This window comes from Buteo buteo, chromosome 11 (assembly GCF_964188355.1).
Source record: "Buteo buteo chromosome 11, bButBut1.hap1.1, whole genome shotgun sequence".
NCBI classification, from domain to species: Eukaryota; Metazoa; Chordata; class Aves; order Accipitriformes; family Accipitridae; genus Buteo; species Buteo buteo.
In genome coordinates, this window is record NC_134181.1 from 20428746 (window position 1) to 20500834 (window position 72089).

General features: G+C 37.0%; 2 protein-coding genes across 2 annotated transcripts in view; one reads left to right on the top strand and one right to left on the bottom strand.

Annotated features, from left to right (window-relative positions):
• The window catches only part of LOC142036259 (leukotriene B4 receptor 1-like), a 2503-nt gene extending 685 nt beyond the window's left edge, over positions 1 to 1818 (bottom strand). The window contains exon 1 of the mRNA XM_075039381.1: positions 1 to 1818. This exon is cut by the window's left edge and continues 685 nt beyond it. Coding sequence (XP_074895482.1) covers positions 683 to 1693 — 1011 coding nt within the window. The 5' untranslated portion in view covers positions 1694 to 1818 and the 3' untranslated portion in view covers positions 1 to 682.
• A 16436-nt stretch (positions 1819 to 18254) lies between these two features.
• Positions 18255 to 38812, top strand: PLA2G15 (phospholipase A2 group XV). Its single transcript, XM_075040313.1, has 6 exons — positions 18255 to 18474; positions 26454 to 26610; positions 28104 to 28222; positions 29820 to 29918; positions 30317 to 30541; positions 34515 to 38812. Exons 1-6 carry the CDS (start codon positions 18327 to 18329, stop codon positions 35024 to 35026), a joined length of 1260 nt encoding a protein of 419 aa, XP_074896414.1. The 5' UTR covers positions 18255 to 18326; the 3' UTR covers positions 35027 to 38812.
• The last annotated feature ends 33277 nt before the right edge of the window (positions 38813 to 72089 follow it).

Genomic DNA, 72089 nt, shown 5'->3' on the forward strand with positions numbered 1-72089 from the left:
ATAACTATGTTTGCCATACAACACAGAATTCTCATACCTCCTGTTTTTTTCTGAAGAGGCAAGTCACACTCCACATTTTATTTGTTAAAACCTATTAACACAAGATAATTCAGTAAATGAGCTTGACTGTGTAAACAACCCTTATCACTTTCAAACCTAAATAAAGCAATGAATAAAAACAGCTTTATATTTTCCATCTACCCAAACAAGTTTTGTGTGTTGTTAATATACTTCAAAACCATTCTTACCCATATCAAGAATTTAAGTATGCTCTCTTAAAATTGTAGATTATATAAGGCTTTTTGAGCATCTAACAATTGTTTCTGAAGGAAAACTTAGTTTTAAACTTTCAAGGCTTCTGCACACAGACTTTCTAGAAATCATAAATAATTTCAATGGAAAGTAAAAAAGCGTATTCCTTACACTTCGAGCTTCTAGCCACCTTGCTGAGGTTCTTAGCACCAGTGAAATAGTGCTAATTTCATGATGTGGTTACTAACTTAGGAACTGAACTAAGTTGTCAATGCCAATTCTTTTATAACACACAAAACAAACCCTAGTAAATTTTACCTGTCTCTAGCTTTACCTGGACTGCTTAGCAAACAAAACTGAGAGTATGAGGAGAAAGGACTACTGAAGGAATGACACAGAATCACATTATTCACTAATTCTATATTCCCTGTTAGAGATTTTCTGTGCTTACTAAAGTATCTTCTTGTTTGGTTACAACCAAACTTTTCTTCTTGTCTTCCTCTGTTACAGTCTGACTCATCTGTTCAAACAGCTTTGATATCTTGGCAAATCGCAGGTGATTCCGAAATCTTCGTGCAGCAAAAGCGTAAAGTAGAGGATTAATGCAGCTACTGATGAATACAAGTGCTCCAGAGATGTATACTCCTCTGCCTACAATTTCATCCAGTGCCAAAGACAACTCCTCGTTAGAGAGTTCTATCTGAATTGAAATAATATCTAGGATGTTAAAGAGATGATGAGGGAACCAGCATAAAATGAATGCCACCACAATGCTGGCAATGAGCCGTTCCGATCGCCGCTTAGATTGGTAAGTCATTCTGCTTATTCTTCTTGCAACACACATGTAACAAGTGCAAATAATTAAAAAAGGGATTACAAAACCTGCAAGAGTCTCCAGCAGAAGATATGACACTTTCTGTCTATTGGAAGAGTAGCTGCGACATGTGCATAGTAGTCTACCATTCATTTCTTCTGTCTCTTGAAATGGAATGACAGAAATGCCGAAAGTAATAGACAGGAACCAAATGAGGAACACTATTAAAGAAATCTTTTCTTTTGTTTTGTATCTTTGAATTGTGAAAGGGTAAAACACAGCCATTAACCGCTCCAAGCTCAGTGCTGTAATTAGAAATATACTAGCATACATGCTGCAGTAAATAACGAAAACCAGTATTTTGCAGAAGATGACTCCGAAAACCCATGAGTCAGCAAAGGAATAAATCCAGATTGGTAAAGTAATCAGTACAAGGACATCTGCAATGGCCAGGTTCAAGATCAGCAGGACTGAAGGAGATACTTGCTTCGTTTTTGTACAAACAGTCCAGATGACGATGCAATTTCCAGGGGTCCCAATAATAAATGACAAGCTCAGTATTATGCAGACTACTGACCTCACAATATTCCATGTTGAGTGGACACTGCTTTCCTCAGCTTGACTCATTCTGGAAATTCTTCAGTTCTTGGTTGCCAATATCCTTGGTGCTTTGCACTCTGCTTTTATTCTGAAGGTGTAGTGAACTACTCAAGAGAAAGTTCTCCAACTGACACTCTGTAGACTAATGTGGTTTATGAGCTCACATCCTAATGCTCACTCTTACAAATGTCTGACCACATATAACAGCTCCGGTTGTTTAGGAAGACAGTGTGCGTTTTTGCACACAAAGCAAAAAAAACCAAAACCCAAAAAACCCCCAGTGCAACACCTGACTTTGCTTTCAGTTATACATCCACCATACTTCAGCAGATTTTAAAGCATGTCGGTGGTCTTTCAAAAGTGTCCCTGTTTAAAGAAGCTTGCTACTTTCTTAGAGTTACTGATCTAATAAACAGCTATGAGGAGAAAGAAACCCTCTTTATGCTATTCTACTCTTGTTCGTATGAATAACTCAACATTTCATTTTATAAAAGCCAAAAAAAGAGGGGTGGAAGATAAACCACAAATGTGCACTATATGTTTGACATGAAATTCCATTCCAAAGCATAAAAATTTGTGCTTACTGCCTTAATGTCATCTTTTTTAATTCAGCAGAAGACAGTTGATCATGCTTTAGAAATATGCTGGCATAAAGGAAATCAACATTTGTCCTACAGTGAGACTGTAGTGGTACAGTGCGTAGGAGTTGTATTTCTAATGCTTTGGGAAATTTCAGTCCTTTAGCCAAACACTAACCGTGTGAATAGTCTGGATATAGGGTTATAGGAGGAAATGCTCCATGTCAGAGAGAAAATACATTATGTTGTCTTCCTGCTGTGCCAACAATGGGCTATGACTTTACCTCCTAGGAAACTTGGTAGTCAGTGCAGTATTCAAATCCTGTGTGAATCCTAAGTTCTTCAGTGTCTGGCCAAAGAATATGAAAATATTTTGCAACCCTGATGTCAAAACATCTTCTTTTGAAGTTCATTTCTAAAAAGTTAAAGGAGGAACTAAAACAGCAGCACCAACAGAAATGTTCAAGAGTCACAGAAGTGAAACTGGAAGGGTATTTTCCATAAAAAAGATGCACAGAAAAAAGGAGTTAGGCATAGTGCTCTCTCTTAAATTTAAGACTGTGATACAGATTATTTCCCTAAGTGTTGAGGTAGAATTTTACAAACCTGGCAAACATAGTGCATAATATTAAGTTGAAAAGTATCTCTGACCATGGAAAAAGGATTGCAACACCCCCTTCCCCCAAATCAGCTTAGCTGATTTTGATCGCATAAGAGTATAATGAGATCAAAAGCAAATCCAGAATAACTCCATTGAAGTTGAGTATTATATCTTCAAAACACTATTTGTGTAATAAAGATTTTAATTTGCATTTAATCTGATACATGATTCCAGTTCCTTTTGTTTTTAATGACATTTAATACAGATTGGGTAGGGGAAAACCCCAAACCAGTTGTTTGTATTCTAAAGGGAATTTCTGAAAACTACTTGTAAAAATTAACTAATGAAAGGAAGTGCTGGGCTATGGCTCTTCTTCTAATGAAATCACCTTTATACACATCATTATTTCCCCAGAAGTAACTCTGGAAGGGTTAATTTATTGCCAGTGGCATATCTAGATTGAACTAAGTTGCAGATTTTTATTGGAAAAAAAAAAAAAAATCCTCTTGTCACCTGATGCTACAGGGACAGGCAGGTTCTTTTAGGTAAAGTCTGAATCTAGATTATGATTATTGTATCACATGCTGATTATTAAGAATTGGACCTGATCTGCAAAGGGCCCAGGTGACTAAAAGCCTAGGTAACTAAAGACTTGAAAGAGTAAGAAAGCTATACTGATTACTAGAAATTCTGCTTAACTGAAAGCTATGATAATTGCTAAAAATTCTGTGTAACAATAAGCTATGCTAACTGCTAGAAATTGTAGATAACAATAAGATATGCTGATAATTAAAAATTTTGTCATAATAAAGCTCTAACTGTAACAACAACCCTGTGTCCTGTCCTCATTCTACCAAGAATCCCTAAAAGAACTTGTATGTTCCTGTAGCATTGGGTGACACCTCTGTAAGATTTTCCTCTTTAAAACTTCACTTTTGGTGGCAAAGAGCAGTTGTCTGTACAAATATTGGTATCAGTATTAGTGTAGTTGTAACCCAGTCGTGTATGGATCTGGTTGAACTTCAGAAGCATCTGTCCTTACATTTTTCAGAAACATGTTTCTCCACTTCAGTGCAAGTTTGCTTGCCAGATGGCCTCTGCCTCTGGCTGTATTTAAACAAGAAAACAAATGAATCTCAGAATTGCAGCAACAGCCTGGGATTTCTGTTCCAAAAAAGGTCCCAGGCAGGTGTTGAAATGCTAAGACTTCCTTGAGTAAGACTCTGAAGACAGGCTATTAGACTTAATATCGCAGATATTAGAGTTAACATTAGCTAAGGAGCATGTTTCTGAAGAGCTCTATGTGACTGTTGGATCACTATGAAAACTTCAAACTGTTTGTAAGCTGTCTTTAATATTCTCTAAAAGTGTCTGACTGTTATTTGTCAAATTTACACAGCTAGTAGTATACAGACTTTATGGGAAACTTAACAAATATTTCCATTAACAAGGGGAGCAGTGTAGTATGTTCAATAACATGCTAAACACAACAGTGGCTAAACAACTCAGTACCTTACTCATTCTAGTGACCAAATGTGGGTGGAGCTTTTAATGTATGAATATGCAGTTGGACTTCTGACCACGTAAGCTCTGGTCTAATTTTATTAACAGCAGTGACATTAGGCTGCATTTCTGTGTTTTTTTTTAAAAAAAAGGAAAATCTGTAAAGTTTTTTGTATGCATGCATATTATACGTAGTGCAACAATTCAGTCATTAACACAGGAACCTTTCTGTTAAGTCTGTTACCCTTAAATTGGCAAATAACTTCTGAAAATTTTCCAAGATCAAGGTCTATGCTACTGCTAAGAAACATTTTGAATAGAATTTGCTTTGTCTTAAATATTAGGGGTGTGTTTAATTCATCCTGCAAATTATTTATTTTTCTTTGTACGCGTGCATGAGCTTCCCTCTGGTGGATGGTCTATAATTTACACTACCACTGAGCATTTTCAGACAGCTGTGTTTGGACCACTAAATGCAAATTATAATTGATATTTCCAGCTTTTGCATATTTATTCTGAGAATCAGAATTTCACTTCCAGATGCTGAAAGTCTTTGGGCTAACAGCCTCTGCTCAAAGTGCATCCACCCCTCCATGCAGTAAGAGCATGCCTGTAACAATTTACAGAGTAGCTGATGCATGGGAAATCTGTATCACGTAACTTGTATGAATAGCTGCACCAAAAATACTTTCTAAATCCTCTCTAATTTTTGTCTGCAGAAGGATCCCCTGGATGTTTTTCTAATAAGTGATTGTAGAAGAATGATCACCAAGTACTGTGTATCTGCTGAGATGCTGGAAACTGACATTAGTAACCTTGTTTGCTTGCTAATGCTGCAGGGAGGAAATGACTAGTCTAAACCCCCTAGTTCTTCAGCCATTGAAACAAGGTAGTATTTGCAGGATTGGTATAGCTGTCTTACAACAAACTCAATTCAATGGTGCTATTAACAACAGTGTGAAAGTGGAACACTTTGCCTTGATCAGAGAATTATGGGCTAGTTCATAGCTGATCTAATGTTGCTTTCTTGATGACGGGAAGGTCTCCTATAAAAATGGGATCTCATGGTGGTGTGCAGCAGCTAATAATGTCTCTGCTCTGCAACTACTACAAAGGAAAGTGCAGTGTAGGAAAAGACACGTACCAGACATTTCTAAGATCTTGCAAACACTGTGACAGCAGCCCATGAGGTAGCAAGTACAAAAAAGAACACTCTCAGTGCTTCTTTACCACCAGAGAAAATAACTTAGTGAAGAGCTACCTGGGGGTCAGTTCCAGAATATAATAAAAGATGTGTACCTTGCACTATAAATAGAAAGTTTGAAATATTCTGTGCCATGTGCATTGTTGTTAATCAGTCTTCTAATAACATTACAAAATTATATCCCTTAGCCAGCTCAGTAGCAAATAACGATAGTTATATATGACTGACCAGAGAAAAGATTTCCTGTTTGTTATGTTCAGGGAAAACTGAGGAGTGCTTACAAGGCACCTGTTGTACATGCATCAATACTTGCTTACATATTGGTACCTTTCTTACCCTAACAGAATGATCACAGACAATCAGAACACATTTCCAGCAGTTGTGAAACTATTCAAGTATATGGTGAAATACTTTCCTAGGACAGACACGCCAGGTTCATGAGAGCAGAAGTGCTAATTAAGATAGTGTAGAACTATATTTTATCATTCTGACTATCAGCACAAATACGAATAACAATTATGCAGATATTACGGAAAACTTATAAATATATTTTCTCAACATTATTATGAATGTATACAGTTTTAACTTCCTGTTATTCACAGTACAAGCTTTCAAATAGTAAATGTATAGATTTGTTACAATTTAAGGTGAGACTTCGGCCTGTTCTAAAGCAGCTATCACTAAGCTACTATTTGTATGTACACAAACAGTTGCTAGCCAAAATCCTTATCTACACAAGCATATCTGGCACCACAATTGCTACTGGGTAAATCAAATAGATTGTTTACATACTCTTCCTTTTGAGTAATAAATTACTGATGACAAATACTGCTTGGATGATTTGCTGCCAAATGTTACTAGACTTTTTTTTATTGTTTAGCTAAACCTACTGCCATTCCTAATTGGTTTGCTGGGATTGCATGTAAATACTATACTACTATAGGATCAATGTCTCATTTTGTTATTCAGCAGTGTAATGAAAGAAAGCCTTTAGCAGTGCATCTCTTAGTGAAGGACCCATGCCTAAAAAAGCAAAGCCATACTTTGCTGTGCATGTGCTGCAGCAACAGATGATAGCTGTTTTTTTGCATGTAAACCAGGCATACATTATTTCCTATAGCATACTCTTACATAAAAGGATCTGTCCATGTAGTTATCTATTTTCAGCACAGGGTGGCACTGGGAAATCATCCATATTGTTTTTTTGCCTAAGTCTGCAGGCCATGGAGGTGTAGCCTTTCTCTGCACATGGTGCCTGGCTTTCAAGGCTGAGACCCATAGAATTGATTGTTTTGCGTAAGAAGGTTAGATGATCGTGACTTAAATTTCAGTATTGTTTCTGATTTATTGATAACTTTATAGATAAAAATCACAATGTCTTTTCTGTCTTGCAGATCATGTTATTTTCTAAATACTCATATTTCTAGCTCTCTTAGTTCTGTTTAGATATATGTCCATTTCAAATATTACATTCTGCTGTAACTAATACAATAAGGGCAGCTCCCTCCACAACAAAAATAACGGAATCGGATTTAATCTTCTATGCCTCTGAAGTAATAAAGTTTGGAAAGTTTGGCAATGATATTAACAATTGTTCCGTCAGCGTAGTTTCCATTAGTGTGTTCTTGTAGTCTCTTTGAAAAGCAGATCAAATTGCAATCTCTCATGTTGTGAAACAACCCTACTTAGCAGATTTGAGCAGCTTCCAAGTCTTATTTAATTCCTTTAATACACAAGCATTGAGCCACTAGCTCAGGCCCTAGTGTGACATGAAGCCTTGTTTTTGTGGCCTTACACCAGGATGCTGGTCAACTGTGCTGAAAGTAGAAAGATTGTACTAATTTTATGAGGAATACAAGGATTTTCTCCTGCTCTGTAGCAGCCACCATAGGTGTGTTAGCTGAAGAAACTTGTAGAGGAACACTTATGCCCTCAGTCACTTAGTAATTAGCATACCTGGTATGTTGTTCTACATAGCTAGAGAAGCTAGCACGTTCTACCATGCTGCTCTTCAGAATGATCTTGTCCAAGCATTCTTAATCTGAAATAACAAGTAGTAAGGATTGATTCTGAGATGCCACACACAGCTACAGTAACAGCTATTTCCTAAACACACACATAATATATTGTATGGAAAAAGTGTAAAATACGCAATCTTCAGGCACAGGTAATTTTCTATCATTCTGTAATGTGATCTATTGCTTCTGTAGAATTTTTATTTAATATTAGAAATGGCTATGAATAGTAACTTCTCCACTAAATGAAGTAAGTGTTTTCACTGGCAGAAAGTGCTAGCACCATTTTCTTAGTTAAAAATCTAATTATTTATGGATTTTAATAGAATGTAAGGTTAACAGACTCTAAAGTCACCTGATCTCATATTATTCTTACGTTTGACTCTTGAGCCTAATAACATGATCTGGGTTTAGGCACTCTTATTTCTTATGTTCTCGTGTTGAGTCAGACCAAAAAGTCCTTTTAGCCCAGTATCTTGTCTCTGATGGAAGCCAAAAGCAGGTGCCTAGAGAAAAACACAACAACAAGCCACGCGTGACTATACTTGCCCCACATATTCTCTAGCATTTAGCCAATTACAGCTGAGGAGTTTCCTGAGCCAGGTTTGGTTTCTCTGTGTTTCATAAAGCTTTGTGGACATTTACTCTGTAGAGTTCCTAAGTCTATCCTTGAACTCATGTAAACTTTTAGCACCGCAGCTTTGATACATGCTGTGTGACAAATCACCTCCTTTTGTTTGATGGTCTCCTGTTAGCTTCATCTGGCTCCCCACAGTTCATGTGTTGGAAGAAACAGTGAATAGTTGATCCCTGTTCTTCCTTTCCATAGTCCTTATTTGACTAAACCCTACACCTGTCAGTCATTTCTTATTTCCAGACTGAAGAGTTCTTACATACATGATCAATCCCTATACAGAAACGATTCTACACTTTTCATCATCCCTGTTGCCTTCTCTCTTCATTCATTTCTTTTATATTCTCTTTGAGACAGAGGAACAGACTAGTCCTGAAGTTCGAGTTCAATTAAACTGCAGCGTGCTGCAGAGGGAGAATGAAAGAAACCAAGTTACATGGAGATCTAAGATCCCTCATCTCAAGTCTGTCTCTTTCACCGTGCCACAGTGTAAAAAGGAGGATAGCTTGGCTGTCTATACTTAAACTGCTGTCAAAAATGTCCTTATTTTTTTGAAAATTGGGGATTAGTTTAGTTTACATTCAAACCACAAAAATAATAATTAGCTTTTTTTTTCTCAATGCCAGTCTGTGCTCTAGCATTTAGAAGACTTTGTTCCAAAGGTCACTGTGTCATTCTTCCTTCATTTACTCCAGATACTCCACGATCATAGAAATCCTCATGTGATGCAACTACCTTGTAATCCTTAAACCATAGGTTGTCCTCTGTCTTGTAGAGCTTTGTATCTCTCTCTGCTGTTTGTCCTATTCTGTGCTTAAATCTTTCAAAGTCAAGTATCATTTAAATATGCCATTATTTGGTATTGTATGAAAAGCAGTTTTAATTGTGTATGTTATTTTTTCTTGGTAGCTTTGTGTCTTGTTACGTCTATCTGCATGGGAAGCATTTAGGCCTCAATGGTATTGAATGGTACTGCTTTAATATCTATCCTTTCCCTACACAGCAAAAGTGTGACTACTTTTTTCATGATTGCTGTTTTCCTGTCTTTTGAGTTGCTACACATTAACCAAGTTGCGTGGTATTCTACCACAGTATTACTGAAACTACTGCTATAGCTCTGCTGCCCTGATTCCCCTCTGTATTAGCTGGATGTACTTCATGTTGGTACAGCAAAATGTTTGCTATGTGGAATATATCCCGATACAGAGTACTGGTTTTTGGCACATTTTGAGGTCTGTAACCGAGTGAAAAACAGACTACATTGTAGGGAAAACATGGCTAGGGCTCTTGCTAGACACTGCTGATGAGGATCAGTCAATCAAATTATTAGGGGTCCCCCTCATGACAAATCACAGATCCAGTCACAAACTTTACCCAATTTCTAGTTCTCTGATTCAGGTTTTGAACAATGTTAGGCTGAATCTATAGTTTAGGAGGTTTGCTAGGTTATTATCATCATGTAATACTATCTTCTCTACAAGGTTATACAGACATCAAGAAGACAACTCTAAAGCATGTAAAACCAGACATTTAAACAGAACTTAAATTTTGAAAATTGTTAGCCTTTCTATTTTGTTTGAGAACAGTCATCTTCTGTAAGCACAACAGAAAAAATCAGTACTGTCTAGCAGCTTGCCAAAATGAGGAAATATCCAACAAAAAAGAGTAAGACAGAAGCTTTGAGTGAATTGTTTTCTCAAGCTAATCGAGGCATCTTTGCAGCCCACAAACACAGCAAAACTGTTTTCACAGGTTACATTAGGGTGAGGTCCAAGTAGAATAGTTGAAATTGCCTCATAATGGTATATATCCTTTAACAGGAAATCATGAGACTGATTTATCTGCCACATGAAAGCTCATATATTTCTTGCTTTCAGCAGAAAATTTGTTTTTATGTCACATGATAGCAGTACTCATTTTCTACCACTTCTTCAGCTTGTAATCTGAGCAGCTTCACTTCCAGCTGTTAAACACTGATAAGCAAATGATTTTCACCATACCACGAAGAAACTATTAAGAGTGTTATTCTAGTAACATATTGGCAATGTAGCATGTTAGCAATATTTAAAGCATCTCAAGCTGTTTATAGCATATTAATTAAAAACAAAACAAAACAGTTGTTCCACTAAATCCATTTTCTCAAAGTACTATGTCCAGGCAGTCTCTGGCAAGCTTCCCCTTTCTAACAACTGCGCAAATGTCTTTAAAATATCATTTTGCAGTTTATCACATGACAAATTAGTTCACTGCCCCCTGTTCAAAATGCCCTCCACTCAGTGTTAATCCCAGAAATGGGTTAAATGAATTGGTGGAATTTTATTTGAATTGTCATTTTATATTCTCCTTGTATTATTTGCCCAGTAGAACTATCAGAATAACTGTCCTAAGTTTGATCCTAGCTATGATTTGAACAAAAGGATTAGAATAATGACCTTCAAAAATCCCTTCCAACCTTAATTTTCCTGTATTTTTCCACTGACATGTTTGACACAGCCTGACACAATGCTACTCACGATGCTGCTGATTAAACCATTTTCCCATGATTAACCATTCCCAACTGCCTGTGTCCCTCAGCCTAGAAGGGAACTATGTCCTTATAGGAATCACCAAGCAGTACTTTTTAACTTAACATGCCCAAGGGGTGGGACAGTAAGTATTTGTGCACAATTTACATACATTTATAGGCTAGTTATCTCTTTCTTTGGAAAGTGCTATCAGCCAAACAGCAGATCAGGCATTTATTTTTACATGCACTGACAGTCAAAACTCAGATCTGAACAATTAGTTTTGTTAATGTTGTTCATTTTGTTTGTTTTTTAATGTTAATTAAGAAACTTAGGTAAAATTTGGGTCAGTCTTTCTTGGTTCTTAACTGTAATAAGGTTTCCTACTCATATATAGTTTTTGATGTGATCATCTGGATTTGAAGGATAGAAAATAAATGGGTGGTCCACATACCTCACACCTCCACATCTATGATGACTGTTTGCTTTATAGATGCATCTTTTAGTGGTATCGCATACACATTTCAGATCCAAAGAGCCATAATTATAAAATGAAGAAAAAAAAATATCTTTACCTATCCTTTAAACTCAGTTAAACTCATATCAGCTCATTTTTTAATGCACCCACTAAAGAGAAGCTCTCAGATTGTTTCTTATAGGCTGAAGCGAAGTCTCTCAACAAATACGATCAGAGACAGATGATCTTCCATCCTTCAGTGTTGGAACAATTTAGCACTGAAAACAAGTGAGCGAAACTGTAATGAAACTAGATAAAGACCAACATTCCCCTCAATAAATTACTAAATGACTGACATCAGTTTCAGTTCTTCTGGATACACTTGTGTTTCCTGAAATGGATTCACTTTTGTCAGTAGTCAGTTGGATCTAGTAGTAGCAGTGTTGTGTCTTTTTAGAAGTAACTTTGAGCTAGCAAATTTCCTAAGCCCAGTATTTCTCAGCAACTTCCCCGACACCCTGCCCAACTGGGATACCAAACAAGGTGTGACACTGGATGAAATTGCTTATTAAACAGAAGAGTGGTCTCCTTGCCTTTTCATTATATGTGGGCTAGAATCCTGAAATGCTGCTGTTTGACTCATGCTACATGACAAACAAGATTTCTTTTGCTGTCTTTGACAGGTATGTCACTGTGCCCTAGCCACTCTTACAGTCTTGTAAGACATGTTAGCCTTAAAATAACAGTATGCTGAATTCTGCTTTTTCTCTAAATCTTCTTTTCACCTGAGAAGTATCTTGCCTGCAGATCAAAACCACCTTGTTAGCCTTCTACCTCAGAGGGCACAAATAGTTTCTTTGCACAGCAAAAAATGTCAGGTTCTACCACTCACGCAACATGCTGGGAAGTTGCTGTAACTTATGGGACTTGTGCAAGACATAAGCTGTCCCTGAGGGTTCAAGCTACTCAGTTTTCATCACAACATGATTATATTTTCAACTCTTTTCCTCATATATTCATCCTACGCAGAATTGTATCTCCCCTTTCTGTATCCCCCCTTCCTGTGCTGCCTTTTATTATTATTTTTTTAATTCCATATTTTCCTAGCTTCAGTTTCAAAATTCTTCAGTGGCCCAACCCAGAACACCAACTCTGAGTAAATTTTAAGTAAAACTCCCAGTATCTTAAGTACCAGAATACTTGCTAAGAATTTCTCACTCCTGGATTCTAACAAAATTCTCTTTGACTGAGTAGGAATTTAGCTTGTTAGTCATTAGATCCTCACAATTTACTATGAAGCTCTATTATGTGGATGGTTTACAAGGACGAATTGATCTGCTTTAGCAAAACGTGAGCCAAAAGAGTAATATGATCTCTATTATAAAGATTAAAAGTTTGAAGATAGGAGAGATGAGTGGTAGGATCTATTAATTGTGGAAATCCTACCTTGGCAAATGGCTAGGCTCTGATGTTCTAGGCTGATATTCACGTAAGCCTGCATTTCTGTACTTCCACTATGCAACTGCCCTCTTCCCTTTTTTCTGGCCCTGTTCTGCACTGTAACCAAATTCAGCCCGAAAAAGACTGAGGAACCGATTTCAGGTCTTGTTTACTGACCTAATGCTAGTGAGCAGCAGCATAGGGAACAATATCGAAGTGAATGTGAAGTGCTGAGGAAGCAGGGAGAAGGGAAAGGAAGGGAAAGTATCTTTGCAGCCCTGGTTCAAATGCATGTCAGATTGTGTTCTGGGACTATGCTACTGCACTTATATGCATGTACAGCTGGAGTTTAACAAGTGCAGTGACTTTCTAAAAAGTCTGCTAACCTGTCCAACAGTGGATTTAAAAAAAATTTTCTTTGCTAAAGGTAAGAAATCAATACCCTCTTCAGGCAGTCCAGAAGTGGAACCCTCCCCTGGCTAAATTTAACAAAACTGGGCTGCAAATTGAACTGAATGTCTGGTATATTTATGGAATCTTCTATATTTAAAGTTTCACTCTGAAGAAATATTATTATACAACCAAGTGCTTCTATTTAAAAAAAAAAAAAAAAAAAGCGCCTCCTTCCAATGCATACTCAGCTCTCAAGAATAATACATGTTTATGACTGTCCATATTTCAGGTCAGCTGCAACATGTAATTATTATCACAGGTCAGTCACAACTGTACTAAAACCAAAATACATTGTACAGGTATGACTGGCTTCAACTGCGTCTCAAACCATTCTTGAGAAGGAAGGGATTAAACTTGCTTTTTGCCTCCTGAGTCGAGTTTTAAGGGCTGATTTTCTAATTTTTTTTTTTAATAAACAATTATCTTGATCTCTAGAAAGTGAAGAAAGATCATATTGGTGTTGTACGATTTTATTTTAGTCCTGGTTTTTCAAAATACCAGGGCTAAACATGGTATTGTCATGTTAGTTTGACTGGTTATGTTTAAACAGTGACCAGGGCTCCTACTGATGTAGGAAAACTTAGAATGGTAAATCCATTGTGTTAAGGAGCACTGGAAATCCTTGTGGTACAGATAGAAGAGTTATTAGTGGGAAAAAAACCTGCCAGCTTCACTAAAAAAATCTGTATTCTCTAATGAAGTTTAAAACTGAACAAGTGTGCTGTTCTGAATGTGAACTTTATAGAATCTGACTCCTTGTGGCAATGTAAAACACTCTAGTCTTTCTAAACTCCTTATACCTCTGTACATGTTAGTTTTTATCAATGCATAGGCTTATGGAGGTTCCTGCATAGGCCTGACTTCTCACTAGTTGATTCCTTCCTGGCCTTGGGCATAAGTTCAAAATTGTGCATATGAACATAACTTATTTAAAGCTGAATACTTGGGCTGGTCTGTAATATTTGGGACTTGGAAGGAAGGAAATGTGACAGATCTGTATTATAATATTTTCCAAAGACAAAGAGAATTTTTGGGAATTCAAGAAGAGATATCATACTGATGTCTGTAGGAAAAAATGAAATGGGCAGCAGATGGTGTCTATACACTCAGTAACAAGGACAATGATGAAAGCAAATCACCGTAAATTCACCCAAATGTTATTTTTTGTATACATCATAATAAGCACCTTATTAAATCTTTTACCTTCTTTCTTGTCTAAGAGGCTTCTGCAAGTGTCCATATTTCACTATTCTAATTTTCATTAAGGTTGGATTCTGGGTCTCAGGGATAATTCATATTGGCGCAAATTCAAATGCAAAATCAGGATGGCAGGTAAAATCTTGTGAGGTGGTAAAGTTAAGATAGCACATTTCTGAAAGATATGACTGATTATGATTGTGTTAACATATTCTGAACTTGGTAAATTCCTGAATGAAACACATTAGCAATGGGGAAAGTGCTGACACGGGCTTCTGCCTACAGTGTAGATCTGTGCCAACACTTGGGTGTCTTCACATCTTTCTTTGAAACTTGCTGTTTTTCTACTAGTGTGTCTAGCTCAGCAGAATTGTGTTTGGGCTTACTTGAGCCAATACAAACACTACTTAAATGGCAAGGACCAGAAGCAAACAGAGAATTCTGTTAAATCAAATAAAAGATGTTTAAGCAAATATTAGATTTCTAGAAAGGATTGTTTCTTTTTAATAACCAGTGTGCAAACTCATATCCAATTCACAGGTTTTGTCAAGTTGCCAGTGCAAGCCCTCAAGGAGTCTTAAACAAAGATAATACTACTGATATTGTAGTTTCTGGTGTTTAATATAGTTTATTTCTGGTGGGCTTTTTTAAAAGAAGTAAAGAATATTTTCTTAGAAGACTGATCATGCACGTTAAAAAAATTCTCTACAGTGGTAACAAACTGGCCTCTGGAATATGGATAATGACTTTTTTCACCTCATATATAAGTGAAAAAGGTGCAGTACTGCTTTTATCAGTAGTTTCAACTGTAACAACTTCCTTTTTTCAATTCTAGCCAGCTTTGGATACAAAACATGTGAAGGAAGCAGTATATAGCACATACTTTTTATAATAATAAGCTTGTTGGTATTCTACTGGCAGTTCAGACTTGTAGGTGGTTCTGTTATTTCTTGAATTTGCCTTGGATGATGACTAGTAGAATTCGGTCATGTCGCTACACATTGTCATGTTCCTGAATTGCAGTTAATCTACAAATGCCCTGCTGTCAAGTCATTCTTTGTGGAGAAAGAGCTGGATTGCCCTTCTAACAAAACAGCACTTAGAAATAGTTACACTGACTCGATCAATAGCAGGGTATCATAAACTGTAAAGCAATGCTAAGGGACTTTTCAGTGTGTCAAGGTTCCTCGTGTTTGTTGGTGTAAGTGACAATAGGACCAGGCACTCAATGTGAAAACAGAAATTTGCTGTGCGTATTTAAACAACCTTACAAAGGCAAAGAGCTTAATTTACTTTGTTTTTGAATGTGAATGGTCCTGATCTCCCAAAAGGAGACAATAAGAGAAATAACTAACATACACTACTTGATTCATCAGCTGAAAGACCACTATCTAAAGAGCCTGGGCTTGCAGAGCAGGAGGAATAGCAATTATGTGCTTAGCTGACCTTCCCTGGACAAGAATAAGATGGAAAGGTTTTTTAGTGAAGTATGAAGATATTCCCAGCTGCCAGAACAGCACACAGATTTGTAAAAGAAGTATCAAAACTGATTTGAATTGAGTATGGAAATGTCTCTGTGTGATATCTTGAGTAGAATCAGTAAAGCAATGGTTACAAAAATGACATGTGATGATCAAGGACACAAATAAGAGCAATCAAACTGGTAAACACTGACAAATGCAGTGTTTACCTCAAGACCAAAAGGCCTGTGCTCTGAGAGGCCTACAGCAGAAATGCCTTATCTGCAGAAGACCTGCCTTCGGGTAACAGGAAGAAGGCAGCAAGTTTACAGTAAGTCATACAGGCCATTCTTCTTTCTGTTAGCTCAGCAGGAAGAAAGACAGTTACTTCAAAAGGATGGAACAAAGACAACAGGCAGTGAGCTTGCCCAAAATTTACAGAGGATGAAATAAAAGACTGAGACAAAAAAAAAAATCACATCATAATAACTCACTCCTAAAAGGCATAGAAAATCTGTCTAAAAACTGCTTTGATGCTACCCAAGGGAACCCAAGAGATGCAGTGGGGACTTGACAGCTGCCATTCCTTGAACTTCGTGTCATAGCACACATGATCCTGGCCTGACTATTTGGACACATGCATTCTGGGGCTTTTGAGTAAAGGGGTATGACAGAATGACTGTGAGTGACTGAAATCAGTTTTCTTTAAATACTGTTTTACCCTTCCATAAGGTCTTTCACTGCATTTTGTAACATTTAATTCCTACACCAGGATCAATGTTGCAATCAGTTTTACAGTCAGTCATACTTGCATGTCCTGTAGTTTGTTTCAGCGGGAGGTCATTTCAAGTCAACACTTGCATGGTGACTAAGCACCTGTCTTTGGGACAGGCCTTTGGGTTTGTTGGATGTTGTCACCTTTCCACTCATTGTAAATACACAAGGTGTGGCAGCTGCCTTGAAAAAAGTAAGTCTAGATTTAGACTTAGCCTTAGCTTCCTTGAGTGATTTGTTGCATTTTCTTCCTCTGTCTTATTTTAGGAGAAAGATCCTTCCATGTCAAAGCCAAGCCATCCCCATCATTTTTCTAACCTTCTGTCAATAGACTACGTATATGTTTTACCAGATTCTGACTTCATGCACAATCTATTCAACATGCCTTTCTGCAGCAGTTATAAATGTTGTTGAATACTGAATTCAATGAGGCAAGAACAGCTTCAATTTTATACCTTACAGTGTGTATAGCTGGTAAGAGTTACCAGTTCAATGAGTAGTTTTCTACTTCTACTTGCCTCTCACTCCCCTGTCTTCATTTGTGATATTGTTCATGCTACCATTCAAGGTAGGAATATTTCTGAAATTAGTAGACACACTGAGGGATGTAGGAAGCTGTGAAGCATAAACTGTAGTGCCCTTGTTGCAAAGTAACCCTATCAGAAATAGCTTTACCCTGAGCATGAATTGGTAACACCTGGCTCAGAACGTATATTTTCATAGCAGTAGTAGGTACGTGAGCGAACCAAGGAAACCTTGTCTTGCCCATGAGCACAATCATGACTGATCATGAGATGTGATCACACTGCTACCAAGTACTATTTTTTTCTCCATTTAGTTTCTGCTTCCGTGGATACCCTTCTTCCTCCCCTTCAATAACCAGACACCCACCAAATGACACGTACTTAAAACTGAGCACGTAACTCCCACTAACTGGTATTGCTGAAGCGCAAAGGCTTATATCCCTTCTGGTTTTAAATGACTGTAATTACAAGTCTACCTGTTCTTGTTACATGTATAAAGGCCTAATGATTTTTTTTAGGATTGCCAAATGCCTGACCTCAATGATACTCTGTACCAATTAGCTGTCACATTAGTCAGGTGTTGCCTGAAGTACAGCTATGCCCATGAGCTTTTGTATCGGATACCCTGTCCCTCGACTGTGTAAGGCTAAAATTCCTAGCTCTGCTAAGTATTTTTGTTTTTCCTTAAGCCATTCTGACCATGCCGCTCACGGGCTACCTATTTTTATGCATAAGTTTTGCAGCAAACGCCCCTTACTTCACTTTCAGACATCGTCACGATCACACAGCTGTAGATGTAGTAACGCGAGACAAAAGGTGTTCCTCCCGCAGCACGTCTCCGTCCCTAAATGCGTGCTGCCAGCCGGGACCAGAGGCCTCAGCCCGCACCTGCGGGGCGCCCTACCTGTCCGCTATGCCTCACACGGGCCAGGCCCGGGCCGCGGCTGCGGCACGGGCCGGGGCCCTCCGAAAGGCAGGGGGTCCGCCACATTTACAGAGGTTTCTGCGGGGCCGTGGCGGCTGAGGGGAGCGCAGGTTCCCGCCGCCGCCGCCTGAGGAGAGGCCGCTCGGGCCCGCCAGCCAAGCCCGCCTGCGGCTGCTGCGAGAAGCCAGGTCGCGCGGCGGCTCCGGCTCTCCGCAATCGGCTGGTGACGCCTGCGGGGGCGGGGCCGGCTGCCGCCGGGGCGGGGCGGGGCGGGGCGGGGCGGGGCGGGCCCTTTTCTGGCCGGGCCGGGCGGCTGGGCTGCACTCCGGCGGCGGCAGCCCCGGCGGAGCGGAGGCGGCGGCACTCGGCCCCGGGGTTATGCGCTGGGGTGATGGTCCCGCCGGCGGGCGCTAGGCTCCTCCCGCCCTCGGGAGGGAGCTCCTTCTTCAGCCTCGTTCTCCTGCTGCTGCTGCTGCTCTTCTGCCCCGGCGGCGGGTGCCTGCCGCGCCGCCGGCCCGCGGGGCCGCCCGTGGTGCTGGGTAAGAGCCGGGGCGTCGGCGGTGCGTGGGTCTGGCGCCGTGGAACTGCGTCGAGCCCGCTGTCCCTGCCGTCGCGCCCCCGGCAGGGAGGCGGCGGGAGGCCCCGGGCGCTGCGGAGCGGGCGGGGTGCGGTGGGTACGGCCGCGGGGGTGCGCGCCCCGCCCGCCCGGCCGCCGCTGCCCGGGGGTCTCCGGGGCGTTTCGCTCAGCGACCCCGCTTTGTGGGCGCCCCGGGTGCTGCGGGCACCGGGGCGGGGCGTGCGGAGCGTCTTCTCCGTAACTCTGCCCCGGCGCTGACAGCCCCGTCCCTGGCCCGGCCGCAAAAGCGAAAAACACAGGCCCGGGTGGGGGGGCGGCACCTCACCCCACCTCGCACCGCACCCCGTGCCGGGGACGGGACGGGACACGAACGTGCCGAAAACATTAGGTTGCCTCTGCTTGTCAGTGGGCGTGGGAAGAACGGGGCTCGCTTAAATACGTTTTTAGCTCCTTAACTAAAAGCAGGCCCTCCTTTCCCAAGTTTTTACTCCATATGAACCTTTCCTAAAAGGGGTTGGAGTCAGATGTGGGAAGAGAAGTGACTGGGTGTTACAGCAGCCCAACTACAAGCACTTAAAAAATAATAGGCTTATTTCATCGCACAAGGTAGAAAAAGAATATCGATTACTGGCCTGTGGTTTCACCTGTTAACACGAACCTGTTTGTAACAAATGTGTAGAAAGTATTCCTATAATAGGTATAAAGTAGTATTTGTTAGATGCTTTTTGTATCCATTGATAAGAAGAATCATAAATAAATTTTAAATGTTTTAATAACTTGTCTGCTGAAATTGTAATTCTTAAGCATTCCAATATATTAATTAAGTGCATTTGGTGATATGTCAGTAGCCAGTCCTGTGAATGTATTCAGTATGCAGTATGTTCTTATTACACAATTAACCTCGATGGTAAAGGGGGAAGAAAGATCAAGAAATTGGGAAAAGGATAATCAGTGGAATGTTGTTCAGTTTAAGCTCCATTTATTTATAATAATTTAGGCTCTGTTGTTGACTTTATTACTACTGTTACAAACTTCTGACATAAAAGGGTAAACGCTAAGCAAGAACTCTTTTTAGAGATGCTGTGTATCTCGGGACCACCATGTACAAATACACAGTTCTTAATAGATGGCTGAACTAACTGAGAGAATGTAGATTTAGAAGTAGAAACTGTAAAAGGATGTGCTAAGAGGCTGGAGTTAAAATGTGAACAAAAATTATTGGAGTTCTGTCTGTGAAGGTTAGAAGCAACCTTTTATCCCATCTTTCCACTCTGTAATGCTGGGTTTTAGCAATAAACTCTGGCGCTTACTCCAGTGCAGGCTTCTTGATGATAAAGGTGATAGTGTTTTAGTTGCTGATCCAATATTCAATTCTAGCTATGAAGGAATCGAAGAAGACTTAAAAGCAATGGGGATAAAGGGATACTGATTATAGAAGCATGGAGTTACTACTGATGGATCTACTGTAAGTATGTATGTTCCTTAAGGATGCTTTTAAAAAACATGGCTGACCTACATTTTGTTTTCCTAAGAGACATTCTGGTAAATACTGCGTGGCTGAGCAGACATTCATCAATGATAGCTTTAAAACACAGACTTTCTTGCTATTACAGTGAATTTTCATCAAATGCTACAGAAACTTGCATCTCTGACTGTTCTAGTCGGTGTCTGCGTTTTAAAATGTGCTGGTTTTGCTGCCCAGTCCTGACCTGTCCAGAAAGTGAAGATTCAATGGGTTTTAACATAAACAAATGTTTTGGGTTGTCTGTATGTTTGAGAAAGTAGGTGCTCTTAGGGAGTGATTTGCTCTAACTGCCTATTGTAAAATACCATGGTTTTTTGATGTATAGAAATGACTGTCGTTGTAAAAACACCTGCACTAAGAGCTTAGCTTCAATTAGACATGACATGGGCAGTGAAGGTCAAACAAATAAAGGAGAGGAAGGAGTGACTGTGGGTCGCTCTGGTTCTGTATGAAATGTTCTCATCTTGATTCTAGTTAACTTTTCACGACCTTTTCTTCACCCTTCCTGCGTATGTGACAAGATAAGCTTTTCAGGAATTACTGCAATGAGGATGGTAGAAGGGTTTAGGACAATCATTTAGGGAGGCATTCTAAGTGCTGGCTTAACACAGGTGTTTGGGAGAGGGGAGAAAAAGACACATTGCACTGGAACCACAAATGCAAAAGGAGATGGAGAGGTGTATGCAAGGCTGCATAATACAGGCCTATACAAGCCTGAGATGGTTTTGGAGCCCATACAAGAGAGGGGATACAGCGTTGAGCCTCCTGATTTATCAGGTTGGCATCTAGACCCTTAATTCCTGATATGTGTTCAGTTTTTAAATATGTTTTTTATCTTGTAGTAAATATGGTCTTATGATCTAAGCATTCACTTTTGGTCCGCTTGGAAGGTAAAACTCAAGTAGAAAGGGGAGTTAACAAGTTTGGTCTTATTCTGTGCATGGCAAGCTGGCTATCCGATCTTAAGGAACAAAGAAAGAAGGAATGGTCTTTAAAGGAATGTTGTCAACATAATGATCACTTCATAAATGTTTTAGACTGGTGATGGTCACAAGATGCAGTGTAACTTGCTCTCAAATTTTTCACGTAATGACCCCACTTGCAGTTGCAGCCTGTGCTTATGCAAGTAACGGTGGAGGAAGTAGAGCAGGAGTTTGCAAATATGGGGCATTGCTCATACATGGGTAACTTTTGTTCTGCTCCCCAAGTACTAACAAAATACTGCTGCTAGGAATATAAAATCGGAAAGCAGATGAGCTGCTTGAATACAACCTTGTAACTATTGGCTGTAGTTGTGGTGGCAACAGATCGCGGTTTTGCAGAGCCCTCTGGCTCAGGTGAAGTGTGGTTCTGTGAAACAGCTAAGCCAATCTAACAGCTCATTAGTGCTTGCCCAGCTTTCCTTGTGCATGCTTATTGGCCACCTTGTGGAGTTGTTTGTCTTGATAAAGCATGAGAAAATTAACCTGTTGAGGAAGAAGTGATTAATTTTGTAGTTGAATTATCTTAATGGAGGAGCTGGCACAAGGAATGTGGAGAGTGGCACCACTCCATTTGGCTTAGGTTATTTTTTAAGCTGATCTGTGTATCATCAAATGGTGCCTTAGTAGCAGAAGCTACTATGCCTGAAGATCATGCTTGTACATACCAATGGAGCAAGACCAGGGACCAAACTGACATGGGTAGTAACTGACAGCAAAATACTGCAATGCAATTGCTCAGTTTTCCCTGAGCTTTAAATAACAAAGCATCAAAGTGTATTCATATAATAGTGGCACTAGAGAAAACACAAGGTAAAAGTCAAAACTTTACTTCCAGAGTCCTGCCTGAAGGCTTGATATCAAAGACACAATGCTCATAAAATGTAAGGTGATTCTCTTTTTTTGGGGGAAAAGGGGACTACTTAAGATACTGAATTGCTTTCATGCCTTTTTTTTTTTGAGTTTCCTAGTCAGCCAGGACAATATATTCACACAGGAATATCTCCTTTAAGAACAAGGATAACCTACTCAATACCTCTGCTCTACTGACAATATCTACTAAAATATATATTCTGTACAAGTACTTCTGGATATCTGCCTCATGTTTACATGCAATTATAATATTTTTGCACTTAACAGTTTGGTTATATATGCAACATGGTTGTCTTCTAATGATTGCAGTAAGAAGTTCCTTTATTTTGTGGTTGCTCTTCCTCCTTCATTTTCTCATAGTCCATCGATAATCACTGCATACTATCTCATGTCTTATCAATTTTGGGAGCTGATAACCTGTCCTTATAAGATCAGTGGTGGATTCACTGAACTCTTTACCTTTTAGAGCTGACTCAACACAATTACTATATCAATGTTCTGATACCTTCTGCAAACAATTTGTTAGGTACTTGGCTAAAGTTTTCTAGAAAGACACCTAAATGAAGTTTGTTAATAATTGATTTACATGCAAACGAGGTTTGTCTGTGAATTCCTGCTGACTGCTAATTGAGGTGTGTGTGTTTGTATGGTCAGCTGGCTAGATGTCAGGAGTGATTTAAATGTTTATGCCTCATGTGATCTGAGGTATCTGGAAGTATCATGTGAGATGTTGTTTGCTTTCTTGTTCCTAATTTTAAACACAAGCCTTTTCTGTGGCAGTCTATCATGGAGTCTGTGAGCTACTTTGAGACATTCTCCTTAGAGAACTGTGGTCAGAGTTTAAAATTAATTTTCCAGAAAACTTGGTTCATTTTGAAGGCATACTAATTTATAGACCAAAAAAGGTGACAGTTATTTGAGGAAATTATACCAGTTAAAAAGTTACAATAGTTGATATATATCCAAAGGCATTTGCATTTCAAAGTAGTAAAAAAGTACCAGTTGATGGCCTCTCTGCCACACAAACAGTAGATTCCTCCCCCCCATTATATAGGTACAATTTTTTCTTTTTTTTTTTTTTTTCCCAAATGAGATTTAAGATCCCCCTATTCATGGCTTTTGTTGAATGTCCTTTTCTCTTTGCTTCCTGAACAGTATTAAGGCAAGTCACTTTCCAGGGTGCAATTTGCTTATTGTCTTCTGCTGGGAACTGTGAATCAGTCATTAAGACTTAAGGATAGTGATAGGCAGGAGTGTCAATGTATCCTGAAGCTAGTTATTGTAGTTCCCAGGAAAAGTCTGTAACATCTTTTAAACTCTCAAATGAAATTTGTAAATGTGCTTGCCATAAAGCTTAATCAAACAAGAACACATCCCAGAAGGAGATCTACTAGCTTTGTCAGGGCAGTTGGAAAAAAAAAAAAAGCAAAGGATACTATAAGATGGGAAATGAATTGAGTTCATGGCTGTATTAGAATGAATTCTGTTGGGATTAATGTCTTTGTGAAAAATGAGAATATGCTAGAACTAATAGATCATCAAACCTGATGAAAACACTTTCTGTTGTATATGAAATCTCATTATATTTCCAAATGTCACAGTTCAGAAGTCAATACATGTATTACACAACTACAAATTAGGGAAGCAAGGGTACTGCTTCAGATCTTTTCTTGGACATCCAGTTTTAACTAGTGCTAATGTATTTTGCAGAACTAAACTTGCCAGTTATTTTGTACATCTGTGAGGTCAGTCTGCAGGCTTTAAAAAGTAAGAACTTTCTGTAATGTTTCCAGCAAAAAGGCTTAGAAACTACAGATAATGGTAGATGAGAAGATGAGGAAAAATTGCTTACAGATTACTCTGCCCACAGATGCTTTCTGTGTATGGCCTGAAAGCAAAGGGAAATGTGTTTTTTCTACTGCTTTCAAATTCCATCACAGAAAATTCAGAAATGTCTGTCCTTATCCTACAGAATTAATTGTCAATGTGATCTATTTTTAACTTGTTACTTATCAAAAAGCCACTAAGTAGTTCTCCAGCCAAAATGTAAATCATTAACACTCTTAAATTGTGTGGGGTGAGGACTGAAGATCTTGCATGTTTCTCTCCATAATGTGAAAAATCAAAATTTGCATTTTGTTCCCTACAGCTTCATCATGAACCCTATTCAGCTTGCAGAATGTACTTTAGAAAATAAAACATGAGTTGTGAATTACAGTGATTAGCAGTTTCACTGTTAATACGGAAATCTAAGCCTGAAAAAAACCTTTTTGTTAATCCCTACTTTATAAGCAAACAGGCATTACGCCTGTACCCGAGACTATTTTTTAACTCCAATATTGTATCTTGGCACAGGTGGAACTTGCCCCTTATCTTTTGTTTAGAATTACATAAAATTACTGCTTTCCGACTTGTTCCTTATCCCTTAAGTAAAAATTAGTATGTAATGTTTCTCATCTGCTATGAATTGGACACAGGAGCGCATCCTCTATCCTCGAGCTTCTTGAAGATAAAATTTTTTAACCAAATTAAACTTGCAGTTAATCTAAGATCATTCCGTTAAGTCCAAGTGAGACTTTGTATACTTTCCTGCTTTCAGTACTCTTTTTGATACATTTATCTTGATTATAATCTGAAACTTCTTCAGTTCTGAGTCTTCCTACTCTGAGCAGCAGTGCTTATGATCATTTGAGTGCTGTTTGGAAAACTCAGCAGGTTCTTAAAACTCTGATACTCCAGATGTTTGTCTAAGTCTTTGAAAGGTATCTTTGCTGGAAGAGTTTGATTTTTACACAAGGAAATGAGATTCCAGGGTAGAACAGAATGTCACTCTACTTTGTTTTGCATTGAAACTGATGACAAAATCAACCTGTTCTGTCCTTGGCAGGTCTGCTGCTGCAACTGGCCAGCTGTGAATGATTGATATAAATAGAATTACACTCTGTTCCTTTTCTAATTAAAAGCACTGATACAGCACAGGCACGAGACCGTGGAACAAACTGTTGCTTTATAGTTCTATAAGCAATAACTAAACAGCATTTTGTGAGGTTACCAGACTGAACTTCAGTAAACTCTTTCTAGGGTGTGATGCAATACTATAATCTCCCTTACTATGCTTTCCAGTATATCAGAGTCCTTGAAATATGACCTAAAATAAACTGTGGTCAGCTACTGGGTCTTTTAACCTAATGGGAAAGTAGAGGTAGTTAATAAAGAAATCCTGAGGTGTATCTTTTCTGCAGTGGTTGAAGGTTGTAAGAGTGTGGTTGCCCAGGTCTATAGTTTGAGGTTCTGTCCTTTTTCAGTTCTGCAGTGTTCCTCTGAAAGCCTGTCTGGCTTTCCAGTTAAATTAGGTGTTCCACTAAAAGGTAATATCTCTTTCTTTAAACCATTGCTAAGTATCAGAGTTCTATAGAAAAACTGTTCTGATTAAATAATTTACTGAAGTGGGGAAAAAAGAAAAGCAAATGTATGGGTAGGCCTGCATTAAAAAACTTCAAAATTAAACATTGACAAGTGAATAGGATAAAGTTATGCACACACTGAAAAGGTGCGAGGGTGTGGAGCTGAAAGGGGTGGGGGGAACCCTTAAGAAGTGCTTAACTCTTACATTTTTCTAATTCAGAGAAACTTTTCAGTTACTGAAGTATCTTTGCCTTTCTGGTTGTTGAGGAAAAATATGATTAAACATAACAATGTAAGAAATTTCTCTGGAAATTTGCTGTTGAAAATTGTAAGAGCATTTTTTTGAGCTTAGTTCTAATTTAGAAATAATATCCCTGTCTCTATCTAGTGCTTAAAATAAATAAAGGAAAAGAAAATTTCATCAAAGTAATACTGGTATTTGGTATATGTCTTTAAGAACTGTGCACTTCAGAGAAGGTACAAATACAAGACCCTTCCCTCCAAGTATTACTGATGTAATGTATCAAAAAAAAAGTGAAGATCAAAACTGTTGTTGCATCCAAACATGAATGTAAAAGATATGAAACTATATATTTGGATTATTATGCTAGCCAACTAAATCTTGTGTAGCAAAAGTGCACTTGGAGGTGAAGAAGTAAAAATAAAAGACATAAATGGAGCTGCTTTCACTTTTCACACTTTTTAATGTCAAATTGATAGTTTGCAGGCAACTGTTTAAAGAGAACAGAAAGAGTTGCATGTGCAGTTGTAATACTCTGAAGAAAAAAAAATCTTCCAGAAAGATTCAGTTTGCACTTTAAAACACAGATTATTTTAATAATGTCCAAGACCATCTGTTTTTCATACCCATGGCCTAACATGACCTGTTCTTATACAGTCTGCTTTTTGAAGAGATGAACTGTTGATCCAGAACTATTCTACATGGTGGTTCCCCACTGATGATTTTTGAAAATCCAAATATTTTCAGTGGAAAATGTGCATGCAGTACTTTGTTCTTGGGTAACATTTTTTTATCCAGTTACAAAACTTAATGGTATCTTTGGATGTAGTGATACAGTATATGAGGGCTACAGTATTAAGATGTGTATATTATAATGTAAAATGTTACACACTTTGTCTTGTTTTTATATCTTTCAGTTCCAGGGGACTTGGGTAATCAGCTGGAAGCAAAGTTAGATAAGCCATCAGTAGTGCATTATCTATGCTCCAAGAAGACAGACAGTTATTTTACACTCTGGCTGAATTTAGAGTTGCTTCTGCCTGTCATCATTGACTGCTGGATTGATAATATCAGGTAAGACTAGAAATGTTGCTCTTTGCAGTTACCTCCTTTCCTTAGACTGACATGCTTTGTACAGAATGGCTGCCTTAAACTTTCTTTTCTGATTCAAGACCGGTGAAAGAAATGACTTGGAATTCTGCTAGGTAGAGTAACAGGATGAATCAGAAGATGTGGCTCTTGCATCTGAGGTAGTTGTTCATCAGTGATGAAAAACAGAGGTTGTCTTAGTTTCTTCCACTTTCTCTCCTACCAGTTACCCACTGTTGGTTTGAGCGCTTATCAGACACTTCTGCAGGCTTACCTAAAGCAGAACATTTTCTGCTTTTTTGATGAGTTACTTAAGTTTTGATGAGGCAAGGGGGAAGGAGGTACATTGGGCAGCTCAGAGGGGACAAGCAGGAGGAATGGGAGCTTGCACTTTTGCTGTCAGTGGCAGTCTCGCAGGCAGTTGAGACACACCGTGTCCTTCAAGGGCAGTCAGGAAGTCTCTGTCCAGCATTATTTTGGTTTAAAACATTGCCTAATTTAAAGCATCCAGACTATTTCATCATTCAGTCTGCTTCATTAATGTTCCTGTAAAAATTGTATAAAAACCTTTATGAAAACAAGAAATACTTAGCTTGTGCAATTTAAAAATATTGTATTGGCATGTTGCTCTTTTATGTGAATATACTGAGCCGTTGTGTAGTTTCACCTCTGCTTTATGTCCTGCTATATGCCTTAGAGGTTAGAGATTTCTGGTGTGTGAAGATTTGAGTATCAGTTCAGATTTTAAGACTCCATCTAGGGGTTAAAACTTGCATTCAGAAATGGCAAATGTATTGATATGGTATTAAAAACAAATGAACAAAACCCCAACAATAATAATAATCATCATAATCATAATAAAGACCCTGACCCAATGCTCCAGATTCTTCGTATCTCAAATTGATTTGAAAAGTATCTACAAAACACTCAATACTGCTGTGTGTTTCCTGAGGTACCAATCATTAGTCAAGAAATATCAAGTACTCCCTTATGCTGGTGTGGGTGTTCTAGTTAAACAGAAATGAATTATTTTCATCTAGGAGAATTTTTCCGATATCTGATTTTACAGGTATTTTATCTTCTACTGCTACATTCTTAATGTTCTTGACAAGTCTTCGCTATTGTGTGGCTTGATGCAAAGTGAAATGGCATAGAACTATATAAAGTAGCTTATATTCTAAAGTTGAAGTTCAGCCGCAATTCTGTGTACTCAGTTTTATAGAGAAGATAAGTCTCAGATTCTGCCTGTAAAGCATTAAACCAAAATAATTGTTTGCATTGTATAACCTCTTAACCATTAGAGTACTCTTATCATGCCTGCCAGGGTTTTTTTTGTTTTATTTTTTCTTCTCGGTAATAGCACTTAAAGTTCTTGTTACTGCACTCAGAATGTAAGACCCAATGTAGTTGAGAGTTGTCATGTGGTAATATGACATGTTTCATGGTTTTCTCTCTCTTTTTCTTCCCTCCTCCCCCAGGCTGGTATATAATCGAACAAGTAAGATTACAGAACCACCAGATGGAGTGGATATTAGAGTCCCAGGTTTTGGGCAGACTTTCTCCTTGGAATTCCTTGACCCAAGTAAAAGGAGCGTTGGTATGTACAAGCTGCATCTGAAGTGCTTTGTCACCTGTAGGATTTTTCTAGTGTGACTTTATACAACAAGCTACTGAAATGTGATTTCAAATTGCAGTTCTGTTTAAAAGTAGAAAAACTGATTGGGTTTTTTTTGTTGTTGTTGTTTGGTTTTGGTAGTAGGGTAGCACATGGCTCACTTAGCTTTTAAGCGTTTTCATTGTATTGTCTTGTCTGTTGTTTGGCCTGATAGATTGAGACAAGAAGATTCCATGTTACTTAGTCTTGTGCCAAATTTAAGTTCTCTGGATGAAACTTGAGTAGGTGCTTTGAAGACAGATGTTTTTGGAAAACGAGATGGGTTGAGCAGAAAATTCTGTGACGGAAGCTTGACAAACAAAACCAAAATAAACCCACTTCATTTCAGCTTGGTTCTGAGTAAGGCGCTCTTTGGCTTTAGGAATGAGTTAATGGGCTTGGGAGATACTGTACCACGCTCTGTAGTTCCCCGTCTTTTGTTGGTGTCAGAATAATTATATAATTACATTTGTGCTGCAAAAGATTTCTGCATTAATGTGTTTGCAGGGTTTTTTTAGTGTTTTTGTAGAAGTCATCTTGCAGAAAATACTGAATCTGATAAGCTTGTGTGAGTAGTTGTTAGCTGTGGCTGAAGACTTAAGTAACTTAGTAGCCAGTAGTGCACTGAGCTTCATGTGCTTCATAGCATGGATTTCTTTTCTTTAGGTAGCAATCTCCAGAAGGGCAGTAATGTGCTTAATGATCTTCACTAGATGACTCTCATAACCAGAACAGGGCCACATATAAAATTGCTTCTGTTCATTTTAGGGACTATATGATAAGCATTCAAGACTGAGGTTTTGCTCCAAACTTAAATATGACTGTGATAGTCAATAGGATGTTTTGACACTTAATCTTTCAAAGTGTTATTAGATGCATTTAATTGTGGTAATACTTAAACCCTATGTGTCAAAGCTTGTAATATGTAACATCTTTCAATGTCTAACATTAGCCAGTCTGCAAATGTTTCCCTTCTTTGCTATTAAAGCATTATGTTCAGTCACTTAAGTCTTAGTCTACTACCTGATAGAAAAATAGTTTTGGGGTAGTTTCCAGAATTTTGCCCTGGGGTACACTGTAAGCATTTGTTTCCAAGAATAAATGTTGGTGAGGTCCAAGCCAACCTTTATGAATGTATTATATACTCTACCTGAAGTTAATCTGCAATCAACAAAAGCTAGGACTCTAATGTAGTAATTTCTTAGATGTCTTACCCTTGAACTGTAAAGAATACATTTCTGCTGCAGAGAATTTATCCATTCTGTGTATACCACATTTTGCTGCCACATTTGATAGATCAGCCAACTAGTAGGAAGTTTTAATAATGGTATTCTCTCACTTTTGGGGGACAGCGGGCAGAACTAATTTTGTTTAATATGCAGCTTTCTAGATTGTCAAAGATTAAGACTACAGTTTTAATGTCTGAATATATGGTATCAGAGATAATGCTTCCAGAACTTAGTTTGTTTCGCGATAGTGTCTGATGGCTACTTCTAATGCTAATCTTTTCACTGTTCTGTTTCTTATCTGATGTCTACAGGCAGTTACTTTTATATGCTGGTGCAGAGTTTAGTAGATTGGGGCTACAAACGCGATGAAGATGTACGAGGAGCACCTTATGACTGGCGAAAGGCACCAAGTAAATCACATTGTTACTTGAATAAAATTTTGACTCTCCCAGACAGCAAAAAAATGTTTTGTGTCTCTTCTCCCATCCCACCTGTACAATTAATACTTAAAAAACTTAATTTTTACTAGTTCTTGGGCCGGGGTACCCCTGGACCCACATGAAAGTTGTGTGGTGTGGTTTCTTTTTTTCCTTGCTACTTAAGACTTGCTTAAAAACAAAACAACAAAAAAGCCACGCTACCAAAACTCATCTCCACAAAACCACCCACCCCTCCCACTTAATACTGGAATTTCTAAGCTCTGCATTATTAATTCTACAGACAGTTAAAAAATTAACACTTTAAAGAATTGTGTTGATGTTCAGCATTCACAATTAATAACTGTGTAACCTGTATATGTTTACTTCAGATGAGAATGGAGACTATTTTGTGGCCCTTCGCAAGATGATAGAGCTAATGTATGAGCAGTATGGAAGTCCTGTTGTCTTAATTGCCCACAGTATGGGTAATATGTACACCCTCTATTTCCTCAACCATCAGACTCAGGATTGGAAAGACAAGTACATAAAGGATTATGTGTCATTAGGTGCTCCATGGGGAGGAGTGGCTAAAACTCTCCGTGTGCTGGCTTCAGGTAGGTAACTTGAGCATTTGCAATGTATTTTGTTAGCAGTGCGAGATACTAACTAGACTTAACTGTAAGACTAGAGGATGAGGGTTTAAGTAACTATGAAGTTAAATATAATTTTTTCATAAGTGATGGCAACTTTGTTTCAAGCCCTGTGACCAGACTCTCATTCTTTATGTTTGTGGGAGTGAACTGAATTTTTTTACATCCTGTAACCAGGAGCTGTGTTGCCTCTTGACTTCTCCTAACCTATTTTCAGCAGATTGTTGTCATCTTCTGTTTGGCCTGGTGTCTTCTATTTCTGTCACTTCTGTCTCCAGCCTGATTGCTCTCTGTTCAGTATTGCAAAGCTAACAAGGACTCCAGAGCATTCAGTTGTTTCCTTTGATTAAAGATCACACAGCTGCTTGAGGTTAACATTAAGGGAAACTTGTAGACAGGGTGGTGAAGTGGTGCCCGCAGCACAAAAGCCTGTTGAAGGTTATAACTCTACAGATAAGGAAAGTGTATCTTTGAGATCGTGGGTTTAGCATACTAAATATGCCTGACACTGGGGGTGGGGGGAGCGTAACCTATTCACTAAGTAACTGCAAATGACTGATGGAAAAAGTTCACTTACACCATCATGTGATACCATAATTATTTCATGTGCTTTGGCATTTAGTTCATGATGTTTTGGGCTTGGTTTTTCTAGCTTGTTTCTGACTTGTTAGCTTTGGATATCACTATCTTCCTAAACAAAGCTGACATCAGAAACTGGACTTCATAAAAATGCAGAACGCACAGCAAGTGCCAGTCATGCATGGACAGATCAAAGAATACTTTGCTTACCAAAGGCATTTGATTCTGAATAGTAGTGCATAGCTCAGTTACTAATTAGAAAACTTAAATTAGATGTTTGTATTGAGTTATACATTGTTAAATCTATTGCAATGGCACTGTAAAAATTAATATCCCTTTTCTCACAGGCTTCTGCTGACAAGTTTGCATGCTGCAGAAATGGCAGGAAGTGAGCAATGTTAACTTCATAAATTTCCACATGATTATATAAAATTCCACTGTCCTAGATTTCTGTTGGATTAAAATTTTATGCTTCATGTCTTGTTCATACTTTGTAATGCATCCCATCCAAAGTGGCTAGCTATACAAACGCATAATGCATAGTTGAATTTCTACTAAAATGTAGTCACCTTTTAGTCTGTATGTCTGTAATAAACTCCATGTTTTAGAGCAGAAATTTAAGAATCATGTAGGAAAGTTAAATGGGCAGAACATAATATCAGAATGCACATTTTTATGCTAGTTCTGTCTAAAATATCTGTAATAAATCACCACCATCAGGCATTTAATACTTGGATTACATTAGTCTATTAAAGAGTTTCTAAAACTGACATTATCAGGATGTTAGTACGCAGAGGAATTGTGGCTTTAAAGAAAAATACTGCATTGCTGCAGGAAAGACAAGGCAAGCTATGAATGCATTCTTTCTGCTCCCATTCCTGTTTATAATATGGTAATGGCTAGGAACTGTATGTCAAATCCACAGGTGTGTTATTAAAGTGGTAAACAGTACACAGGTGGAATTATTTTCTCTAGAACTTCTGTAATACTTTCTGCTACTTATTCATGTGCTTTGCAAGATCAATACTTATATCATTACAATTCCAGTGCCAATAAAGTGAGGAGGTTTTTCCCACTACAGTGATCAAAGACACAAAGTTCACTCTGGTGGCTTGGTGTGGGTTGTTTTTTGGGTTGTGGTGGTTTTTTTTTGTCAGCTTGAGATGCTAGCAGTGTCTTCCTTAGACCTAATACTTTGTTCACTATAATGTCAATTACAGTCTGCCTGCTGACTTAAGCATGGTCTTGGCTGTACAGTATTTCTGCACTTCAGAGAAAAGTAAAGGATTTGATAAGCATTTTGTAACAGTTCTGTAAGAGAAGGCTGGAATAGTCAGGTTCTGTGTTTGAGTATTCTACTGGAAATAAATTTTGTAAGCATTCCTTTCATTGTTCAATTTGGAACTTGGGCTTTCTTTGTTGAAAACTGCCAAGTAGTATTCAGTAGCTTAGTGATGAGTGCATAGTTAAGTATTTATACTACACAGTAATATGAAACGCATTTTTCAGGACCTTTGTGATTCTTGCTGTGCTCTTTTGAGTTTCCTTTTTATCTGTTTCAGAGTTATACTAGCCATGTCTCCATGTAGTCGTCCTAAAGATGGCATTAAACTGTGCTTTAGGTCTTCTTGCTGAAGCAATAGTGCCACCTTATGGAACTGAAAAATATACTTTGGTGCTATTTCAGGAATAGTGGTTTTGGTTTCAGTATTTCAGTTTCTATGGTGTGGTTGACCTGGATCACTATGTGCTGTAACCACCTGGACCTAATAATAGAAATTCTGATTCAAAGTTCAGCTGACAAAAGAATTGAGGTGTGCCAGCCATTGTGATAATGGAAAATAGGTCTGATTAGACAGTCACCATGAAAATAAACTCGGATCTGTCTCAGGGCTTTTTTAAAAAAAAAATAAAAAAATAGTTTGTTTCTAGTAATCACTGTATCTGCCACTTATTAAGCAGCTTTTAAGTTTGTGAAGATGCAAGAATAATGGTTAAAATATGAAGAAAGATGCATATAAACTATAACCTAGTCATGTGTTAGTTTGAGCCATCTTTGGAACAAACTGCTAAGAAAACAATGGACTTGATGTCTACAAAAAAATTCTTGAAATGTTTTGGTCAAATACTAGTTCTGTAATAAGACTAAGTCTAAATTTGGTAAAATGTAACAATTTTGGTTTTATTGGGTATTGGATAATTTAAGACCTTTATTGATAATAAGCTCTAGCTCTCTAGATTTATATTATATTAAGACAACATAATGCCTTGGAATAGCTTGGCCAGCGGAAAACATTTCCCAAGTATAGCAGTTATCAACTGGTCTTTCAAGAATTGTTGGTTTTATCTGTTGTCCCCCACCCCCTTACCCCAGCAAAGATGTTTAGGTTACCAGAGTTGCTAGAAATACTACTGCTACATTAGAGAAAACCTGTGTTCTGAGCAGCACAAGTATTTTAGCAGCCCTGAAATGCTGACTGGAAGGGAAGATGCTGATACCAGCAATTTTCTATGGTTCCCACCAGAAGCTAACAAGCTCTAACTCTTTTTTTCTTCTCTGAAGAACTATGCATAGAGACTGAATTGGTCATTGAGTGTAGCATTCTTTCTTGATGGCATAAGCAGAGACAGTAAAACTTGCTTTGCTTCTGTTTCCTTTTATGATGGTTATCTTTTTAGGTAATTATTAAGAGTCTGCTATTTTCTTTCAGTTGTAGGCATGTTCTGGTAGGTTTTGTTATAAAGGGAGTACATAAACTGGTAAAACACTATGCCAAATGGTAAATAAATCAATAGTAACTTTTATAGCTATCCTGAATGAAATACTGCTACTCTGCTTGTTTTGAATGTGCAAAATTTTAAACATTTTGTTAAGCCTATAAAGTCTCTTCATGAGTTCTTAAATGTGTGTGGATAGTAGTGTTTATCTGTTCTTTCAGCAAAAACATGATCTAGGTACCAGAATCACTGTAAAACACATTTCCAGAAGATCATTTAAGACAAAACTTGCAAGACAAAACTTGCAAATGGTATAAATAATGCCTAATAAAAACTGATTTCTTACTTGGCTCACACAGGAAATTTTTTCTCCTTTAAAAAGGAACATATTGGAAAGGTGGCAGTGTTCTTGGTTTGTCATTCATTCATCAACTTGTATTTAAATTTGTAAGTTACTGGAAGTTAGTCTGCAGAAGTTAATTATCAAGACAATTATAAATGAGGAAAAACTTCTCAAATTGTCACTGTAAGCAAAGGGAATAATCTCTTTATTCATGTTATTGCTGTGAGTGGTAGTAATTGCTACTGGTTGAGATTCATGCTTTGCTTTGTGTATAATGAAATTCCACCTTTTTTTAAGGTGACAACAACAGAATACCTGTTATCAGTTCACTCAAGATTAGAGACCAGCAGAGATCAGCAGTTTCCACAAATTGGATGCTTCCTTACAACTACACATGGCCTCCAGATAAGATCTTTGTAAGCACACCTACAGCTAACTACACTCTTCAGGATTACAGAAAATTCTACAGGGACATCAATTTTGAAGATGGCTGGCTCATGAGACAAGACACTGAGCACCTGGTCTACCAGATGACACCGCCTGGTGTGCGTATACACTGTCTTTATGGTACTGGTGTGGAAACACCCGATTCCTTCCATTATGAAAGTTTTCCTGACAAAGAACCCAAGATTCTTTACAGCGATGGGGATGGTACAGTAAACTTACAGAGTGCCTTGCAATGTCAAAAGTGGGTGGACATGCAAAAACAGGAAGTGGTGATATTTGAGCTTTCAGGAAATGAGCATATTCAAATGCTATCCAATGATACTACTATCTCCTACGTGAAAAAGCTGCTTTTTGATTTGTGATACCTTGTGTTGACAGTTATTTTCCTCACCTGTGATGCCTTCCCTTAAATATGGGAAAATACCTTTTAATCCCTTGATATTTAGATATTTGAATTATTTATTTTGTGTTCTTTTTTTAAGGCTGTGTTTAAGAAGTTGTTTGGTGTCCTAAATGATCATTTGTCCCCTATTTGTGTTTATGATGCTTCATAGTATTTTCACATTCTGCAAATTTGCTCAAATATGCATTTTGGTGCCTCTAGTGTTGTGTCCAATATTCATACAGACTTTCATTTGGAGATTGTGTAGCCCCTTGCACATACTACATAGAATCATAGATACCTGAGTTCCTTTGTGTGGTCTTTGCAGGGTTTGGAGTGGGAGGGCTAGGAAGGATTGCAATTTTAGATGCCCATAAAACAAGGGAATGATATTAACAATTTGGGAAGCACAGTAAACTTTTTAAAGGGTCTTGCATATTTTGATCCACAGTTCCCAGTACCTTAATTTGTAAATGTGCATATCTACTAGATAAGATAGGGAAGAGCTCTGCCTGGAACTGTACTACCTTTGTCATAATCTAGCCTTTCTTTTATTACAGCTTTTGGGGGAAAAAAAAAAGTGTGTGAATTACTTGAAGCTTATTATTAGGTAACTTTTTTTTTTAAAAGAAGAAATTGTTTGCTCAACTTCTAGAACCTGATTACATACAATCTGGAGTCTGAGGAATTCTCACTTTGTGCTTTATTTATCAATGAGGGAAAGAAGCTAAACAGTGGTTAGTGCTTGCAATAACTGTAGCTCTGTGGAGTAGCACATAAATTAAAACTCATTGAGTTGAATACTGGCAAACAATCCATACAGTGCAGAATTGCATTTCTGGGTGAAAAGTGATCTCATGTAGTAGAAGTGATAATGGATGGTGGGCATTAATTCAAAAAGAAAAGTGAACTTCCCGAAATGGGGTGGGGAATGGAAGTCAGCATAATACAGTATGAAGTATAAACCTTGTTCTCAGTCAATACTTAAGCTCTGATCTAGTTACTGATCAAGTAGTGATTGGAAGAACATTGCATTCAGCTGAAAAGCAACTCTACATTTTAAGACTAAAATCCATTTCCCATAGATTACAAGTTTCATTATTGCTGTTATAAGAAGTTGGGATACACTGTTCCTTAAATGTTTCTGTAAACTGCTGATTATGCAACTCTGTTAATTTCCTACAGTATCATTTTACTCAGTGTTTAAAAAAAAAAAAATTCAACTCTGAACTCCACAGAAATGATAGCCTAAAGGCCATCATATTTACAACCTTGATTACAGAAGTCCTGCTGGAGAAAGTTTCACTTGAAGATTCTCTTTTGCTTGCTTTAAAACCAGTCACCCAGTTAGACTGCACTTAGTTTTCTGAAAACACAATTTTGAATGCTTTCAAAATGCTAGGTCCTCCAAGAAAACTGTTTTAAGAGTTTCAGAAACTCATCAGAACTATTGAAGATTCATTACTTAAACTGAAGTTGTCGAAAGGGTAAAGTTTTTAACTACTTTGGTAGCATGCATAAAATGTTTGCTGCCATTAAACGTATCAATAAGACAAGTTGAAATGACAGTCTTGAACTCGTGTTACTGTAGAATGCAAACATTCTGGCACAGGAGATAAGTTAAAGGCTTTAAGTTTTAATTCAAAAATTACTTGTAAATGCAGAACAACTTGAACTAGGGTCATGGATAAGCTAAATAGTTTTTAACTTCCTTATTTAGCTTTGTTTCCCGCCCCCGCATTTGCCCTATTACTTTTGTTGAGACCGAGTACACATTTTCCTAATTTTTAAAATGGAATGTTTATCTCTTCCTCAGTTGCCCAGGGACCTACAGTTCAGCAGCAATATTGCCTAGACTTTTCCAGAGTAAGTACTGAGTTGCCCCAAGTCATTTGTAATTGGTAACTGTTGAAATGGGGGAAAAAAACCCCAAAACAACCAAAGAAAAAACCCAACAAAACCCAAACCAAAAAAAACTCAACAAAAAAACCCCAAACCATGCCCCCAAACCTGAACAACAACAACAACAAAACCCACAAAAAAAGTCCTTTGGCCAAGTGTTCTATTTTATGCAGGGCTGTCAGCTGGATAAGCTTCAGGCTTGTGTTCCAAGACTGCTCAAAGATGATAAAGCTCTTCCTGTGGTCTGACTCAATTTTTGAATAAATTGCTATGTTACTGGTTTACAACAGAAAGAAATTACAGAAAACAGTTTATCACAATCTGTATTTCTTGCTGAAGTAGAATGCCTGTTAATAAGCACTGGAATGAGTGGAGCTGGAGGCTGTATTGCAGGATACCAACATGGACATGAAGGGCTGAAAAAAATGAGAAAAGAACATAGGTTCTTAACCTGATCAGGAGAATGTTTCTTAGCTACATTTAGATCCTTACCCATTAATTGGTAGCATTTTCAGTCTCATACCAAAAGTTTAGCTTCAGGGTGTTTTGTGATTTGAAGTTCCAAAATACAGGATTCCAAAAGATGCTTTTTAAAATTCTTTTCCCTTTACTACTTTCTAATACTACTTTTTGTGCCCCAAAAGGAGAAAAAAAAAAAATCTTTTCTTATTTTGGCAACTTAGTACTGTGTTTCTGAGATCAGTTGACTGTATCTTTTAACCTAAAGATTTGTAAAACAGCTTTCCATTATTAGACAAGGCCTTGATTGTGTCTCTTTAAATAAACTTGTGTCAGTTAACCTGATAAAATGAAGCTGAAAGCTTTTCAGGGTGCTTTTTTATTTGTTGTTTGTCACTATAAAGCCTTGCTGTGCAAGAACACGTGTACCTGAGTTCTGAGTACTGTGTTAGAGCAAGCACAGTGCTTCTAGTGAGATTTTGATTGGATGTGATGGTTCTGCAGGCTATAGTTCTGTTTTATGTCCAGAAGTTGTGATTTTTCTACCAAATAATCTTCAGCCCTTTCTTTTTCAATTTCTTGCATCTTACGATGGAGTTCTCCTTGAAAAATGAATGCAGCAAATAAACTACACTATTCTAGTCATTGAAACTGAATGACTTCACTCAGTATGTTGAGAAGTGCTTACTCACTATGGCATGTTCCTCTACAAGGCAGGAGTATTTAGCATTTCTGTTACAGACCTGCTAAAACAATGTGCACTTGAGTGTTCTAGATTCTTGTGGGGAGGGAGGTCTGAAGAAATAAATCTTTAAGGAGAGGAGAATGTGGCACATCCTTAAGAGGAGTAACTCAGGTGCTTTGCCACACTGCACAGTTGAAATGTATGAGTTTACTGATATATCTTTGTTATAACCTAACACATATCAATCATGTCTCTCTCTTTCCATAATTTTTACTTGCTTTTATTCTTCCAGGATATTTTCAGAAACCAAAAATTGTCTTGAGGACCGAATGTGTTTCTTATTTTTGACAAAATATATAGAAAATGCTGAAGAAACTTTCAGCTGTCACTGTAACACTTCTGAAGAGGTTCAGAGTCACTATGTGATTCTGTTTAAAAACAGAAGGCTTCAATAACTAGCAATAATTGCAAAGGACTTGCAGACCAAAGGAAGGAATGTTTGGTATTAAGGTAGTTCTTGGAGCACAGTGTGTTCAAGGCCCTCTTAAATTCAGGGAATGTTTGGCAATGACTTTGCTGCTCTACATTTAACAGTATTTTGTATGGAACATATTCTGAGACCTAGCATTTTATATGCTCTTTTTGTGTATGAATGTGTTCAATAAATTTTGAATATTTTATTGTCAAACTTTGATAACATAATAAAGTTGATCTAATACAGCTTGTCTCCTGGTGTGAATAACATGTCTCACTGCTCAGATGGAATGTCAATTTATTGCTGTTTTTCTTCCCCACAGGTTCTTGGTGTCTCTTTTCTCACAGTAATTGCCTCTTGGTTCATCTTCAAATGCAACTACTGTCTTGTGGTACATTTGGAGTTCTCTGTTAATTGTTCTTGAATTCATGGAGAATGTGGGTCTGAGATTACTCAATTTCTTTTGTTTGCTTTCTTGTTCATCTTGTATGGGGGAAAAAAAAAGTTCTTGATGCCTCATGCTTCTGTTCAGGTAATCATTTTGAAATTAGTCCCTCAGTCCTGAAGTGTCCTAAATGCTTGCAGTTGCCTTTATATTGTTGATTTCCAAACTGATCCCCAAACCCATGCATGTTGACCATACAGTTTCATGGTTGTATGAAACAATATTTTTGCAATTAAAAATAGTGCATTGTGGCCCTGAAGAAACTTTAATGACAGACAATGATTCTGTGGGGCAAAAACCCCTGGAAATTATCTCCCTTATCAAAGTAATCTAAAAGCCTGTTGGGCAAGCATAATTCTTCTGGTGGCTGGACTGGATGCTTCACTAACCTATAGTACAAATGATTGCTTATAACTCTTGAGAAAAAAAATGTTGAGGCTGAAACTTGCCTTGTGGGGGCTTTTTTTTTTTTACATGATAAAGACTGTAATACAAGATGAGTGCTAGTGACTGCTGCTCTTCTCTGTGCCTTAGATCCTTATTAATCAGACATCTTGTCCCAGTACAGTTCTTGTTCATTCATTCCTCAGGGTTCATTGACCCAGATGATTGCAGGAGAAAGGGAATGTGGCCTTTCTCCAGCTCCCTATTAAAATGGGGAAAGTCATGGACTTAAAGCACTGTGCCAATTCTTGGAAGAAGCTGGGAAGGCTGAGAGCACAGGGAAGGGGGGACAGAATGATAATGAGGCCTGGCTAGAGTGATACCAACCCATGTGAAAGACTGCTGTCCTGTGTAATGCTAGAATGTTGATGCAACACTGGTGTTAGCTTAGGTTGTGCATCTTTCAAATAACAAAGTTATAGTTGCATATTGCCTGATGCCATTTTGCTGTTCTATCTTAAATGCTTACTTTAATGATAGGATGACAGTTTTGAGGAATTATGTTGATTTTCTCTTTTGCTTGAATTATGGTTTTCCTCCAAAGTTCTAGCTTAATAGTTTCCTTTGTTTTAAGACTAATTTACTTTGTGGCCATTCAGATCAACAAATGAGAGTTAAGTGGAATGTTTTGTTCCCAAATTGGCATTCTTCAGGCAAAAGCAGAATGTAATCCCAGAAATTCATATGCAATGTTTTACTCAAAATATTGATAAGTTTGTCTTAATGATTTGTCTGTATTGATGTTGCTTGCCAACTTCTTGTTCTAAACCATGCAGCATCTGAGCAGAATATCCCAATCCTGAACTCTTTTTGTTATCATATAACAGGTGATCACTAATTTTGAGTGAAATAGTTTAGCAAGGTACCTTCATTTCAGGTTTTACGGATTAGTTCTTAAATAATTGAAGTTTAAGTTATTCCCCTCACCCCAGCAGATTTGGAAGCAGTAGTGGTATCATACTAGTACTTCTAGCACTTTTGCAGGTTCTATTCAGTTTGTTACCAGTTAAAGCATATCCTACTGTTTACAGTACTGCTGGTACTTTCTCAGCATTTAAAAGTGCTTGATGTGGATCAGTGTCACCCTCAGCTAACAATCATAGAAAACTATCTGTTATTTCTAGAATGAGTTCTGTGTACTGGAGCAAGTTCTTAAATTTAGGTTTTAACAAAAGATTGCATAGCATGTTACCAGGGCTGTTAAAGAGCTACTGCTGAAAAATCTGGAAAGCAACAGGTTATTTTAAATGTTAGGGTACTGGAAAGCCAAATTAGAAATAAAATATTTCTGTAGCCTTGTAAGTTGTTACAGAGTGGCTAGTGAACTAATGAACCTTTGACTTGTGTTAGCTGGATACATAAACACTTCACCCAGTTACAAAATTATTTCTTTCATGTGAAGGAAATAAAATTTTGTGATGCAAAAAAAGTGAGTGGTCTCCTTTTACAGAAAGAATGTTTAGCATGAAATACAGGAAAGGCTTAGAAGCTGGAAAAAGTGGAAAAGTACATGAAGCTAAAATGAGATGAACAGCAGTAACAAAGTCCCTAATGAAATTTGAAAACTGAATCACTTTAGTAGATTAAAAATGCAAATAGCAAATACATTTTGATGCTTTGACAAAGCAATCCAACTAGAAGCTTTCTCTTACTCATTGATGATTCTTCAACAGCCCTATTTATGCAATGACTACTAGTTTCAATGGACTTAATGAATTTGAGGAAGTCACATGTTACACACCTTATGTATCAGCCTGAGTGTGTCTACTGCTACTTGAACAACTTAGAAATCTTTACTTTTGCAAAACATGATGATTTTGCTAGTCTTTGGCAACTGAATTAAAACCCCAAACCAAACAAAAAATGAAAACCATAAAACATGCTCCTCCCTAATCCCTCAACAATATTGGACCACATCTTGAATGTCTTTTGATATGTGTTAGGAAAATTATAACTCATTTTTGGTTCTCTTATCTGTTACATTTCAACAGCATTCCTATCATATACGCACTAAAGACTAGCTGTGTCAGTGGAAAAAGTGTTAAAGCCAGTCACTGTTTCTCACTGAGGCTTCACAGCCACTGTTGAACTGCCCACTCCTGCAATGCAACTAAGATGGTTGAGCCTGTTGTGATTGTGCCTAAGAGATCTTTTTTTCATGCTCAGCTGCTTCTGTTTCTCATTTTGTCTTGACTAATACCTTGACAGCAAGCTACTCTTTGTCAAACACAAATATGGAGGTAACTAATGCAGTGGATGTCCAAAGACAGAAACTTTCAAGACAAACAGCTTTTATCCACCCTCTCAGAAGTGGTAAATATCAAAGGTCAGCTGTACCCTCTGAGGGCATGGATCTGATGGCTAGCCAAGACAAAATAAAAAAACAACCTATTTTGAACAGTAAAGCTAAATCAAAGTAATCCTTGCTTTTTGTCTGTAATCAAAGCTTGGGAGGAGAGAGTGCAAGATGTTGCTTCTAACTATTTTGTAATAGTTGTAATCCTGTCTTTCTAGTAACTTACTGCATTGCCTTGAGCAGAACTTGACCATCAGTTTTACTTTTTCCTGCTTTCTGTTAATTCTAGGGCTACATTAAATTTAGTCAATGTTTGTATAATGCTTTGGAATATGCTAGTATACTCAAACACTGAAAAAAATCAAACTACTCTGCCTTTCTTCCCTCAGCTTCATGTAATTGTAAAGCTTGCTTATAAATTCTGAATCTGTTACAAAAGAAAATGGGATGTTCACAGTGGTCAATTGCTTTTGAGCTTTTTGTGTGTGTTCATTTAAATCTGTTTTAAACATGAGGGCTTAGAAAGGTAATGGATTTTTAATGGGGACGAATTACTGAAGACTCAGTGACGTCATGATCCTGAGGCTGTAATTACTTCATCAATTTCTCATGGAAATTTTTAGAAAGCATACATCTACTTTAGAAATACCTGCGAAGTTTGGAATTCAAACATTGGTAACAGTATCTAAAATCATAGCTTTCCTCTTGGGATATGCTGCTGTTTGGGTTAAAATTCTGTGTGCCAGGGACTCTTTCTGCCATCAAAATCTGTATTTATTTCACTTCTGGGAAACAGCCATAGGCTTGTAAGCATGTTTTTGTAAAGATGCAAGGGAAGGAACTCTGTTCCATGCAAACTTTGGCTCTGGCTTTGTGGTACAGCGAAGTATCTGGTAGAGGGAGGAGTATCTTGACAAATGCTCAGCTGTGGTGTCCTGACAATGAATAGCAAAGCCTGGTCATGGCAGTGAAAGTGAAGGGGGAAGAAAACCATTTCCTAGTATGATGGTGTCAAGAAAAGTTATTTACCTAACCTTAATCCAATATATTTTAATGACAAATATGTGGCACTGTCTTTCTACTTCATTCTGCCTGTTCTCCATTAGAAAGGAGTGATGTAGGAGTATGCAGAACACTAAATATTTGGAGGAACTAAGTTAAGTCTGAAGTGCCTTGTGTCCTGCAGAAATCCCTTTCCTATACTGAAACAAAACATCAGTTCCTGGGGAACTGAATTAAGAGGATTAACACCTAATTTGTTCTGATGCCATTTATTGTAAGACATATCCTGGATGTGAGCCACGTTCAATAATACAAAAACGTCAGTTCTTGGGAAAGAAATATGTTTGTGTAGACTTATGTCTTTTGTACTGGTAGACATCTTCAGCAATCAGTAGCATTAGAGATTTGTGAACCTTAGATAATCCGAAGGAATTAATATTAGTTAGCATTTCACATCTATAGGTTTTGGTTTTCTTTCAACTTGTATTTGAGCAGCTAGAACTGACTGGAGGGTGCTTTTAATTCTAAAATGACTGTGATGCTGTATTTTTCTTACATAGTTGGGAGTTGAAAGATGGGAGACTTAATGAATACAACTATACAAATACTTGGATTTTTTTTTTGTTCTCCTGGTTCAGACACATTACGACTTTATTCCCCCAAACTTTGAATACTTCTTGTTTTATAGCTTTGCTGTACAGGTGGGCTGTTTGAATTACGATGTGAATGAACCTCATAAACCTGACAAGAACTGTGACTGTTATGGTTTGAGTTGACATAATGCGTACTTTTATGATCTGTATTAAAAATGCAGTAGAGGGCAGTAGTACGTAAGTTACAGAGGAGTTGTTTGGTAATGTTGAATGGTATCTGTGTTAATTTCACCTGAGAAATCCAGCATTTCAGGGAAATGAAGACCTAAGTTTGACATCCACAAAATATTTCCTGTCCTGATGCAATTGTCCCTATCCAGATTCTGGGTCTGGAGGAACTTTAAGTGGTAAGGCAAAGATTGTTCTATCTGACATAAAAAGCAAGAAACTTCAGCTTGATTCAAACTCTGAGTAAAAGAATCTGAGGCATGAGTTATATATCCATTCCCCTCTATATGCTCAGATGAAAGCACAAATTTGATGTTGCTGTCAGAAGTCTAAGCATTAAGTGTTGCAGTTGTGCACCAACCATGAAGCACGTATCTACGTTTTTGAATTTTACAGGTCTGTAGCCTGTCATTCAGACATGTTCTTCTCTAATAATTACATGGAGTGGATGTATGAATATACTCAGTGTACAGTACTATGATGTACAAAACAGATCATGTATTTTTAAAAAGGTGCTGCAAATGCTGCTGGATCTGTTTTCTTACTGCACTGCTGAACAATGGGCAAATCTTGTACCTCAAAGTTTTCACTTTGCTTGTAAGCACTGACTCGCACCTAGTAACCTTTACAGGAAGGCAAAATTATTGACCAAGCTGCAATTGCATGTATAACTAAAAATTTCACCTTATGTGAGAGAAGTGCAAGTATCCAGAGTCATCAAGCCAGATGGTAAATTCAGCTGTGTGAAACCACTGTGCCTACAGGCTAAGTATTTTCATCACTATTATTATTTTTGAAACTGCGCTGTGTCTGAGGTAGTCAAAGAAGGATTCTAGTACAGGTCTAAGCAGTTTGAGAAAGATGAGCGAGGAACACTGCTGTTATTTTAGCTGTGCTTGCAGATTCTTTGTACCTGTATAAAAAAGAGGCAATATAGAATATAGGAAATCTCACTAAATACTTAAACTATCATGACCAGAGCAGATTAAAGATGACAGTGGAATTTGAAAACAGATCTGGGAGACAAGGCTGGCAAGGGGGAGTAATATGGAGTCCCTGCCTATCCACATGACAAGGGCATACTTTCATGGACCAAACCAAAACATGTAACTGTAGGTCCCAAAACATGGGTTGGTTGCTCCTGCTTTACACAGTTCAGGTGTTTGGAAGGATCTTTAGAAGGTGAAATTGTGTAGTGAAGGGTTAAAGTGGTTTTAGGGAGGGTAAAATGATAAAGGAAAGAATGTAATCATCTCTGGTATGTGTGTGAAATCCTCACTTCTGTTGTACCTGCTTCAGTCTTGAGCTCTTGTGATATTTCTTAATGAAGGCAAGTACTCTTGTCCCTATTTGATACAAAGACACAGGTAACTTGTTCAAATTCCTTTATGCAGAATCTAATCGTGTACTGTTAACTCCAAAGTTAGTGCTCTTGTCACTAAACCATCTTCAGTCTATAGAACAAATAATTTTCTAGAAAGTGAGGGCAAAGCTGGCATGCTACTCTTTGATGGAGGAAAGAATACTTGAGTAAAATGTAGTGTGTCAATGAATGCATTTTCTGCATAACACATTCCTTGTTAGTAATTTCATCTTGCTGAACTAACTCTAGGTTCCAAAGCAGCTAATACCATGTGAAGATAATGCATCCTTGATTTTTCATCTACTGGTAAGTATTGCACTATATGTCACTTCACGTTTTATATTATGTCCAGTTGTGTTTCTATGCCAGACTATGATACAATGAAGAAAAACGTCACTAAAATATGGTATAATATAGAACATAAAAGATAAATAAAACCTATTCCATTAAAAATTCCTCTGTCTAGTTTTGGCCTCTAATCCAGCAACTCAAACACCCTCCTCCCTGCCTTTGATTCAAGCCTTGCTGACCTGGTTCTTGTCAGTAAGGCCAAGCTTTTTTGCCCTCCTTAATTGGTTAGCAAAATTTCAGCACCTTAAGCTCAAATAAACCTTCCAAAGCCAAACACTGCATGAAAATCTTCCACACAGACAGAAGCAAATTGATAACAATCAAATATTATGCACAGTTTCTCTTTGGAGAGAGACCAAATGCTTCAATAATGGCAAATGAAGTTTAAGAAACTCATGCTTTCTTAGCAGGGATGCCTATGCAAAGATAGAATTTAGCTCAGAGCTTAAGCATGTCAGGAAATTGGAAAAGAGCAAAACGAAATGTCAGAAAGGCAGCAGGAGGAAGTGGGAGGCTGGGCTGGTAGAATGATGTCTGTCAGGCTGTGATGTATTTGTATTTGAAGAAGTAGATTTTAAAAGCAAAGCAGAAGGAAAATTCTGCCTCTGGGGGAGATAAAAAAAAAGTAGCTAGCTGGACTGCAGTTACTGGTATTTACTATCCTACATCAAAACCTGCTTAGCAAGTGCTAATTTAAAGTTCCCTGGATTCTCAACTAGACAACCCTGGCCAGCAGAGACTGATGTTGGATTGCTGAATAGTAAAGACTGCAGCTGTCTGGGAATCCTGAAGTTAACAAATATTTGCACAAGGTACTTGTATAGATCATGTGTCTTAAGAGCACGTTTCCTGTGAGAAGCAGCAAAGAATCTGGATTTACATGTGGGGAAAGAAAAACTTAATGAGACATAATGTTTGGTATCTCTACCTAGCTAAAAGTAATTTTAATAGAAGGCCCTGAACTGTGTGTGACTTCCACATTTCAGAGATCTCTATTACTCACCGTGGCTAACTTGCCTAGCTCTAGTCTCTAGGCTTCAGCTCTGAAGATGTCTCAGATTCTTAGCTAAGGAGTTGATGCTCACCTAAGGGCCACATGCCTCAGTGTATTTTGCCAATTTTTTCATGTCTTCCATTTTAAGAGCACAGACCACAGTTTACTTCATCTCCCAGTTCAGACCACCCTATGCGATAAAGTCAAGGTCATCACATTATTCCTCATACAGCTGTCTTTATTATTAACTTTCTAAGGATGATCACTGATTTATTACCACTGAGTACATCTGAGAGAAGGAGATAAACTTAAACATACATGACAGTAATATACATCTCTCAAAAAGGAGTATCTCTTAATTTAAATAAGAAGTTGTCTCTGTCGCAGCATAACAGTAGAATAAAAGACAAGTTCTATTACCTGTACTTCATATATTTCATTATCAGTCTAGAAGGATTCAACCTGTAAAGTAAAATTTATATCTTTCATGATTAATCCCATAGAGCTTAGGTGAGGAAACAGTTTGATCCACAGCAAAAGTTAGAGATAGTTTTACCTAATCTAGTTCTAAAAAAAATCCGAAGTTTTGTTAATCCATAAAATTATTCAATTTTTTCAAAGTATTAATGACACCTGTCAGATGGACGTGCAAGTATAACAAAGTAGTAGCAATGTGCTTGTTTTTTTCAAAAGCACAAAACAGTGAGGCACACAAGAAGGAATGCCACTGCTGTGATTCTCCACCGCCAGTCCATGCCAGGTAGATTAAAAATGTATGTAGTTTTTCAGATAGAGTTTTTGTAATACTTCTTAAGGTTTAACATAACCATATTCCTGTACAATGAAGCAGCCAGAATTTGGGATCAAAGCCTTGATCTACTTGAAAGAGTCTTCTTAGACTTACGTGGGGCTGTTCTTGGGAATAAGTATTTCGCATCAGGCCCTTAAGAAGCAAGTTACATTAATGGAATAGAGTAAGATACTATGCACTTACTCCTTTCAGAAAGGTTTTTGTAAATGCTAAGTGTATGTTCAGTCAGTATTTTTTTCTGAACATTTCAGATAAATAGAGGAAGCAATTTAATTTGTTACCATTTGTTGTTTGTTTCTATTTCCTGTACTCCAATTAGTAAATTAAGAAATTAAACTGCTTTGTCTGGTTTCACGAATGAGTAGAAGGTATGGGCTGGCTCAGATTGGCTTCTCAGAAATGTACAAACACATAATCCATAAAAATATTGTTTTTGCAGAGAAGTGGTGGGTTGAAAACAGGAAATGCCATATTTTATCTGCTGAAATCAATCAAGTTGTGATAAATAATAAGAGCTGTAGGCTTTAGACCTGACCTTATATTCCATCTGTTTTTTACTATAACAGCTCTGAGCTCCGGCTGTGAACCAGGAACTTAATACACCAAAACAGACCAGAAAGCCCTGGCTGCCTTCAGCAGATAGGACTAGAGTATTTTAGCTTCCTATAAGACAGAAAACTGACTGAAGCAGCCTAAAGCACGCATGTCATGGAAAGCTGATGAGGCTTGTCACTAAGTTTTACTGATAAGCTGTTAATTACTTGTCTGGTGTTGACTTGTGACTATATTACTGTTATGAAGTAGTTGCAGAGAAATCACTGTTTTCTCCTGAGCTCTGCATGTGTCATCAATGCAAGCAGTGAATCAACATCAGAGCATGTTTAACCTCACTGTACAGCATCTTTTGCAAGGTACTTCTTTCAAGATGCAGCATCTGGCTTTCCAGTCCTCAGCACAATACCACCTTTCTCCATGTTACTGGCTGCTTGTAGTTGGTGCACAAACTTGTCTCAGTAACAAAGTTAAAAATTATGAAATTCCAAATGGATGTAACAGGTAATTTTCAACCCACTGCATTTGTAGTTTGGGACATAGCTATAATACTCATTAACTTTTCTAAAAAAGGGACCCTATTTCAAAAGCTGTGTGGGACGCTATGCACAAATGCAGTCAGTAGGAATTTGTATGCTAACCTCCCACATTGCATTAAAATGTCCTGCACCACAGGAGGTGGTATGTAGGAGTGGGTGGGCAAACTTCAGAACAGAGGAAGGTACTGAATCACTTGAAAAATTCTCCTTGCTCTTTATTTATGTATTCAATTACTTGTTCCAGTTTTTACCTCCTGAACTCTCATACTTCACAGAGTTATTTCAAGGCTGAATAGAAGTGCTACGTTCTTGATGCAAACCTGTCTTTACTCCCACTTCCTCTTATCTTGAAATTTAACAAGCAAAATTTTACTGAAAGATGATGAACCCACTCCCAAAGCAAGTTCCAAACCTAGCTTGCAGTTGTCAGTCAGTTACTATTCAGGATTCACAAAGATGTACAATTCCGCTACAGTTGAATTTAAAGACATTAATGTTTTATAGTAGACCAACAAGTACTGTTGTGCTACAGATCACATAAAGCAGGAGAGATAATCAAGAGCATGAAGGGCTTAATATTTGAAAGACAAGCAAAAATGAGAAGGTAAGGGCTGATGCAGAAAATTTAATTAAAGGTGGAAAAATGGACATGGCTTTTTTGTGTCAAAACCAGCTGTAACAACTGGAGTTGGAAAATCTTTAGTCCTGATGAAGAGGGTTGAAACAAGAGCACTATAGCAAGGGTTAGTCTTGAGGTGGTAACAATGACTTATATTTTTATCAGGGAGTTTTTCCTGTGTATAAGGGCAGGAATGCAGTGCAGAGCTTTAAAATTCACACCTTTCTCTTAGAAAAGCAGTAACAAATTATCATCTTCACTAATGTACGAAAAAGATTGCTTCATACAAGCAGCATTTTTACAGCCACTTTTGCCTACTTGTTCCAACTAATTGCTATTCCTACTAATTTATAATGTAATTTATATATCATATATAGTATATATTGTAATATAAGCTTTCAGTGGATGAGGCAAGAATGCAACTTTTCTTCTTAGTTCATACAGGTGTTAGAACTGCCCAAGAGTTGGCAAGTAAATTGTTTATTGGTTAAAAAGCTATCCTAACAAAATAGCAGTGTTTGAATCCTAACACTGCACAGCTATAAAAGGAGAAGATAGCTGTATGTCTACATGATTCTAGAGCAACAAAAGTATAAAGGCTACCTGTTTGGACAGACTGTATTTATACCCATGACCAATGACTGCATTTTTAAGCAGTCACAATTGATTCCAAATTTGTTTATGCTTTTCTCCTTTTATACAAAATTCAAACCTGAGCTTACTACATTTAAAAGTCTCATTAGTTTTACCATCAATTCTGCTTGCTGAGTTGGACTTGCACTGAAATAATAGGCCAAGTATAGAAGAAAGCATGTCTTATATTTTGTTACTAAATTCTCTGTTTCTGGTAATCTGCAAAACTTCTGCCTCAAAGAACTACATTTATTCCAGAGACTTATTAGATGATGCTTTAAAATTAGCTTGTAGCTTTAAACTGCAGTTCTAGAATTGCAGGGTTTCATTATAGATGTTTCCAAAACTAGTAATTACCCTCTTAATGAGGCCTTGATGATATTGTTTATATTTAAAGTTAGATTTACAGGTGAGAATCAATTAGTTCAAATACAGTTGAGTGCATGTATGCTAGCTGAAGCAGTCACTTGATTTGAATGTCCAGTCAGACGCAATTGCCTTTGTCACAAAGATCATTGACCACCGAGAACTGGCATCTTGAAATCTGCACAGTTAATGAAAATACTGCTACTTTTTGTATTCCACTATAAAAATGGTGGTTCCCTGTTAGACAAAAGATTTTTTTTTTTTTTTTTTTTCTTAATCAAGCTGTACCTCAGTTGTGGTGCTGCTGAGCTCAACAGTATTTTTGGTTAGTTGGGATTTTGCAGGTAAGGTGGTGTCTTTACTAGGCAAACCACTTGCTGAGATACTTAGCCCAAGGAGGAGACCAAGATGAAGTTCTACTCCTATTCTTTCATTCAGAATTGTTACAACTGGGTATATGAGCCCATGAGCTGATGGAAACTTTCTTACCCTACACCTGATGGCTAGCTCAGAAATTATGGGGGACAATATAGCACCAACTAAACACAAAACTACAAAATAGAAAAGAATGACTGAGGAATTCCTGATGTTTTATTTCTGTGTTGCTAGTAATATACAATGTCTTCGACTCTTCATAGATAAAATCCAGAGAGGCTAAGAAGAGAGAAATATATATCTACCTGACAAGGTGATCTGTTGATAACTTGATTCTTTTAGAAGTATTTACCCGTGAAGTGCCTAATGCTAAATATTCTTTATTGCTTAATTTTTCTTCTTCAAAATCTTTTTACACAGACTTTCTGCTCCCTATTTATTTCAGTGCTGCTTTTTCTATCTACAGTACAGTTCTAACCTACAAACATGTCTATAAAGACTAGAGTAGCTCCATGGAAACTAACATTCCTTTTGAGACTGACTAATTTTTCCTCATGTAACTGCCAGCTAGAAGATGATCTGGTATAGCTAATGCATTAAGACAGGTTGAATATACAGACAAGAATGTATTTACAAAGATTGATATTTGCTACTTTGCTTTACAAATTATTTTCCATATTTAAGTGCTACTATTATCTTCTGCAGTTGAAAACTAAAAAAGGAAAGCTATATGTTATATTTTTTTCTGTTAAAACATGTTCATCAAGCACACAAGCTTACTGCTTTTGCTGCAGAACAGAAAGCAAACTTAGAAAATTCTTAATAATGTTCTAATTTACTCTAGACATTAACATAGGACTCCTAAGGCTGACTGATGATCGAATTCTTCCCTTCATTTTAAGATAAAAAGTAATTTGTTCCAAAAAAATTTAAAAACTGCTCACCCTACCTCACTCCCCCCCCCGCCAAAGCCCCAAAAGATAAAAATGATTAGTAAAGAATCTGAGACTGACCTGAGAGAAAACACCTGGATCTCTCTCCAAACTCAGACTCAAATTTAAAACATTGCATAAAATAGACTTCGATCAGATACAGGCTAGGCTTGCCTTCAGAAAACTTTTATTCCTAATTAATAGCATTATTATACAAGTACTAAGTGAAGAGATTAATTTTTAATTAATTAAAGTAGGTTCCTGCAAAAGTTTTGCATCTGGGAGATGTCAGTTCTCCATACCATGCAGTTAACTGTTGTTAAGCAAATACTTTTTTGGAATGCCTGCTTAAAACATTGTAAAATTCTGAGACACAAATTATTTATGAAAATTTTAAATAGGAAGGAGGGAAATTTTCTTTCATTTACAAAGCCACACAAATTTTCCAATCAGTAGCGGTTTACACGTTGAAAGCAGAAAATGTAAATTTTTAAAAACTCTTCAATTAAATTATATATATATATATTTTAGTATGAAAGTAAATTTCTAACTGTCACTGACAGACATCGCAACATTTTTAGTCATTATTAGTGTACTGTGGTAAAGCCCTTTGAGATATAGGAATATACTGTTTTTGCAGTAAAAATTGTTAAAAGTATGCTCTAAAGGAAATCTAGAAGATTATTGGTTTCTATAGTAATTGTGCAGTATAGCTAATCTGGGAAGGACGGTAGTGCTGTCAGCAGTCACTGTGTATATTAGGTGTATGCCCAGATGAAAAATTCTTTTATTTTGTTAGATAATGAAATTACTGTATACCATATGCTTTACACTACAGCAATGAAAAACCTGTGGAAATTGCCGCTAAGCTCCACATTTAAGCACAGTCTTTTTTCACTAATGCCCTCTTTGAATGAAAAAACCTTGTTTACAAACTTCAGTTGTCCTAGATTAGCTCTGACAGCAAGCTCATGGTAACTAATATCATTATGGCCTTTGCACTTGGTGGTTTACAAAGCAATCCCTAAAAGCACATGTAGAAAATTGATCTTTAACCCACTTGTCAAAGATTTATGACACCAAGTGAGGCTGATAAAATACAGATCTGGTGAGAACTGAAAACCTACATAGACCCTCTTGGGCCTTTTGAGGCACATCTTCTTACTGGGGCATGCACAGTAGTTGTCGAAGCGGACATTTTATTTGTGGGTGCTCACTGTACAATGATTCTATGTGGGAAGCGGGTCTGTTGTGGGATTCATGTGTATGCAATGAAAGAATTCTATACCATTTGGGAAATGAATAGTCACAAAACAAAAAAAGAATATAGCAAGAAAACAGAAAAAAACCCAAGCATTTAATCTCATTATCAGAGCAAACAATGGAGCATGTATTTCCGTGACTGCAAAGAGTCAAGCTTCTTTGCACAGAATCAAGCAAATCTGTCTTGCAGAAATACCTACAAAGCAAAATTGTCCGCTGAAATCCAATTTCTTTGTAGCAGACTATAGGATGTAAATGGGATTGTGATATTCAGACACCAAAAGCCATCCATTTTTTTCCCCTTAACAGACCTTCAAAGATAGTGTTTAAGAAAGAATACACTCAAATGCCTAAAGACCATTTACATCAATTTTCAGTGAACAGATATTGTTTAGGACTAGTGTCGAAAACTTCCTGCCTTTCTAGAGACGTCCAGCAACACTGGCAGGGTGAAAAAACCTAGAGTATATGTCTCATTTACATGATGGTAATTTTCATTTTTTTCCTCTACAAACACTCAAGTCATATTTTGTCATTTAGCAGAGAATTATTTATCAAGACATGCAAAGGATGAAAGACAAATAAGCTAACTTGTAATAGTTCATTGTGTGTAGACTTGCATATAGACAGTTAACACAGCTTACACATGATTTTTTTTTACTCTAACACCGAACATCATTACTGTAAAGCCAACTTTGCTGCCTTTTAACATTAGTTATACAAAGAATTGTATTAAAACTGTTAATGAAATAGTATATAAGCTTCCAGTGTTTAGTAGGAGCATCATAAACCTGCAACCTGTAAAGCACTGTGCTTTTTTTTTTATTCAGTAGTTTTATTTATAACCACAGTGTAGGCAAGTTTGAAGCTTGCCAAAATGAACTTGCAACCAATGAAAATATTAGAAGAAAAAAAATGGTTCATTGCTATCAAGTTTTTAAGCGACAAGTATAGCAGATATGCTTTAAAGAAAATGAAAGTGTGTATCACAAATCTTAAACTTTGTATTTGTCACATAGCTGAAGCAGCATGTTAACATTCAATATGTCTCCATTGCTATAGCAACACATGCTTGTCAGATATGGGCTTTGATGCAGGCACCTCCCTGCAGAAACAATCTGCTAACCCTTAAATATGCATCTCTAGAACTCAGTAGGATTTTCAAGTAATTTCTTTTAGAAAAGTAATATCATTATACAATACAAAGTATACATCTCAAGATAACCTATCTGATCTGAATCTGTGCAACTTGCTCTTTACTAAACCAAAGTTCCGGGGTACTTAATGCAGCTAGACACAGAAGTAGATGATGCAGGCTAAAAGTTTTTCATGTAGGAAATTGTAAATGAAAATAGTCAGATTTGGATGTCTATTAAGCATTTATATAATAGTATGTAAACACTACATATCATCCTTTCCCTTTGGAGTCAACAGAGACCCCTCCCCCCTTTTTTCATCAGACAAAAAAGTTTTTTCACTTTTGACCTATAGTCAGTCATAAGACACTCAAGTAGCATTATCATCATACACAGCTGGATTAAGTGAGGGAGGGGTGCAGAATTAAATGATTTGTGCGAGTTGCCCTGAGAAACACTGTTTTGCAGCTTTGGATCAGTTATTATTACTATTATTATTACATATGCTACCATTTATATTTTCATCATTACCTGATTAAAAGAAAATAAAGAATACAAAAAAAAATCTCTCACACTTTACCTGGTTCTGGGAATTCATCACCCAGACTACTAAGCCTGGTTTCCACTGTGATATGCTGTGGTTTAGAACCTTGGTATGTTTTTAATCAATCAAGTGTTGCTACATTAAAAAATGTATGCAGATTGAAGTGTTAATGTCCCTAGAAACTGAGGACTGGAAAATGCTGAAGTATAACCACAAGTTATACTCAATACTGCTTTATTCATGTTTTTTGGTTTTATGTTTTTCTACCAAAGTTGGATGGACTCCCTTAGTGCAGGGCAAATAAAGAGATTTCTATGGAAATGTTGCCTCAGACATACAACTATATTTTGAAGAATTGCTAGAATCAACTTACATATACTTGTTTATTCTGTATTGGTAAAGCAAATTATTCAAAGGACTGGGTAATTTATTTCTAATAATTTATGTAATAAAATAATATACCTTTGCTCCATGCAGTTAGAAAGAGAGTTCAGACTTCTTTGGTAGGTTAAAAAAACCTCACCTCCTGTAGCATTTTTTTCAGAGCCACTAGTACACATTTGTTAAGAGACACTTATACTCTAAGACATATTGCATAGAGAACGGCAAAGAGCAGCTAACTTAGTAACTCAGTGTCTGGTAGGTTCTTTTAACTTCATATCAAGTAGCACAATTTGCTTTATATGTATTTTAATCATTATTATAAGGCTCATGATGTACTTGGACTTAGAATGACTTAAAAAATTGCCAATATTTATTTATATCAGGTGGTTAACAGAGTCTTCTAAGTATTGGTTGCTCAGGGCAATGTTATATCAAAAAAGATTCTAGTAAGATGAGAGTAATTCCCCACTGTTTTCTGTATCACACTTCAATAAAATCTGCCAGCCCTATCTTTTTTTCTTTTAAATAAGGCACTAGACAGAAGCAGCATTCAAACTAACCATGCTTTTTAATCTAAATTAACTTTTTAAAAATCTAGGCTAATATTTAGAACAGTAGTTCCTCAAATATTTCAATATGTGACCCAACTGCAATAACTAAAAATCTGTTGGATTTATGAATCTATAAGTAAGTTCATTTTCTTCCTTCGACTTGGAAATAAGCTGTTGAAGAAGGAGTCTCATACCATAGTTGACAATTACATATTTTTTAGAAGTGTTGATAAGTTACCTTGGAAAGGTTTTGCAACACATCAATCAGTTCCTCTTCATTTACTCATAGTTCTGATACATTCCATCTCATGTTTCTCTTTCTTCGTCAATGGCTAAAAAATATGAATTTATATACACAGTTAAAAAGCCCCCACCCAATTCTCTTGGATCAAGTAATAATTCTTTCTAGAAAAAGGAAATTAATTTAAAAGTTATTATCTCCCTACCTTCAAAGAAAAGCACTTGCAGAGTAATATTACATCAGCAGCTATTATAGCTGGCACTAAAGTGTAGTGTTTGGATACGGTCTAAAACTGCATTTCAGGACACACGTCAGAATAATAGAAAACCAGGAAAGTGACAGGAAATACTCGTCTATATTCCCCCAGCAATGAAGCTACATCGCATACACCTAAACTATTTGCAGTAGCTCTTAATGTAATTTGGTTTTTACAAGTCTCTATCAATAGAGGTTCCAGTTCTTTTAAGAGTCTGTTATAATGTTTAGTTACAAAGAAAGAAAAAGCCTTATACCCAACTCATACTGTAACTGCTATGAAAGTACAAAGAAGTTGTCTTATCTTGATCAGATATATAAAAACAATCTATCACTATTGCCTTATACATACCAAAAGAATGTTAGCACATCATCTAAAGCTTGAAGCAAAGGACAATTGTTTCCTATTCTTGCTAGTTCTCTTTATGACAGTGCAGTTCCTTAAATGATACTGATGATGGGGAAAAAGAGTAAGAGGTAACTAGTTAGGGAGACACATAATCTGCTAAATATGTATTAGCATGACTGCTATCAATCATAACTCTCAGCACTAATTAGATGCAGAAAGCCTTAAGCCTTAATAAATTCATACATACTGTGATTTTGTAATTTTATCATATCCTTCTACAAATGTAATACACAGTATATTTCAAAGTGCTGTATGAAGTATGGAACATTTAAAGCATCCAAAGCTGTTATGTAAGGTCACCTAAAAGGCACATAAACAATTAGTTAATTACTGCACTAAATTCACCTGTGATAAAATAATGCACTCTTTTTGCTGCAGCTACTGAAAACCAACTGTCTGTTTTGCCTGGTAAAACTGAGACTTAGTAAAGACAGGCTGTTCCTGGGCAGCTGCTGTACTTACATGAAAACACTCAGTAGCTTTTTGAAAGAGCTGGAAAAAGATGTGGAACTACAGCTGCACTGTATTCAAGTGAATTCAAGTATGAGATGGCTGCAGCATACTACATCTCCTGCTACTGCATACTACCATTTTATTTCCCACTAATACATGAAGGAAGAGAGCTGGTATAAAATTTATTTTTGCCCTCTTAAGCTTACTGTGTATTTTATTTTATTACTTTTTCACTTGCTGGTTTTACAGCCTAGTATTTGGACCAGGAATTGTTAAACACACTTTGCATTCTCAGTAGCACCGAAACCTCTCATTAGAATTCTAGCTCCATAACCCAGTCACTGTAATTACTTTCTAAAAATACCCAATTAACTCTCTCAGCTAGGTAAAATGACAATGGTTTCTATACCTACCGCAGAGGGAACCCTGACTAGATTATTTAGAAAAAAGCACAATTATAATATTTACAAGGTGTGATCACAGAACAGTGTAGTTCTCCATTAAAGCAATCCAATATGTAGAACTGTACAAAGCTGAAACTAGGTAATCACAACATCTGTAACTCAAGATGTAACTTATATATGCGCAAGTTAAATGTGAATCTTTAAAACAGACAGAATTTCAGGTCTGCAATACACTATCTACTTCCACAGAGTATTTCTTTTCTTCAAAAATATGTTTTGAAACATTTCAAAATACACAGCTAATTATGAAATGAATCTATAGTTTTAGGTCTTCCAGTCTCGGGGTCTGTGGTATTATTTAAATGTGTTTCTTCACGAAGTTATAGTACATGTTTATTTCTGGATAAGAAAAGATCCCAACCAAGTGTCCCGGGCTCCAAAAGATACATATAATATGCCATCCGAATACCCACACAATATGTGTGTGTGTTTATTCAGGCAAAAAAAGTGTGTGCACACATACAAATGTAAATTTTATTTGCTATACTTATGTACCTAGGCTATAATGCAATAACAATGTTGCTATGGGAACAGGTTCTCCACAAAAGTAGGAGATCACACATGACAGGCAGCACATTTTTGGATGTTTTTTTGTACATGTTATGTCAGGGTGGATAGCAAACATGCCAAAGCGCAAGGCTAACTTAAAGTCTTATGTGCCCTGACCTATGATGAGGTTCCATTGATAATTTTGCATTACATGTTTGGGGTTTTTTTAAGGATTCTACGAAGCACTACTTGCTTCCAGGTGCAGCCTTCCAGGTGTGTAAGAACTTTTTTCCCTCATCTCTATAATTTTGTTTGTAATTTCTTATCTTGTTATCAGGTACTCCCCTTTTGTTTTGCTTTCCCCTAAATGTATTCATAATGCTCATTTGCTCATTCATTTATCCTGTCCATTGTATACCTCTTTTTCTCTCTTTCTCTCTTTCTTACTGTGTAAATTTTTTTCAGGACTTTTCAAACGTCTTTTGTGTATTTGGCAGTCTACCTTCTCTCACAGTGTTACCCTTTGACAAAACACACACCACTGTACACATTTTCTCCAGCAGGGAGGCCTACATACATACAGAGCCACAGTAAAAATACTTGGAGTGGGTTTTTTTCATTCAATAAGACTGCATGTGTATTACTTCCTCCCATTTCCTCAAAAGGCAACATAAGACATAGAGTCACTTCTCCCATGAAAAGAGGCCTCTGGGAATCTTCAAGAAAAATGCACCCATAAGAGTTAATTCTGTTCTCCCTGGTTCGGTTTCTGCATGGCTGGCAGAGGGGAGGTGACAGCCCAGGACACCAAATCACTTCAGTCAGGACTTTATCAATAATAGCAAATGGCATGTAGAATTATATGGAAATAATTTGATTTGATCTACAGAGAAAGTAAACCTAAATATTCAAAGATGATAACCTAATCCAAGTTTGGTTTGCGATACACTTATATGATTTGTAAGCTAGTTCTGTCAGTTTAATCTGCATGTCAAGTGAAAACCAATGTAAAGATTTGCCCTGGATATTATCCCAAACCCTTCAACATGCATTTACTGAAGACCCTTGACATGGCTTTAACATTCTTAGAACCATGTTACAACGCTATATTCAACACTCTATATTGTTTTGCTAAATAGACACCATCACTGCTTTTTTTTTAATGCAGTAAATGAACTATAGGAAAATAAAGTACATTTTAACTTGTTCTTTCAAAATCCCTCAATACATCCATTTTGCAGGTTTTTTTTTCCTACTGTGTATAGTAGCAGATATGACATTTTCTGTAAACTGATAGGATACAACCTCTACATCCTAGTATAGTGTTTCAAAAGCTTACAGCCCCCAAATCTTTGAAACTAAAAGGTACACAGGTGTAGCATTCGCTACATATCAAGGTGCCACGCTTAGATCACTGGTCGGCCCGGACCAGGGAAAGAGACAGATAACACACACAGTGTGAGCGCCAACTTCTGCCTTTTATTGCGCAGTTAATTCCTTTTATACTAACAAGGGGAGGTGGGGTTACAGGTACATCACAAGGCTGCGACTAATCCTCTAACTTTCCGTGACAACGCGAGATCTTCCGAACGCCGACCCCTACACACAGGCAGCGAGGTTAAGAATAGCTAAAGACAGTGCCAGTCTAGCAGTATTCCAGACATCTGTTTCATCAATTCCTTCTTTTTATATGTCCGTGATTAAAGATTTTTGTAGGTCTTGACATAAAAAAAATGGTATTTCATGTCTTAATAAGACTTAATATTCGTTGAAGAGCTCTATACGTGAATAGCATCGTGTCCTTAGGTATAGAAGCCATATTGTACTGTATTTGACATTTCAAATTGTTAGTCAGACATTGGCAGTGTCAAGTAAACGTTATCTGAAGTGGAAGGTAATATATTCAGCTCAGTTCTACTTTTCCAGTTTTCTGATTTCTTCTTTTTCCATGATTATTTCTCTGCATCAACATTTGCAGGAATTTTCAAGTCAAATATAGAATTTTTAAACTGCCAGCAGCTCAAGTTCCATCTGGGATCTGAACAGTCAAGCTGAGCTCCTTCTGCTACACACAATACTTACACCACCCCTACCCATAAATATTGTGAAATTAGAATTCTGCAGACAGATTTTCTAATGATCTACAGGCAGAACAGAACAATTTGCTCTTTTACACTCTTACTATTACTCTAATTATAATTCCCATAAAAACTAATTTTGTGATGTAACATTTTAATATCTCAATGAATCAGAATTTTAGTCAGATAACCCTAAATTCATGTGCATACTTAATAAGTATTTAAAAACTGTGAGTATGAGTGGCATGTCTATATGAATATCCACTGAACAGGTGTATAACACCAATTTGTTTGAGTGATAGTGAATTGTATGATTCACTTTTTGGTTTTGCTCTAAGAAGCAAATAACAGCTTTTTATAGGACAGTGAAATCCACTTTTCTATGACTTACAGACACTCAGCACCTTCTTAGCACTTATCTGGGCTCATGTGCTGTACAAATGAAGCACTACCTTCTTCTTAAGGAAGAGTCATATTCATTTTATTGTAAGGAGGTAAAGTTCATGACTTCCAGTGAGGTTGGTCAGGGATACCTTTAGCCTATAATTATGAAAGACCTAAACTGGATCAGTGAAAACTGATGTCCATAGATTCACACCCAGCTGTGAACAAAGGTCTACTAATGGGTATAGCGTAGTTTCCAGAAACACAGAAGACTCAAGTTTTTACAAAATTTAACATGCAACAGGAGTAGTGTTACAATTGACTTATACATACACAAATAGAAGAGATTTCTGAGTTTCTCTGCATACACTTGATGCATTCAATTAATTGAAAAAGCAAGACCTACAGTTTTCTACTGTATTTCAACTGACATTAACTTTCAAATAAAATAATATCTTGCATTTTTGTAAGAGATACCATTTAATCTTTTCCATTTATACTCTATTACTTCAACTACTGCTAGCTTGTAAATACAGTGATTCTGAAGTTTGCCATCATAGTAAGATTTCTCACTATAAAAGCCATTTCCCTTCTTAACTAGAATCAAGAGAAAGTTATATTTGTCTGACAAGTACTTTAAATCGTTCCCATTTCAGATTAGATGGCTGCCAGACCACAAAACAAGCTGCTTCTAAACTGCTTTGCCTGAAACTATTAAAAAACAATTTTAATTTAGAAAATTGACACAATACAGAAAATAAATATCGGAAATGCAAAGAGCTTGGATATAGTGAGTTTCTTCACTTCTCCCTCTTGTTTTGATCAAAAAGAATGACCTATACTTATGTGAGTTATTGTGAGGAGGGGAAAAAATAGTACCAGGTATTAATAAAATCAACTTTGTAAAAGGATCTGAAGACCAAAATAGCTTCTATGTTCTAAGATGCCAATAACAGCCTGACATACCCAACTACCTATCAAAATAGGGAATGTCCATTCTTGTAATGAATTCAGATTCTTTGAGAAGTGCTAAAATTAATTTTTTTGTTGTTTTGAAGATCAGGTTTACTAAGCAATAAGACATTCCTTTTAAAATATCAAGGGTCTGTTTCATTTTCTTAAAATAACAATTTTTGAAATTTTGTTAATTTATGCATTTTAACAGTACTATTTCAGAAGCTCATATGAATTAAGTTTTTAACCTAAAGTTCTAGTTTAACATTACTTACACACTGGTGCTGCACTTAGGACAAAAATGTTTGCTTTTAGAAGGAAGGTTCAGTTCTTTTCAAAGCAAGAATGATTTTAAGATGGATGTTAAGTGGGGAGGTATTATGAGCTCTTTTCAAGGTTTAATCAGAATCCTAAGACTACTGCAGAACATCACTATGGGGGCATATTTCAATCCATCTGGCAAATATATGAACATGTAATCTCTACAACCCATTATCCATGTTTGTTAGACTTGAATTTCATACATAATTTGAAATGGATGCTCACCAAATTACAATTTTTTAGTTAAATTGATGATGTGGATTGGTGACAAAATCTGTAAGTTGTGGCTATTTACTGAACACTTCCAGGATATATACAGTATAGTATTGTATTGGTTTTATGTGGCAAGGTTTTGGTAGCGGGGGGGTTACAGGGGTGGCTTCTGTAAGAAGCTGCTGGAAGCTTCCCCTGTGTTCGAGAGAGAGCGAGCCCATACCAGCCGGCTCTAAGACGGACCTGCCGCCGGCCAAGGCCGAGCCAATCAGTGATAGTGGTAACGCCTCTGTGATAACATTTTTAAGAAGGAAAAAAAGTTGGGAGAGTGAGAAACAGCCGCTGGAGAGAGGAGTGAGAACATGTAAGAGAAACAAGCCTGCGGACACCAAGGTCAGTGAAGAAGGAGGGGGAGGAGATGCTCCAGGCGCCGGAGCAGAGATTCCCCTGCAGCCCATGGTGAAGACCCTGGTGAGGCAGGCTGTCCCCCTGCAGTCCAGGGAGGCCCACGGTGGAGCAGATCTCCACCTGCAGCCCGTGGAGGACCCCACGCCGGAGCAGGTGGGTTCCCGAAGGAGGCTGTGACCCCGTGGGAACCCCGCGCTGGAGCAGGTTCCTGGCAGGACCTGCGGATCTGCGGAGAGAGGAGCCCACGGAGCAGGTTTTCTGGCAGGACTTGTGACCCCGTGGGGGACCCACGCTGGAGCAGTGTGCTCCTGAAGGACTGCACACCGTGGAAAGGACCCACGCTGGAGCAGTTTGTGAAGAACTGCAGCCCGTGGGAATGGCCCACGTTGGAGAAGTTCGTGGAGGACTGACCCCGTGGGTGGGACCCCACGCTGGAGCGGGGGAAGAGTGTGATAAGCCCTCACCCTGAGGAGGTGAAGCGGCAGAAAATAACATGTGATGACCGTAAACCCCATCCCTGTCCCCCTTGTGCCACTGGGGGGGCTTGGTGGAGAAATCCGAGAGTGAAGTTGTGCCCGGGAAGAAGGGAGGGGTGGTGGGAAGGTGTTCTGAGATTTCATTTTATTTCTCATTACCTTACTCTGGCTGATTTGTAATAAATTGAGCTAATTTTCCCTAAGCTGAGTCTGTTTTGCCCGTGACGGTAATTAGTGAATGATCTCTCCTGTCCTTATCTCGACCCGCAAGCTTTTTGTTATATATTTCTCTCCCCTGTCCAGCTGAGGATGGGGGAGTGATAGAATGGCTTTGGTGGGCACTTGGCGTCCAGCCAGGGTCAACCCATCACAAGTATCCAATGAAAAAGATGATTTATGTCTCTGATTCAGCAAAGCAAATAAACATGTTTAAAACCTTTACTGAAATAGGACTTAGGAAATATTTTTTTATTTTACTTTTGCTTAAATCTCAACTGGGGGACACAACCATGTCCCCCAGTTTTTTTTGCCTTATTCAGAGAAAATTAACTCCTCTGCACAATTTGCTCCCGAGTTTTGAACGTTTAATTCCAAACACTGGGATAATATTTTTGAACATAGTATTTTTGTATTTCAAATAAGGAAAGAAAATTTCTCACTGTGGCACTGTTAGCCTTAGTTTGTCAAATTTTTGACACCCCCTCCTGCCCTCCCTCAAATACAGAAGCCTTTTCTTCCTCAGAAAAAAAACTTTTAAAGCAACATTCTACTTGAATGCATGGAATCCCACCTCTGTTTGTATGATAGAAGCACAGTAAGTCAATGTTGTCATATTCAGCTTATTACAAGGATATTCCATTGCATTACAAAATGTATTCTATGAGTATTCTTCTCTGGGGTTACTAAATTTTTTCCCTACTCAGCTAGATGCATTTAAAAGCCCTTAGAAAACTGTTTCTCTTTGTAATTTAACTTCTTTGTAATATAATATAAAGCATGCACTCTTACAAAGGACATTGCAGGTATCAGCATTACCTGAGCCATAAACATTAAACTGCATGGTTGTAGTTGGGAAGACAGCTTTTTAATAGGTATGTATCCACAGACAACATGGGTTATTGAACAGAGTACTAGATGGCAAATATTAAAATAAAGAGTCAGTAAAAACAGAAGTAAACATTGTTTCTTCACTCTACTGTATACAGTATATCTCTGAACACCTAGTATTTCAGAAAATCCACTAATTCTCAATGTACTGTTGATGAAGCTAGTATCATGCTTTTGCAGTTTTGCTCCTTTTGGGGAATTTAACACTAGATGGCATAACACACCATGAAATGTGTAATGAAGTGTAAGCAAACATTTCTTGCACTAGACCAGGCTAGTAATTTTAAAAGCTCCTTAAATCAATAGAGTAACACTTTCATATCAGCTCCTTCTTTTATTTTTATAAAGTATGCTTCAATTCTGTTTTTCACAGGTGGCTGAAGATTACAGAGGTGATATAACAGTATTAAATACACTATGTCAACTTCTGAAAAAGGCCCTTGAAAAATACATTTCATACAGTATTCATAGGTAGATGTTTCTCTTCAATTTACTACTAAATTATTCCTATCAGGTTTTATTACATATTAAACATCTATTACATTAGCTGATGCTAAAATATAGTTCAATATCCACAGGAAAGTTGTAAATATTAAGTTATGCTTTTCTTTCAGAACTTTTTGCAAAGTAATACCACAGTGTTTCAGTTTCACTAAAGCATCCCTGTAGAAAAAATTATTTTAATTCATAATTTATAGCATCAGATGTAATAACCAAATTTGGAACTTGGAACTGATAGCAACACAGTGATTTTTTCATATTAAAAATTAGTAAGACTATAAAGTTGAGCTGTCATTCTCCAGACCTCATTTTTTCATAAGTAATGTTGGATCACCTAGAGATAAAATAAACCACAAAGCTCAGAAGCTAAGCAAGCATTATATTCAACTGATGCCTCAAGCAATTAACATAATATAAATGTTCCTACATATACTATAGGTAAAGGCATATGAACAAAAAGAATTATCAACTAAGTAAAATATGATATATATCAGAAACACAATTTTTTCACACAAACCAGGTTTTTCACTTTATTGAATAGAAAACATATCAGAAACTATTTGTATTTAATGAACCTGTAATAAACAAATTTTTCCTTGCTTCTTACACAAATACAATTATTTCTAAAGATGTTGTTTGTTATTTAAGAGGGATTTTATTACACTGGAGCTATTTACATCATGTCTTACATGTCTTGGTCTTAATTTTATGATTCTACAAGAATTTTTTTCTTTAAAGTACAACTGCTGGTAGAATTCCTGTATATTGTTGTGTGAGTTATCCAGTTATCAAAGGAAGAATTTACACAAAAATAAAAATAAGCTTTCAACCTATCACACAGCCTTCATTTACTAGCTTCCCCACAGTCCTTGGCAGCACAGTTAGATTTCATGAATATGGCAAAAAATGACTATAAAGATAGTAATAAACTCTGGTTTAAGGATATGTTAATAATTGTTTTTACTTTTGCATGAGTAGTCCTTAATCATTTTCAAGCTTGTCTTGTTCTCCAGACAAGACTACCATGCTGAACAATGCAGATAAGGAAGAGACACAAGGGTTCCACTGAACTAGCATTACATAGAACTGAAAGATAGGTCCAGCAAACACAAGATTGATATCCTTTGAAAGCTCAGAATATATGGACTACAAACTCACTAACATCTACCTCGAACAGTGAGATATTTTACTGCATTCTGTCCTTCACACAGCTCATACTTCTGTACACTGTACTACAAAATCTGCAGTGCAGGACACAATTTAGATATTTAAACATTTATCTGCATAAACAAATGTTTTGATCAGACAGATCAATTAACATGGATCATAATAAACACAGAGTCATTCCTCCCACCCAGTTATCAAGTGATGGGAACTCCTTAACTTACTGGTCTTTCCTCTCTTTTAACTTCTTTCTCCATTAAAAAGCCAAGATTCCAGTCCCAAAAATGCAAATTTATTTGTGCAGCTGTACTCCCCACGTCACGGCTGTGCACTGCAAGAATAATTTTTAACAGTAACCTTTTCTAATCACAATGGATCCTATGGTGAAAGCTTTACTGCTCAAGGTTTGGAGCTTTCTAGGCAACCAGTATATTTTATTCTCAAGGCAACTACTAAGTGTATTTTTAGATCTGTAAATAAATATCTATGATTCACCTAGGTATTATATTTGTGATGTATGGTTGCACAAAAACCTTTAAATCAGACCTGTATTTCATATGCCTTGTAACAGTTTGAAAACATTTAAGTAAGAATCTTGCAGGCAGAGGAATTTTAAGCTACACTGGTGTCTGATGCATGAATCCTGTAATAAAACACAAAATAATCTTTAAGATTTGGCATGCACTTCTTTTAAACTCAACCCCTAAGAATAAAGAAGAGAGTCTCTCCTTTCAAAATGGGGGATAAAGCAAGATCTTGTAGGGAAATAATTCAGCCAGTGGAAAACAATGCTTTTAGTTGCCTTCATATAAAGGCAAGGAAATGAGAGTTAGGACATAGGACAAAATGTAAATTTCTCTGGAAAAGAAAAATAATTTTTAGAACTCAATTTCATCTAAACTGAGTGTTTTAAATGACAATGTACTTGCAAGACAGAGAAGTTATATGGTTGCCATGGCTGCCTTCAAATGCCTTGATATGCTTTCCTTTCTTTATATTTAATCTTACCTCTGAACTAACTGTGAATTTATCTCTGTTACTGCCATATTAGCCATTTTTCTTCAGAATTCTATTGCACTGCTTAATCTCTAAAACTGGTAAGGCCAGACAGCCTTGGGATAATAAATCTCACTGTTCAACATTTCAATTCAACATTTTACATCTTAAAAGCAAGACTGGAAAAGAGTACTTTAACATCTAGTTACTTTGCTATGCAAAAATAACTGTGGTTAAACAGTTACAGCCTTATTGATTTTCTCAGCATGATTTTTCTTCTCTCTGGGTAGATACCAAGCCTAGAATAAGACTCTCTAGCTGTATAACATGATTTTCTCCACTAACACAGGAAAAAAAGCCCATGGTGCTGTAAGTACAGTTAGGCAACCAACATACTAACCATAGCTATTTTAGTAGCAACAGCACCTTACAAAGATGTGGGCTCCACAAAGATCATGTGGTTAAAACTGTATCACTCAAGGCGGTCAAATTGTTAAAAATAGCTTTCCCTCGAACACAGTAATCAGGCTTGTATTTGTATGTTGAAATTACAGGCAGTTTTGCATTGCAAACAACTTTGTGGCAAACCAAAAATACAGGCTTTTTTTTCCCTTCTCAATATACACATGCTGATTTATGTTGTCCTTTTGGTAGAAGAAAGTTTCCTCTGTCTTTAAAATAAAACAATCCCTTAGTAAAATGTGTTGGTACTCTGAAATGACAAAATAGTAGCTGGGATAATGTCATCTAAAGATAACCTCTCTCTGTCATATCACTGTGGCTACAACCAGCATAATCCCTTGAATTCCATTATTTTTAAAGATACTGGCTTGTACTACCCATCAATGGGCTTCAGTTTCCAACAAAATTACACTCTTACTCAGACAGTTTAGTGTATGCCAGTTTTTCCCTGTAACCTAAGGGGCAAAATAGAAGTTGGAAGACTGATCAGCTGCTTCATGAGCAACTGATGCTAACAGATTATTAATGAAAGAGCCATGTTCACCGTTGTGTTGTCACAGTGTTAGGGTGCTTTTAACATCTTTTTTATAGAAATTGTTTTAATTGTAGCATTATTTCCTAGGATTGGATAAGTCAAATACAAATAATAAGTATTAGGGAGCTCTTTCTCTAATCTTAGTCGGCATACAGATACATATGGCTACATAAACTGACAATTCTCAATTGATTTGGGAAGACTTCATTTTACCTGTGTTATTCTAGTTAGTGATTGTGTTAAATTTATAAGCAGAAAATATAGGGGTGCAAAAAGATTCAGAGATAACAACATAGCCCTTGGCTAATGACATACTCCTGTACTATAAGGACAGCAGTCTAGGCTTTGAGGATAACTACCACTAACTATTCCAAGGTTACTGTAGTATCATACAGAAGCACAACCATAAGTGCAAACTTTAAATAGCAAAGAACAAAGAACATGAAACCCAATAACCAGATTAAAAAGCCACTTTCAAAAATCACTGAAACCGTGTGCTTTGTCCTTTACCATTTCAAGCCCAGATTTTCAGCCTTCTGTTAGCAATCAAAGTATACAATTATAGGGAGAGATTTTTCAAAGAAGTCAGCAGTTTCCATTTAGGATAGAAAAGGAAGTAGCTAAGTTTCCTAAAATGCTGATCAACCAGCAAGTTCCAATCAGTCTATGTATTTTTAAAATATCACTGTTTAATTTCAGGGTCTAAATATGAATTAAGCTCTTGTGAAATATGATCCTTGATGCAGTGTGGAGAATAGCTATTTGAAAAACATTTTCCTTTGAAACATAGTTGTAAAAAAGTAGAACCACTCCAAGCAAGTTGTCATCTAGTCTCTTACTGCAATCACGGTATTGCAATGACTGTACTGTAGTACCACCTTCTTTGCAGCAACAAAAGCCCTACAGATTTACCAAAATAAAAGTAGAGATTTGTGGCATGCCAATTAGGTGCACTCATTAGCTTTGCATCCTTAATAAACACTAGGTTGCTAAAGGTCTGGTGGATTTATCCCAACAATACTAATTTCTGTCTTTCATTGTAAAGGGTGTATTTCTTTTTAACATTCCAAGTGTATAAATTAGCAGAAAGCAAAAGCTGGAATGTTGATCACAGCGCAAAGCTGATTAAGGAGTAAATAAAAGAAGACAATGTAGAAGCTTGGATTAGGAATCTGTTCACAGTAGTAGGTAGAATACTTTTCAATGAATAAACCCCAGATACCCCAAACTGATGCTTATGCATCATCCAGGCCTTGCACAACAAACTGAAATAAACCTTCATTTCAAAATGCTATGGAACCAAAAAGCGGATCTTAGGTGAATATATTTTCAGCCAGTATATGCATGATCATCAGAGGAACAATCAGCATTTGGATAAATAGTATAAATTCTTGACCTTTTAGAGGAAAACAAATCTTTCCCCTACTCAGTTATAAAGCACTATGTATGCTGCAAACAAATTAACTCGAAAATGATTGGACTTACAAGAGAATAAAAATTAGTCAGATATGGGCCTGTACCCCTAACCTGAAGTACAATCTGAAGTTTCCCAAAATGAGTTCCTGAAAAGCCTTTTGCTATATCACATTCTAGGGACACTGAAGCCCCAGAGATTTTGTCTAGATCAAAACATCTCAAACTCATGGTATTAGTTCAAGCTTCTTACTAATCCTATACTGAACAATGCAGTTTTAATTTGAACAGATCTCCTCTACCCTATCTGAATTTATCTTACTCTTCTGAGGAAATAAAGCTAAGAGCAGAAGACTACTATCACTCAAGAGTAGTTCATGCAGCTACAAAATTACTGCATACTTTCTTTTAGTGTTTTTCAATTTAACTTTACAAATGCTGTTCTCCATTTTTTGCACTCATTGCAGTCTACATATTTAAAACACATTATACTCTCCCACTAAAGAATTATTTGTTCTCATTCCTTTTCCTAAAATAAATTCAAATTAAAGTACATTGTTATTATGGATGTCTAGGAAAGTAGAACATGTAGATCTAGAACTTTTGAGTGCTCTTTCCCTAATTAAGTTATTCACAGTAAGTTAAAAACTTTCACTTAGGAATTTGCAGAATGATATTGCTATGGCAACGTTGGAGAAGTGAGTCCAATTTTTGGAAAGCTTTGTTATCCAGACTTTTTGCAGTATGACAAGCTAGCAATTTGGTTCTGGGACCCAGTGTTGCTTATCACTATCAAGAATGAGGGATTGAAAGAACTATGCAAGGCATTCTGCTGGACACTGCAGATGTTCATACATTTAATATTGGCCTAGAAACAAACTAGAAATCAAAGGTAAAGCACTTAAGACTACAATGAGCAGACTACCAATATCTTTTTAAAAAAATGTCAGTGAACTCCCTCAGTATAGAACAGCATGCAATGACAGCAGAACAGGGAGATGCTGTGAAGTCTGCCATTCTTTGAGATGTCATAAATTTATGGACCAGTACCTACAAAACTAAAAGTCTGGTGAAAACCACCAGACTAAGGCAGACTGGACCCCAGTTTATTGCAAACTGAATTTATTACCAACACTAGAGATTTGGGACTTTCATTCTGCATAGCAAAAAATTTCCAGTAACTCTCCTGAAAGGTTTAAATAAACAGGAACCATTTGTTCAAGAAAAATGATATCTCTACAAATGCAATAAATGCTCGGTGTCATCCACAGAAAAATGCAAATGAGTAAATTTAAATATCTAATACAAGAAACAGACTTAGACATATGTCAACTATACCAGGCTTAACTAAATACCATATGCCATGAAGACACAACTTGCATTCATATGCATATGTAAGTAGTATGACATTTTGTTTTTATATCAAATTAATATTTTAAAGGATGTTGAAGAAATGATGGAGAAAGGGTAAAAATCAGATTAATAATTGGATTAGCCTTTTGCATTCTCATTACTTACATTTTAAAATATTTTCCTCTTTTACAGGTCTATATAATTTAAGAATAATTGTTATAAAGAATAGAAGGCAAGATTATGGATAAACAAAGGTATTGGGAAGACTTAGAAATAGATTCCACTTCAGAAAATCCCACCAGATCAAAGCCACTCTAGACTTAATTTGAAATTCATGTTTAAAACCACGGAATGAAAACTTCCAGTTATATTGAAAGCCATGCTATCCAATGGCTACTGGAACTCAAAGGAGGCTGTAAATCTCTGTTCTTCCATGTACCTTTCAGAAGCTGGTGCAGCTGTCTTGCATATAGCCTTCCCCTCCTATACTTTTGGAAACCGGAACCACAATCTTGTACTTCATTTACTGAACTTTCCCTGTACTTGCTTATGACTTAAGACTGTGATTATAGACTCTCTCTGCATAGTTCCATGCCAAAAGGCAGAACTATTTATGAACCTTTGTAGCAGCAGAGGTTAAACAGGGATACTAAACAGGAATTCAAGGAGTGTGTTAACATTCAGGACCTTGAGCAGAATTCTTTAGGCAAACAAGATGGCAAACAAGAATGAACTGCAAATATTATGTATGTTAGTCCTAGACAATCATATCCAGGAGAATAAAATGAACTGTGACTCATTCACTTTACTTCTATTTTTTAAATTTTCATTTCCAAATGGTCACCTAGTTTGAAAAGGATCCTGTTATCCAATCCTTTCTATGATTTTCCAAAACTAGAAGACTTCCTTGAGGTGTTTTCATGAAAAGAAGTGTAGTTTAATTTTTTCACTGGTGTTTGGTTTTGAAGTGATCTTACTTACCATCAGTGAGTAAATGATGACATATATTTGCATACCTATCAATGAGGGAAAAAACCTGGAATATTTATTCATGATGGTATTGTGGCTGTGATGATGTAGAGATTAAGAAAGAATGATTTTATTGTCTAAAAACTGAATGAACAAAATGATGCTCAGCAAAGAGAAAACTGTCACTAGAATATAAAGTCAATCTGGTACATGCTAACTGAAGTGCTAACTAAAATTAGACATATTTAGCTATTAATTTTGCCTTGGTAAAACACAGTGATTACCTAGTCTTATTGTAGCTCATCTTCAGTTTACTGCTTATTACAACACACTGTTCATTAATGTAAAGTAATAAATCACTCTACAGTAATATTTTATTGATGCATGGCTGTGTGTGGGAACAGAATCTACTGGTTAACCATCATTATGATCCTTCAGCTTTTTATGGTAGAAAATATCTGGCTTAAAAAGCAATGTGTACTCATAAGTGTTTGCAGTTTAACTATTTAATCTCATATTCTTCTAAGCATCTTACTATTAGCTGGACTTTGACTTGCTAAATTCTAAATTTAATTGGAATTTGGAAGATTATTATATAGTACTTGCATGCCAATTGTAACCTTAACTCTTGATCCACAAAATTCTCCTTTTGGTCCCACATGCCTTTTTTTAGGCAGTCAGCTCAAGAAGTTGAATACCAAAGTAACTGGGAAATACTACATGGTTTGAGTGGGATATACCAGCTTTTGTACTTACAAAAAAACCACAGAAGTACAAATGAACATTTCTACACATTTTCTACAAACAAGCAAGCTAAAATAAGTGAAATAACTATGTAACTATGAAAACATAATCCTATCATTAGAATTCCAAGAACAGCATAAGCAATCTACATTCCTTTTTTTCTCCATTCCACACAAATTCTCTTGCTAATCTTCCATGATATTTCCATCTAGAGATGAACTGCCAAGGAGCACAGAACATACATACATAAGAATCATCAAAATCAGAACGAAGAATGTACAGTTAGAGTAACCAGATTTCTCAATCTTTCAGACCACTCTTGATCTTGCCAAGTTAGAAACTGAAGTGCCATTATGTGCCTTAGAGTTTTTTATTCCATTTGTGCTTCAGAAGAGGAACTGTGTTGAGTGGATTTAAAGTATTGCACTTTTAACATGAACAAAAGCAGTCTTCTTCATTCCTCCTGTTCTGTTTAAGTAGTTTCCTTTCTTGCTTTGGTGACAGTCACATAATCTCTTAATTCACATGTGATGTATGATCTGGCTCATAAACTACAAGATTTATTTTGGTATAACTGACTATATATTTAATGTGTAAATCTAGATGCCAGAAATATTCAGCATTTTTACTCTTACTTAATTTTTCTGATAAACTCACTTGAATCCTCTTAGAAATGGAGATAATACTACTTGAATATTTCAGACTCTGAATA

Coding starts and splice junctions, on each gene's coding strand:
- PLA2G15 (XM_075040313.1), top strand. CDS start 18,327: ATGGTCCCGCCGGCGGGCGCTAGGCTCCTCCCGCCCTCGGGAGGGAGC. Junction 26,611..28,103: donor TGCTGGATTGATAATATCAG/GTAAGACTAGAA, acceptor CTCCTCCCCCAG/GCTGGTATATAATCGAACAA. Junction 28,223..29,819: donor CCCAAGTAAAAGGAGCGTTG/GTATGTACAAGC, acceptor TGATGTCTACAG/GCAGTTACTTTTATATGCTG.